The 72089-nt window shown below is 34.6% G+C and overlaps 3 protein-coding genes across 4 annotated transcripts; 2 read left to right on the top strand and 1 right to left on the bottom strand.

Annotated features, from left to right (window-relative positions):
* Positions 1 to 25394: 25394 nt before the first annotated feature.
* Positions 25395 to 27139, bottom strand: LOC110865873. Its single transcript, XM_022115203.2, has 2 exons — positions 26488 to 27139; positions 25395 to 26230 (listed from the first exon to the last, which is right to left on the bottom strand). Exons 1-2 carry the CDS (start codon positions 26987 to 26989, stop codon positions 25431 to 25433), a joined length of 1302 nt encoding a protein of 433 aa, XP_021970895.2. The 5' UTR covers positions 26990 to 27139; the 3' UTR covers positions 25395 to 25430.
* Positions 27140 to 36892: 9753 nt separating this feature from the next.
* Positions 36893 to 41369, top strand: LOC110865872 (protein HEADING DATE 3A). The gene is made up of 4 exons (XM_022115202.2): positions 36893 to 37090; positions 37187 to 37248; positions 40638 to 40678; positions 40962 to 41369. Exons 1-4 carry the CDS (start codon positions 36893 to 36895, stop codon positions 41183 to 41185), a joined length of 525 nt encoding a protein of 174 aa, XP_021970894.1. The 3' UTR covers positions 41186 to 41369.
* A 722-nt stretch (positions 41370 to 42091) lies between these two features.
* LOC110865871 (protein HEADING DATE 3A) lies at positions 42092 to 46862 on the top strand. 2 transcript variants are annotated; one of them, XM_022115201.2, is made up of 4 exons: positions 42092 to 42298; positions 42387 to 42448; positions 46237 to 46277; positions 46521 to 46862. In XM_022115201.2, the coding sequence occupies exons 1-4, from the start codon at positions 42092 to 42094 to the stop codon at positions 46742 to 46744; spliced, it is 534 nt and encodes a 177-aa protein (XP_021970893.1). In that variant the 3' UTR covers positions 46745 to 46862. The 2 variants fall into 2 exon arrangements, with proteins under 2 accessions (XP_021970893.1, XP_021970892.1); XM_022115200.2 differs by having other exon boundaries at positions 42092 to 42328.
* The last annotated feature ends 25227 nt before the right edge of the window (positions 46863 to 72089 follow it).

Here is a 72089-nt window from a genome sequence, read left to right as displayed (position 1 = left end):
ATGTTATTTGTGTAAAATGTAATGTGTCTAAACTGAAATGACTTAGATAACGCTACGATATGAAATATTATACAAGCATTTATATATAGGAAGTACCAGCGGCGTATCCACCATGTTTGTATCATATTACATACGCCACGTTACTCCAACCATTTACCCAAACCAACCACCATGTAAATTGTTCATGTATAAACCAATTGTCAAGTGTTATAGTGTAAACCATATCGAAAAGTCTATGTTCAATGTAAACCACCAAGTATGTATATCAATGTCAAAATGTTTATGTTTAATGTAGATCATGTAATGTGTACCCAAAATATATCTTGTATGGTAAGTGAGGTGTATCAACTAAACCATATGTAAAATGAACAAAACAAGGTGTTGAAGAAAAACATGGTTTAAATCAACGTTAAGTTTTGTGGAATAATGCATGCTCTACTGATATTAACATTTATGCGGTATTGTGAAATATGCATACATCCAAGCCTTGAGACCGTGGTGATAAACCCTTAAACAAATTAAAGGTTTATCTAAGTTATGTATATCAAATTCGGTCATTCCTTCCAATCCAAACAAACCCAGGATTTCAGGAACGGGAGTTGTCAATTCCTATGGTACCACTACCTACTAACGAATGGCGTGATCAATGTTAATGAATGTATTGTTCCATGTTAAACAAACCAAATGTCATACCAAAATGAAGGCATGTGATGTAAACAATTGTACTAAGTATGCACACAATGGGCATAAATAGCATGAAATGCAATGTGAAATAATGTACTAAGTACGCACACAATGGGCATACATAGCATGAAATGTAATGTAAAGCAATGTACTAAGTACGCACACAATGGGCATGCATAGCATGAAATGTAATGTAAAGCAATGTACTAAGTACGCACACAATGGGCATACCTAGCATGAAATGTAATGTAAAGCAATGTACTAAGTACGCACACAATGGGCATACAAAGCATGAAATGTAATGAAATCATGTACTATAATGTACTAACGAACATAGCAGGTATATGATGTGAAAACATGGAAAGCATGAAAGTAACAAGTAGGCACATGTGTTTCACCCCAAAACACTTTAGAAAACAGTAAAAGATGGGGTTCAATGTACTCACCTGAGATTGCTTTGAATTCCTTGTGTAATAATCACACAATGCTAGAGATCACGGGATATCAAACGGCACCTAATAGGTAGCTATATTAATATACCGGACCAAAATACGAAGGATCGGATAGTATGCGGGTTCGTAAACTAAACAAGTATGGAGACTCGTGAAATATGGTTTAACAAAGCCTACATACTAAAATGAAACCTAACCTAAGTGCTTACGGCCCATTACGACCCGTTTAGGTAGCTTATGCTACCTTTACGTGTCATTCGCGTAGAACGCGTTTGGAACGCCTAACATCGTGACCACAAGGCATAACCTCGGAAGGTTATAGCTATGGTCACCTAATGTGTTTGGTCGGATCCTAATGATCGACCAAATGGGTCGAGTTCGAAAGTATAAGCGATGGTTTAGATCGCTTACCTTACGACCCTATATATGCACTAAACTAAAAGTGACGAGCTAAGCATGTTAGAACATGCTTAACTAAGTTTAGAAAAAAGGTTTGGCATCAAAACAAACGAATTTGATGATCATGAGTAGTTTGGTTACAAAATACACAAGAATGCGCATTTTGGCCGAAACTACGACTCGTCACTGAGCCTAGATAACGTGGTAATCAGTAGGTATAGTCGCTACGGACTATAATCATCGTGATCACGCTCACGTTATGAAGTTCTAATGAACTTCGCGTCGACCATAGGCTGGTCAATGCAGAAAGTCAACAAAACGTTGACTTTCGGACTCGAAAAGCGAATAAAAGAACAAAAGAATACTTACGGAGGGTCCTCGAATGCTAATCTAGATCAAAATGGCTCAGGTATGAAACATAGGTTCCAACTTAGAGCTCTTGATAAGATTTTTGGGGGTTTTACTCAAAAGGGCGGGGTATTTATAGGAGAAGTAAAGCCGTTAGGATCGTTTCTTGAATTTCGTGCCACGATCTTAAGCGTACACTTGTCACAAAGTTGTGGTGGCTCAAAATGACCCTTAGCTCCTGAAATGGTGAAAGGGCATTGCCCTTTGGTGTGTTTGAAAGGCCAAATTTGCAAGAAAGACAAAATTTTTGTTACTGAAGGGGCCATGCGGCCCGCATCAGGATATGCACAAACTCAGGCGGGCCGCCTGGGCCTGTCTAATCTGCACATACTTTCAGAAATGGCAGTTTTGGTCCCTGTTGCGTATTTAAGCCATTTCCGACACTTCTAATGACCGTAAAGCCAACTTTAAGGCCCTAAAATGATGCCTAAACATTGTGGACATGAAACATGCTCGAAAATATGTCGGGTGTTGGTTCGTTTGGCCGTACGATCGCGATGTTCGGTTAATTACGATGGAATGCGCATAAGCGCGAAAAATTATCCAAATGACGCGACGAATGGATTTTTCTCATTCCAAACACTAAGGCATAATATTATAATGCTTACATAAATTTTTGGATGTTCGGATGTGTTCAGAACGTAAGTTATGCGCGAAAGTGCAAACTTGTGCACTTTTTGACACTTTTAGCCCCTGAATGATCCAAAAGTTTATTTTAGCATACCAAACCCCTCAAAGCCTATTTCTAAGCTATGTAAAAGATATTTATGGTATGTTTAACTTATGGACATGTGCCGGAATGTTCGTTACAGTTCAAATTGGCATACTTTCGTAGTTTGTCAAGTTTAGTCCCTGTAAGCGAATTAACTTGTTTTTGCCAGACCAAAGCCTTCAAAACTTATTTCTAAGTTATGTAAAGGTTATTTAAGGTATGTTGAGTATATGTTGATGTTCCAGAGTATTTATCGCATTAAACTGAGTACGTTTACGCACCAGTTTGCGTATAATTCTCCAGAAAGCGATGTAGAGTTTGAAATTGAACAAAAGTCAAAACATGAAAAATGTAGAACACAACCAAACAAACATTGGGATCAAATAAAATTGTTTTATTGATAACTGAACGGTTCACAATGATTACAAGCACAAATGTTACATCCAAGCTATGTGTCCAACTTCCTGACATTTGAAACAGGTTCTTCTGTAAACTCTTTGTGCATATTTTCTCACATTCTTCTTCACTTCAGCAAGAAACTCTTGATTCGACTGTTTCCAGAAAGGTTTCTTCTGCTCATCTTCAGAACTCCCACCTGAAACAAATTTTGTTTTTGGTTTATAAGTTTTCTGATTTTTATAATTTTCTTGTGAAATAAAACCAAGACCTTTCTTTTTGAGATTACCATTATGGTTTGGTTTCTTTTGAAAACTATAACCACAACCATAACCCATTTTCTTATTTACTCTTTGTTGAATCCTTGAAGTGTAAGGTTTAGGTTTTGCAGAAAGATTTAAATCTTTTATTTCAGAAATATTAATTTCTGTTAATTTGAAAACCTTTTTGATCATTTCAGTTTTAGCACTTCTTATTGGGAATTCATCATCAGAATATAATTTGTCTGAATCATTCAATGTATATGCTACTTTGATTGATCCGTCATTCAAATTAGATTTTGATAATAGGAATTCTTTATTGTAAACCCTCTTGACCTGCGAACTCTGACTCTTCCCAAACAAACTCGAACTATCTGACTTAGACTCCGATTTTGACTCTTCATCCATATCCAACACCTGATCGACAACTCTCTTAACTAACTCAGACTCATGATCAGTGTCAGACGCTGTGAATGTGACATCAATATTGTCTGGTAATTAATCAGTGATTTTAGACTTTAATTTGATGTTTAGAGCCTTGTCTACCCTTTCCTCGTGGGGGAATAACTCTCAAAGATAGGAGGCGGACATCTGTTATATTTAACACTTGGTTTCTTACCAGTATCCTCTTCTTTTTCTTTCTTCTTGAAAGCTTCAAGACCTGCGACAGTAGGATAAACACGATCAATCAGATAATCACAAGTAGTATAACTCAAAAGTAATCGGTTAATCCTTTCACTCTCGATTCTCTCAAGTTCCAACTCCTTCTTCAAGTTAGCACAGTCTTCAATATAGTCATTGATGACACTTTGCTTTGTCATTAAAGTTGCACTCATCTTGTCATTTGCTTTTTCGATTTCTGCATTTGTCCTTTTCAGACCATCAACTGTCCTGTTTAGAACATCATAGGACTCTTTAACATACTTCACATCACACAGTAAATCTTCCTTCATTTTCTCTAACTCAGCAATCTTTTTGTCTTTCTCATCACACTCTTTGCAAGATTCTGAACATTTCTCACAAGGCTTAGTAACTTCAACCACCTTTTCAACTATCTTTTCGACTTCGACAGTCTTTTCAACTTCAACAAGTTTCTCGACCTCAACAATCTTTTCTATTTCAACAATCTTTTCAACAATCTTCTCAACTTCTACAAGTTTTTCAACTTCGACAATTTTCTCGACCACTTTCTCTACTTCAACAATCTTTTCTGGTGCATTCTCGGTCACTGTTTCATCTTTTGTTTTTCCAGCTTCTGTCTTCGCCTTTTCATTAGTGATTAACTTTGTTGCTTCTAGCTCTCTCTGCAGACGAGCAATCTTCTTCTGATTCAGCATCTCAACTTTATCTGCATAGAAAAAATTAAAACTGTCAAGATCAATGCTTTTTTGACATTTGTTAAGATATTCTTCCTCATCATCCGTATCAACATCCCTTCCAGGATCTGGAAATATTGGAATCCTTTTCTGACAATCCTCATTTTATCTAGAATCCTGGTAACAAGTGCCACATCTGGTTTAGTTCCACTAGGTATATACTTGTCCCAGCTAAACCCCTGTGCAACAACCTCATCACTTTGGTCTATTATCTCATAATAAGCTTTCCTATTAGCTTCTTCAATCATTTTCCCATGAGCAGTTTGCGGTTCCTTTTGTTGAGGTTGTTGATCGATTTGATGAAAAATTGATTTCTGATAATAATTGCTCTTTTCTTGACTTCCAGTTAACTCTTGGTTCTTACATTCTCGTTTAAAGTGACCTTTTCCTTTACATCGGAAACAGGTAACCTTTGACTTGTCAACACCAAGTGGAGATGTAGCCATTCCTTGAAACTCGTCTTCCTCATGAGTTTCACAATCATCAGATAAGTTCCCCACTTCTGTTGGGGTAAAGCTTCTGCTAATTTATCAACCCACTCATCATCATCTTTCTGAATATCCAATCTTCCCATTTCTAGAACCAGATGACAGTATCTATCTATTGTCTGTTTCGTGGTTTCATGATCAAATGCAGTAAACATGTCAAACGACTTCTTCAATAAGGCCTTTTTGTTTTTTATCATATCAGCACTCCCTCTGAATTTCTGAATTAAAGCTTCCTAGATTGATCTAGCTGTTCCGTTATGTTGAAGTAAGACAAAGATGTCTTCTTTAACTACTTGCTATAGAATGCTGATCATCATCTTTTCGCTAGTATATTTCAACTTGCCAGCTTCTGTAAAATCATTGAAACCCTTTTCCAACCCACGCTCATTCTTTGGTCTCTCATAGTCTTTCAGCAGTGAACACCAAGCATCAAATCTGTAAGCTTGAACCCAGTTCTCGAATCGGTTTTTCCAACCCTGAAAATCTTCAATGTACATGAGTTTCGGTGGTTTTTGATGAGTTCCCATCTCATTCTCACTGTACACAGTTTCAGCAGCAGTAACTGGAGCAACCGGTGTTGCGAAAGCATTGTAAAATTCTTCAGCCATGTTTCAATAATCAGATGATACTTCGGGAAATACCTGACAACACACAAATAAAACACAATCAGTTTGAATATTTATCAATTAATAGAAACGAACTGGTATTTGAACTGGTGAATATTCTGTACGGACTGAAGGTTGACACACTGAGCGAACTGCTATGACCTGAAACAAATTCAAACGATCTTTTCCAATGACCTGGTTCACAAAGACACGACCTGAACTGTTTCAAGTGATTTGACTAGATTGCTTTGAACCGTATGACTTTGATGTGACGATTCTTGACATTCAAACGGACATATCTCATGTACACACTAATCAATTTCGACAATAATCAAAAACTTCACATGCACACTGAGCTACCTGACAACAATTAAAGATGACACAATCTAATTGGACCTTTAACAAAATAATAGAAATGAGAGTTCTTGGGCCGATGAGAATAACACATGGGCTGACAACTCCAATAACTATTCTCAAAATTAATTGGGCTGCAACTTTCACCCAAGATATGTGATTGGGCTGTATAATCTCGATCACGTGGGCTGACAACACTCAATGATTTAACCGATACAAACAACACTCAAAATTTTCTTGCAAAACTCTATAATTGGGCCGCAAATATTAGAACAAATGCTGATTGAGCCGATCACTTTTTACACAAACAATATTATTCTTTTGACCCTTGAATATAACAAGCTGACAACACATTTGACCAAATTTTTTGTATCTTGGGCTGATAAATCCACTAAATCGACAACATAATTCTCATTGGACCTTTACTTTAAAGCCATTATCTTGAATATCGGGCCAAAAACTTGAACTCAACTTGGAAATCAACTTGAAGGTGGCCGACAAGATTATTCTTTAAAAATCTTTGATTGGGCCGCAACTGTTCCTTTTTTTTAAACATATCCCATTGGGCCGCCCAAGCCACTAATAGACAACAATAAATGTTCAATTACATTGATTTGGCCACACAATCCACTAAGCCGACAACCTTTAATGAACCCACTTGATCGAATCACTAACGAGACCAACTGACAACCTCAAATTCAATGTATTTTCACATGATCTCGTTTAATGTTTTCACACTAATCAATGTACTTTTCAAACGGTGCACTTTTTCAAACGATCAGTCCAGTTTCAAACGGTAGTGTGCAAATTTCAAACGGAATAGGCCGAATTCAAACGTGATTACCCATGATTTTCAAACGGAAAGGTCTATGACGTCATCATTTGTCGAATATTTTCAAACGGTATAGGTATTTTTTATCTGTTTTAAGTCGAATTATGGTCTAAAACTGTCCAGGATTTGTTAGAACACTGTTATGTATATTATATGTGAAAAACAGCCGTTTTTAACCGTGAAAAGTATCAATTTTTATGAAAGAAGGTGTAGAAAATAGATTTTCAAGCTGAATATGGCAAGAACTCTTCCTCCTGAGCTCTGATACCACTTGTAGGATCGATTTCGACCTGAATGAGTCGGTCGAAAGAGCTCTAGTCCGTTTCAGAGGCGGAAACAAAGAAACGGATGTGAAAACAGCTTGAAATACACTTTAAACCTCTTGTATATTGAAATAACAATGTTTACAATCAGAGGAAATACCGGCAGTACCTCGGTATCACTTGGCCCTTTCGTTACAAATGACATAAACATGAAAGCTATTTATAGTCCAAGCCCTTCCATTTGAAAATGACAAAACACCTTTCAAACGGACACAAACTTCAAACGGAAGCCTCTCAAACGGACAACATTCAATTTCATATTTCATGATGTCACTTGTGATGTCACCTAGGTGATGTCACTTGTGATGTCACCTATGTGATGTCACTTGTGATGCCATGCTTGTTCAGATCTGCAACGAACCCGACACACGACATAAGATGAAACTCAAGATGCTGGAGGATCTTCGAGTCAAAGTGATGTAGAAATGGTAGATGTTGAAGATGTTCAAGCTCAAGGCTTCGTACTTGTTGTTGAAGCTACTTCTCTATCTGACAGTTTTGATGGTATAGTTCATCGTGTTCAAATTGAACAAAGAAAACGAAAGGAGAAAGAACCAAAAATGTTGTTACTAAGATTGTAGGATCGTTATACGACCTGACGAGTCAATCAGAAGAGTGCTCAGACTGAATCAGAGGCGGAATTCATTGATTCAGTCTTTTTTTAGCTTGATTTCACTAATTTGTCTCTGTTTATTGCACTTATTAACAAGTTACAAGCTCTGGAGACGATTTGGCAGGGCTTCGTCGTCGTATACAAGACCACCACCTAGCTGCTACATAGTTCCGCTCATAGGTGCCTATTTATAGGCCTGATGGGTTCACTTATATGGGCATGACATAAAAGCGGACTATCATGATGACATATGAGCGAACCTATATGGATGACACATAAGCGGACCTACAATGTTGACATATAAGCGGACCTATCTAACTCATGTGTTTCCTGATTTTCGTTCACTATACAAACAGCCCTAACCTAAGACTCGAGCTAAGATGTAGTTGACAGACAACTGCACCAACAGACTCCCCCTTGAATGTTGACGGAATCTTCAGTGAGAGTCTTCAAACATGACAGCTCTTCACTCTTAATCGGTCTTCTTCAGGAACTCTTCCTGGAATCATGTACCCGGATCTTTCTCTGGCTCTAACTCTCATCAGACTCCCCCTATCATCAAGCTGGGATCGCAGTCTAGAATTCGTTATCACCATTGTAATCAACTCCTGACTTTATCAGTTTAAACTTCTTCTCAGGTTCTGATGAATCTCCTGGCTTTCCGTAGCAACAGGATCAAAAACCTGCACAACTCAAACACTCTATCACAAACAAACAGAAATTGTGATTCAACTTAATGAATCAACTAAACATTCGAGAATCTTCACATGTACAACTTATCAAACTTTCCAAAATCTGATTAAACATTTCAAACCAAATTAACCAAACCATCTGTTCATCATGTTTATCCTTTTAAGACCTTTGAATATCAGCTCTCCAACATCAGTTGTCGAAAATCTTTTTGACTTTTCAAAATAAATGCTAAAACAAACCAAAAATCTTTTTGGATTTTCTGTAAGAAAGTAAATGCAGAAATGACATATACACAAACATATTTTTGTGAGTTTGAGCAAGAGGATCATATCAGCTGCCGACTAAACACTAGCACTGGTAAGCTGTTATTTCATTTTAAGCTTTTAAACAGTTCGCGTTGATTGCCGATATATTGATCCACTTAAATTCTCACAAAATGTTCAACCTGTTCGAGATACAGATTTAGTGTTTTAGAACTTAAACATCTACATGTGTCTCACCTCAGTATATACTCCCGTATCCAGACCCCAATATTCAGTCTTACAGGTGAGTATACCAAAGCTAATATCTGTTAAGGGTTAGGTGCGAGGGCCATGAGAGCTCAGGTCGATACTTCCGTATACGCAGAGAGATGACGGCTTCGACTTTAAAGTGTGTCCCCTTTAGAGGATCTTTTATTTACAACAGCAGCGACTATCAATTTTATTGTTCCATCAGCATGTTGAGGGCGAGCTTATATTTCAAAGCTTTTTGCAGAAAGTATTATCCGGGGACTAGGTCAGTACTTCCATACAGCAGAAGTCCCGGGATAATACCCCAGATATCACTGAGTATAAAGACCTAGTATCTCAGAATACGGGACCCTTCAAACAGGATTTCAGGGGTTACCTATATATCCTGGACAGGGCCGGTTATAAGCAAGTTCAATGTGTGCTTGAGAACAGGGCCCAAACAATTAAAGGGCCCAAAATTTTTTATGTTTTCTTTATATATTAGCCCAAATTTTTTACAGGCCCCAAACTTTGTCAAAAACCCAATTGCTTAACTGATTAAGGTCGCTGACATTCGCAGGGAAATCAAACGTCGTGTCGATTTCTGATCAAAGTCATCGATCAAAGTCTCAAACGCTGCAGGATTTCTGATGAAATTCAAAGTCATCAAACGCTGCACCTGTGGCCACCGGACATCCGCAGATTCGCGAATCGCGATTCAGATTTCAGGAGAGGTATATGTTTGTTGTCTTTTGAGTTTTGTTTGTTGTCTTTTGAGTTTTGTTTGTTGATTGATGTTACATTCGCAGGTTCCAAGTTTGTTTAATTATTTGTTTGTCGAAAAACATTCAGTTTATTTATTTGTTTGTCGAAAAACATTCAGATTAATGATCATCATCTGGACATCCGCAGGTTCCAACTTCCAAGTTACATCTTGATTTCGATTTTTAAAAAAAGATTCTGATTTCATAATTCAGGTTAATGATCTTACTGTTGTTTCGAGTTTACTGTTGTGAATTAGATTGATTAAACTATTATGAATAATGAATGATTGAATGATTTCTAGTTTACTATTGAAAGTGAAATATTAGATACTATGGATTACAAGGAGTTGATCGAGAGCTTTGCTTCAAAAAACGCTAGGAGAACCACACTGTTTGCTTCGCAAGTAAGTTCGATACTTTGATCATTTTTGCTATACTATTTTTGTTAATTTGTTTTATCTATTTCATAACAATTATCGTAGTATTATGAATTTTTAGTTATATAATTGAATGATTGATGAGTTTATGTTATATGAAGATTTGCGAATTGGGCCCAAATTTTTTATCTCGAACAGGGCTAAAATTTTTTTTGGGATTTTCGGAGACGGCCCTGATCCTGGAGGTGTTCCCCACGAAGACGCAAGTTAAATTTATGTTTATATCCCAAACTGATCTACTAATTCTGTGAAAACCTACCGACACATCTTTAGCGAGACTGCTTAATTGCATTTATACATTACAAATCTTTAGCGTACTGTGCCAGTCTAGCTGATGTACTATCATTTCCCCTTAATCGCACCAAAACTCATTTTTAATTTTCCGATGTTTTTGACATTTTCAAATGTTCTAATTTTTTTAAAATTTTACTCCCCCTAAAATCAAAATATGTTCCAATTTTGATTTTCTGGGAAAATTTGAAACAAACTGTACAAACTTGACAACTTGATGAGAATCACTTCAATTCTCCATCCACCTGGCGTAAACAATCAGAACTTCCCCTCACAACAAACTATTTTCCCATTATGATTTCAAAACACTTAAGTTTGTTTAAATCAAAATGGTTTTTCCGGAAAAATTAGTTTGTTTACCAATCATTTGTAGATTCAGGGTCACATCTTCACATTGTTTTCTTCATCCACACGACAGATTTTACATTTTCAGTTTTAGATCTCAAACACCACTTGTAGAAAATCAAGTACAACTTAATGTCCCTGATTTACCACATTTAAGGCGAAAAATCACCAGAGTGAAATTTCTCAAGAAACGTGTCGATTCATGTTCCACACTTACCAACCTGGGAACTCCGGCAAGTCAGGTTTTTCTATTTAAACAGATTCACCCAAGCCTGACGGTCCTTGGGTGATTTCGAATTCTTGTTCAACAATGGTGGAAAATTTGCATCATCCATTGTTAAACCTGAATTCTCCTTTTTTACCTCAACCAATGGCTCCTCTGGCTTTGACACACCAGAGTCATTGCCTGAGTATGGCTTGTCTGACTTTGATCTGTCAGATTCATCGCCTGAAGGTGGCTTGTCTGACTTTAACACGTCAGATTCATTGCCAACCATTTTCTTCTTCTTCTTTTCTTCTTTCGTCCTCAAATTTGTATCCGATGAATTCTTCTTACTTGACTTTGCAATCGAGGGAGTCGATTCATCAGAACTCTTATTTTTACCAACAGATAAACCCGAGGACAAAATTTTCTCGAGATACTCTCTCGCCTTCTTCCTCTTCTTTCGCAGTCTGTCTTTTTGCCCTTGAGAAAGCTTCACTTTCTTTTCTTGAACTTTAGGTTCTTGAACTTTCTGTTCTTTGGGCTTGACATTGACTGAAATCTTTGCCAATTTTTGAGACTTAGCCCTCAATCTGTCATTCGATCTCCTTGGGCAATCTCTGGCAATGTGACCTCTGATTTGACAATTAAAGCATCTCCTCATTTCATAATTCCATCTCGGGCAGTTAACAACAATGTGTCCTTGACAACCGCATCGGTAACACACTCTGTTATCGTACCAATCACCATTTTCAGCCCAAATGCTCAAATCAAAGCACTGTTTGGCTTGGTGATATTCCTTTCTCCTGTTGATTGCTGGATTTGACTTTTGAGCACTATGGTCCGACCTGCACCACTTATTACCAACAATTTTTTAGTTTTCATTTTTTACTTTTTGTAATTTTTGATTTTGATTGGATGATCGATCTGATGAACTTTTATTATCTTTTTGAACATTTTTCTCATTTTTAATTTTTTGTTTCTGTTCCACTTTCTTCATCAAATGTTTTTGCTTAGAGCATTCTCCCTTTTCAGTTGATTGTAGAATAGTTTTCTGAAATTTTTCTTTTAATTTCAAAAACAATTTTTGTTTTTCATTTTTTTCATTTTCATCATCAGATTTCTCATCACAATCTTCAACTTTGACATTGTCAAAGTTTGTGACATCGTCACTTATTGGAACTGAATTGATTGGTTTTGGACAGGGAAAATTCAAATTGTCTGATGCAATCACAAAACCTATCAATTTCTTTTCAAGTTCATCAATCTTGTTTCTTGAATTCTCAGCTTCATTTTCAAGCTGAGATATTCTTTCAAGATGAGACGTGATTGCTTTTTCATTCTCAATTTTCATGTTTTCAAGAACAAACTTTTCATTTTCCAAAACTTTTATATGTTCTTGAAACTTTGTCTCATTAGCTTTCAAATTCTTGTTCTCAAGCTTTATCCAGAAATCTTCATTTTCTGAAGATTTCTTTTTGCTTTCAAAGTCTTTTTCTAACTCTTCGATTTTCTTTCGAGCACATTCACCTTCTTTTTCAAGTTTAATAATTTTCTGAAGATGGGAGTTGATTATTTTTTGCTTTTCGATGTTGTTTTGACTAAAAACATTTCTCCTATCTTCAAGTATTTTTATTTGAACTTGAAATTCTTTTTCCATTTTTAATTTTTCTGTTTTAAAAACTTTCAGTTTATCTTCAACATTTTTTGCATTTTCTTTCAATTTCTGGTTTTCCAATGTCAAACTGTTAAAATTACTTAACAGTTTGTCATTTTCAACTTTCAGTTTCTCACAAATTTCCTGAAACATAAGAATCTGTTTAATATCAGTTTGCTTCTCGCCTTTCAACTTTTTGACTTCCAATGTCAAACTTTACGCATTCTTCAAGAGTTTGTCATTGTCAGTCTTAAAGTTGTCACACTTAGAGCACAATGATTCACAACTTGAGGATTCAAACTCTACAGATTCCTCAGCATTTGAAGCTTCTTCTTCCTTTGCCCTGAATGTACCTGCACAAAATATTTTAACGAAATCAAGAGGATTTTCATTCTCATCTATATAACAACCTTTCTTGATATCGTATTTCATCACATATTTTGCCCTAACACATTCAACAATCCTTTTGTTCATCTCATCAATCACATCTAATCCCATATCCATCAAATGATTTTCCAACACTTTAATCATATCTTTTCTTTTCTTTATATTTTCAAATTCATGAGTTTTAAGTATGCTGATGAATCTGTTTAGATGTAATTTTGAAAAATTTGAATCCTTCCTTAAATTTTTCAAACATTCACTCCATTCAATAGGTAATGCATCTGCAAACTTTTCTATCTTTTCAGTATCTGACAGAAATATCTCATGATTTTTCAAGTAACTAAGTAAGACTCTATATCGGTTTTCTAGATCTTCCAAAGTTTCATCTTTCAAACATACAAAATATTTAAACCTTTTTGCCCGTCCATCCTTGCTCACTCTTTTATAACTCTCATCTATAAACCCTTGATTCCAATTATTAAATCTCTCAAAATATTAGTTTTCTTGTTCATCAAAGACCATTGCCATTTTTCTAATAATCCCAACAAATCTTTGTTGTTCACAAAAGCAAAACAAGTAGTGTCCAAATGAGCGAAACCAGTTAAGTCCAATTGAGCGAAACTAATCCAGTTCACAAGAGCAAAACACCTGTAATGTTCACAAAAGCGGACCCAACTGAATGTTATAATGAGCGAACCACAAGAGCGGACCTCAACTAAATGTAACTACAAGCGGACCTCTTGAGCGAACCTACAACAAATATGTTCCTAAAAGCGAACCTCTAGAGCGAACCCTCAACAATCAAGTCCCTATGAGCGGACCTCTAGAGCGGAACTACAACAAACCTGATCTTATAAGCGGACCTAAAAAGCGAACCTCTATAGTGCCATAAAAGCGGAACCTATTCACGAGCAGTTTTAGGTCACTTATAGGCCGATTTTAAGCCTGAATTTCTCAAGGGTTTGTCTATGTCCAATAACACACAATCTTAGAGATTTTGAGCTGATTTTGGCCGTTAAAAATTTTCTGAAATGAAGAAAGAAGGTGTAGAAATCAGAATATTTGAGCGAAAACGAGCTAAACTGTAAGAACTCTTCCTCCTGAGCTCTGATACCACTTGTAGGATCGTTATACGACCTGACGAGTCAATCAGAAGAGTGCTCAGACTGAATCGGAGGCGGAATTCATTGATTCAGTCTTTGTTTAGCTTGATTTCACTAATTTGTCTCTGTTTATTGCACTTATTAACAAGTTACAAGCTCTGGAGACGATTTGGCAGGTCTTCGCCGTCGTATACAAGACCACCACCTAGCTGCTACATAGTTCCGCTCATAGGTGCCTATTTATAGGCCTGATGGGTTCGCTTATATGGGCATGACATAAAAGCGGACCATCATGATGACATATGAGCGAACCTATATGGATGACACATAAGCGGACCTACAATGTTGACATATAAGCGGACCTATCTAACTCATGTGTTTCCTGATTTTCGTTCACTATACAAACAGCCCTAACCTAAGACTCGAACTAAGATGTAGTCGACAGACAACTGCACCAACAAAGATGGAAAGAAGAAGAGAAAGTAGAAGAGGGAGAAGAGAAAGAGGATGAAGAGTTGGACGACGTTCTTGATGCAGTTGATAACTATGATCATTCATGAGATGATTTGATAGATAAAGATGACGATGATGATCAAGGGTCGACAGGATTATTAATTGTGAATCCTTCTGTTCAACAGAAGATTGAAGACTTTATGAATGATGAAATCAACGAACAAGAGGAGGATAAACAACAGGAGTCTTCTTCTTCAGGAAAGAAACATACTGACCAGGTTTTCCTTACGCAACCTACTGTCATTTATTTGAATGCTCCAGTTGAGGGGGAGTTAGAGGTACCCAGGTCAAGTGCAGAGATGTTGGAAGAGCTGGGTTTAGATGACGGGAGATTCAAGTTTGATATAGAAGATGAAATTCCTTCGTCGCCTGAGAAAGAATATGAGTTTAAGTATGCTCAAGAGGCTGATAAGTATAATGATGTATTTGTTAAAGAAGGATCTGATTCATCTGATGAAGAGATAGTATTTCATTATGCCGGTGTGGATGAGACATTTCCTTCACTTGCCGAAATGTTTAAAGAACAGAATGAAGATGAAGTTAGAAGAAAGATTGTGGAGAAGATCACTACTGAAGGTGTTCCAAGAACTATTCCGAGAGAAAATCTTGTTAAAGAGAGAAAGAAATGGTTCAAGGAGATGCCAAAAGAAAGGAAGTTCATAAGACCTCTACAGTACTTCACGCATGAAGCTGATATCTCATGGGGTGATATTTTGTCTTGGGGTTACTTAGAAGATCTACAAGTGTATGCTATAAGACGGGAACAAGGGGTTCAATACTTTGAATTCTTGTTAGACATTAAAACCTCTTGTGGTGGGACGTCGAAGAGTTAGTACAGACGAAGAATATAAAGCAATTCTAATATGGTTTGGAGGTTAAACAACATGATCAACACTTTTGGAAATACATCAAGCTGCAAGCAAAAGCAAGATTTCCAGATAGTTTCCAAAGCAAATTGTTTCTATCTTGGAGTCAGGAGAGAAAGATATCACGTTGGATATAAAACCGCCAAGGTGTTTGAAGAATATGCCGTTACGTGCAATGGAACAAGACTTTCATGAAGAATTTCAAGGATGGTTATAAAATGAAAGCACAGCGGAAGCGGTAATCTCTCTATATGACAAGTCCACTAGGAAGTCTAGAAGGATCAGTGTGTTGGATTCAATGTGGCTGGTGAACTGTTCGAAGAAAGATATCGACTGCTTATTCTATAACAAGAATGTCTACGAGAAACCAGATAAAGTTCAAGCGATGCAGTATCAGAAAATAGTGGATTTACACTATGCAAAAGACATCAACTCTGGAAGATACTGGAAGTCTAAGTGGAAAGACTTAGAGATTGATGAGTTCTTGAAGAAGTACAACTGCAATCAGAAATTTAAAGAGATTGCTGAAAAAGCTGCGAGACTTGAAAGGTACAAACTAATGAGACCTCCACCAACTGACCAGACACCGATTGACAAAGAAGAAAACAAGATCCCGTGATGGGATAGGAAACGTGATGGTGATCCTGAGTACAGAAAATATTGGAATGAAGTTGGTAGACCTCTCAGAAGAAAAAGAAAGATGCTTGCTGAGAAAGAGGAAAAGAGACGACAAAGAGCTAGAGAAAGAAGACGCAGCAGGAAGTCAGATTGAAGACTATGCAGGAAGGAACTACAGCTACATCCAAGGGGGAGTCTGTTAGTACATATGTCTGTAGCTTTTGTCTGCATCGAGTCTTATTTTGTGTTGTGTATGTATTTTGTATATGAATGTATATATGTGTTTGTCTAGACAGATCAGGGAATGGCACGTTTATGTAAAAGGGAAATCCGTCGGACGACGTATGCCATCCGATCGGGTGACACTTACACCTTCCCTGATGCCTATAAATAGCTTGTTAGGTCATTTAGTCTAGAACCTTTTGCTGAACTTGTACCATAGCTCTGCTTGTCTGATTCTCTACCGGAACCTTTGTATTTTCACAATCTTCAATAGAAATCAGACGGATTAAACGTAGAACTTGTCGTTGTTGATTCTTTGACATAATCAAGGGATTCCGCACCTTGATTCTGATCGATCAAGCCATGTTCTACTCGAACAGATCCTGCGAAAACGGCCTAACAGTTTTTATAGTAGGAACATGTTATAAACTAAGAAATGACCAAAATGCCCCTACGTGCATAGTTTGGTCTTAAACTATAAAACACACATAAGTTTGATATTCTACTGATATTATATCATAAATAAAGTGTTTTCACAGAATGTTTATGGTCGTAACATCAGATTATATGCAAGTTCCTTTTATGCGTCGTTAAATGACCAAAACGCCCTTATGAGGCGTAATTTGATTTTAAAACATTAATGGGCATACGAGTTGATATCCTACTTATATTATAACTTGTTTAAAGAATATTGTCATATGGAGCTTGTTCATGACTCATCCGGTTACCCGTTATCACTTATACGCGTACGGGTAGACTTACGTAACTAGTTTGCGTAAGTTTACCGAAACGGGTTTAACCTTATCATTTTCACTTCAAAATCCAGAGTGTACTTTGTTTACCCATATTATACAAGTCCTGGTACTTGTTGGATATAAACCACATTCTATTTGGTATAAACTTAATCTAGCGAACCTATTCTTAAGTATCGGGTCATATTTAAAGGAACTACCTTTGGCCCGTATACATTCCAACAGATAATAAATCTGTTCATTTAGATTATAGTACCCCCCAGATAATCGGACTTCGGTCAATAGTACTTAGACCTGCAGCTTTTTGCTAAATTATAATCTTGTTGATTGGAAGCTAGCAAAAAGGTAAATACTCTTAACGTATTTTAGTTTAAATTTGGGATGGCAATCATGCCACTTGGAGCGGGTATTACATAAGTAAGTCACCTATGATTGCGCAAAAATGTAAGAATCTGGTTTATTTCATTTTGCTTGATAATTGAATTGATTAGGGGTTAATAATAACGTGTCCGGACGTCCCAATGGGTTAATCAAGTTTGTAAATCTGGTAACAAGAATATATCCCAAGAAATAATTAAAAGATCACCTACGAGTTTTCTCTATGTATAAAACTCTTTTCGAAAAACTGTTTTCCAAAGAGTTAGTTAATTGTATTTACCAGCTTTAGTTGACGTATTTTCAAAAGACTGAATCGCGGGAACCGAACCTTATTATAGGCTGGGAATACGGGTTGCCTAGAATGAAGGCTAAGGAATTTGTTACTTCTGATGCTTAAGGCCTATGATGTCTAAAGCTCTGTTTATTTAGATGTCGCCTGTGGGCTTGTATTGAACGCTTGAATTTTATATTTTTAATCCAGTACTTCTGCTGCATATTATATATTGTGATAACTGTTATCCAACAGTCACAATTATACCCATCCGGGCCCACCGGGAATCGGGGTGTGACAAAGCATGATTATGTTTAAGTATGTATGTGACCAACATAAGTGAACCACTCGGGTTATGCTCAAGTATAGGTATGAATGTATGAGTATGAATATGAATATGACTATAAATATAAATGATGATGATTGTGTATATAGTATAAATTGAAACACAACTAATTTAAGAATATAAAATGATCAAGAAATTTTGAGTATGTAAAACGAATGATATGTGTGAGTTTATCGTGAAATATTGACTAAAACATGTACGATGGTATGCATGTATAGTTGTTTGAGCAAATCGTTGAGTTCATTGAATAAAAATGGATTGAGTTCGTCGTGAGTGGAGGATCAAGTTTGTGAATGTCACTATCAAAACATCATTATCCCATATCTCTAATTCTCTCTCTTCAATATTCAAAATTATAAATATCAAAACAACCATCACCCCGATTCGGTCTCTTCATTTGTGTGAGAGAAGGTGTTATTTTAGAGAGAGGAAGTTGTTGGTTAAAAGAGAGAAACAAGAATCTTCTCTATCCACCATTAAAAACCACTAACCTCTCTCTAGCAACATCATCTCTCTCTTCCCGCCTATCACCTCTCTTTCTTCCCACCTTCCCTTTTCTCTTTCTTTTTCAAGTTCTGATACAGAAGATCAAAGGAAAATTTCTAGGGGTTCTTTGAAATTAATTTTATTGAAGATTATAATCATGGTTGGAGTGGCTAATCGATTCGTACGAACACCGTTTGGAGCAGTCTTTGATCTTCTACATTTGAAGAATCGATCGAACGGTGATTATAGAGAGAGAAAGTTGTTGCCATAGAGAAAGAACTTACAATCTTCATCATGTTCATCTAGAACACCAAGAACACACGCACAAGTGTGTGAGAGAGAAGCAAGCAGGTTTGAACCTGCTTCTCTCTCACACACTTGTGTGTGTGTTCTTGGTGTTCCAAATGAAGATGATGAAAATTGTTGTTTCTCTCTCTAAAATACCAACTTTCTCTCTAAATATGAAGATGATGAAGATCATTTTATACTTGATTTTTGTGTGCTCAAAGTGTTCTAGTTAATGGGTAAATGTTTATGTAGTTTGCAGGTTTTATTTTTTGTTTTGTGTTAAAATAATTTTGAGTTTTTGATAATCTCAGTTGTTTTTTATATAAAAAATCAATATCTTTTAGAATGTGGAAATGTTGTAACCATCTTCAATATAATCTCCTATAGTTAAACTTATTAATCTGCTATGTAACATGTGTACATGTGTAAGTTTTGCTATAACACACGTTACAAAGATGTGTTACATATGTGCAGCCCCCTTTGTGTCCAAAAAAGGGGTTGGGGGTAACTATAAGTAACATGTGTAACGTTGTTACTACATATAAGTAACTATTTTATTTGTAAAATAAACGAGATATTCCGAATAAATTATGAAGTTTCTAAAGGTTATGAAAATGTGTTATCCAAGTAAAATCCATCTAAAAAACAATTTTGCATTTAAAATCATTATTACGTGAAGTATATATGTGTAACACCCTGTAACAACATATATTACATCAAAGTGTAACACATGTTACAAGATATAGGACAAACAGTTTAGAACGCAACATACGTAGCTAATTATGCCAGTAAAAAAACATGGCTTTTTATTTGTAAAATAAACGAGATCATAAAAAGTATATCCCCCCCCCCCCAATAAAATCCAAACTAAAAACAATTATCAACTCTAAATCGATGAACAAATAGTTTAAAAATTCAACATTAATCTTCGAAAAAGAAATATCAATATACTTTGAAGAGAGAAATTAGGCATACACAAACTTCTTCCTGGTCTTGATTTTAAAAAAATTGAAATAAACAAACTAAGCTTTGATTTTAAATCTATCAAACATCATAAAAAGTTTAAATCTAAACAAAATAACTAAATAATAAAAGAAAGATCTTTAAACTTGTTTATCTCTCACACACTTGTGCGTGTGTTCTTGATGTCAAGATGAACAAGATGAAGATTGTAGTTTCTCTCTAAAAAAAATTAGCTTTCTCTCTCCAAAAACATAAACAAAGATGTGATGAGAGCAACACCTTACTACTTTTCTTTGAGAGCTTCGATGGTGGCTTCAATCTTCAGATCTGGTGGCTTCAACAGAAAGGGATGAGTACATGAACACATGGTGGCTTCGATCTTCAATCTTCAGATCTGGTGGCTTTGATCTTCGATCTTCAGATCTCGTGGCTTCGATTGTGGCTTTGATGAAAGGGTGATGTTTCTCACTCTAAAACATCAGTTCTCTCTCTAGTATCCAATGAATTATTTTCAAAATGTCTGGATGAAAAGAGATATATATGAGAGAGAGAGAGAAATGTGACATAAAGAAAATGATAGGATGGGGAAGGGTGAGGTGATGGGTTGAACAAAATGACCAAATTGCCCTTTATACATGTGTTTTTAATAGATGATGTGGATGAATCCTGTCCACACAATCCAGGTTTCCTAAGTTTTCTCAATTATAGGGGTTTTCTTCATATACTTATATTACATATACATATACATATATATATATATAGGGTATGGATAGTGTACATTAATTGAAAATTGTGAGAAGTGTGAGAAGTGTTTTAAACCATTAGATCTTTGATCTAATGGTTGAGATCAATAGGGACCAAATTATAAATTGTGTTTTAATTATTTGGACTGATTTGAAAATTATAGGGGTAATAGTGTCTTTGTATATGTTTCAAATTAGGTAACATCTCCAAAATTCTAGCGATTCACTCCTAAATTCTAGCGATTCAATTTTAAACTTATTTTAAAATTCGGACATTCTAAAAAATTCAGAAATATGTAACTGCTACAAGAAATATATAACACTATGCATCCATAATATAACACTATATAACACCATATAACACCGTATAACACCATGTAACACCATATAACACCATATAACATTATGTAACACTATATAACAATACATAACAATATATAAAACTATACATCTATAATAGACATGCTATTAGACAAATATAACACTATAACACTATACATCCATCATTTAACACTATATGACACTATATAACACCAAAAAACACTATATAACACCATATAACACCATATAACACTATATAACACTATATAAAAATATATAACACTATACAATTCTGAACGAGATGACATGAATTTGTAGATTAATTCTTAATTCTTATTCCTATAATTAAGGGTGGTGGTTATGGAAGGTTATCAATTAATTAAATCAATAAGAAAATTACTTGTTTACCCTCTTGAATTAATTTAGATTGAGGACACATGTCATTACCACAATATTTCTCACTCTTTTCACACCTTTAGATTAATGTACAGGATTCTCTACCTATATATATATATATATATAGGATTAGGTTCAAGAGTGAACACTAGTGTAACTTGCGAACTGAGTGAACTAATCCTGGCCATACACATGTGTAGATCAATGGCCAGGATTTGATGTTGAAATACACTAGTGTATTTTACGATTTGATAATGAGATCCTGGCCATACACGTGTGTAGATCAATGGCCAGGATTTGTTCACTCAGTTCGCAAATACACTAGTGTTCACTCTACAACCCCACCATATATATATATATATATATATATATATATATATATATATATATATATATATACACGCACAGAAACATATATACATACATATAATTTCTAAATTTGGCCAAAATATGAACAATCTTCATAAGTGATAAGTATATTATTCAAAACATTAACAAACCTACTAACAAATAGCCCAATACTATTTATTTCAAAATTGTTACCTAACTTAAATCTCTACCGGTAACCAATCTATCTTCTAAATTTTGGTGTTTCAACATATTGATAATTAATTAATTTTACAGATTATTATATTTTATGTTGAATATAATTGTTTGTAGTAGTTTGAAAAAATGAAAGTAAAAGAATGTATTGTTTAGGGTGAATTTGAACTTGAGTTTCAAATATTAATCGAATTAAATCGAATACGAATTCAGGTAAAAAAAAATTCGATTCGAATAATTCGAAAATTTATTATTAAATTCGATGAACACCCCTTATCTTGGGATGACAACGACTAAAAATATACACCACTAGATGGAGTATTATTAAAGATACTTATCTGAAAATTGTTAGAAAAATGTCTGCAACGTATTAAAGAGTTTTTTACATAAAAAAATAAAAAAATATTAACCTAATAAAAGTTTAGTATAAGTAAAACATTAAAAACCCTATATACCGTTTGGATATAAACATCTATAATAATCCATAGTAAATTCAGAAAAAATAAAAACAAAACCATGTTTAAATATAGGAGACGAAATCAGTTGACATTATTATATGGCTAGAGAAAAACGAAAATAAATAAATTATAATAATAAAGAAAACTAATTAATGGGGTGGAGAGAGTTGCAAGAAAATGAAAGGATTCGATAGCCACAAGATTACTTCAGAAATCAGAATCTAAAATGAAGTACGCCATGTTGCTTTTGTGTAAGGAGTTGCAATGAAATGAAGAGCTTTCATTGGTGAACTCTTTTGCGTATGTATTCCTACTAGCTTATCACCCGCGAACTTCGTGGGTAGAAAAATTTACTTTATATTAATCGAATTATGTCATTAAATAAAATAAAAATACATGTTTTCGAACGTAATTTTTTTTTATAATTGTTTTGAATTGAAAGTTGTAGTCAATGGGTTGCGAGTAAGGTCAGAAACTTCGGGCAAGAACCGGAGACAGAAACTTGCCTCTCTAAACGACCCATGAAACAAAAAAAAAAACTTTTATTTTTTATAATAAAATATACACATGAAGTTGTTCGAACCTGCAAAACAAACTCATTTAATTAAATTTAGAAATTAATTAAAAGTTTAAATTAGAAAATATAAACAACAAAAACTTTATTCATTAAAATATACACATGAAGTTGTTAACCTGAGCTTCACCAACATCTCTGCATCATCGACATCGCAGAGTACATCCAAAATCATTTAACATCCTAAACCTGTAACAACCACCCAGATAAGAGACTTAATCTTCCAAGTACCTCGAATGGTTTGTCGGATCGTTCAAAATCCAGTATGTTTAACGCAACTTCACAGCTCTATGAAACAATCGGCTCTGGATCTTTGGAGAATTCCTCAAGTAGAGATATACATTGGTCATCTACAAAAATGGTTTATGAAGGTCAGAAACATTAAATTTAAAATAATAATTGACTTCCAAATTAAAAATTTAAAATCAAACACAACAATGGTTTACTTTAAAAATTAAATTTAAAATGATGATTGACTTCAAAATTTAAAATTAAAAATCTGAAAATCAAATCACTAATATCCAATCCCGTAAATCAAGCAAACTTATTAGGAAAGTCTAACTTTGCCAAGCAAAACCAACCGGCATGGTACCAATTTACAGCCATAGTAAGCATATCTCTGTCCAACATAGTTGCAGCCAAAAACTCCGGACCATCCAAAATAAACACCTAATGAATCAAAATAAAAACACATAAAACTTGAATATTACTCAATTTATGACTACTATCCCACAAAACAAAACTTTTTCAACAAATTATACTAACTTATGCAATGGTAAACTATAAAAATAACAAATTAATTTAGATGATTAGCCTTGCAGAAAACCCAAATCGGGAAAGTTTACATGAATCGTTAACGAAAAAAATCAAACTCAGATTGGGTTACTCAAGCGGATATTAATCACTGGAATAAGATCGGGTATCAAACATAAGAGCACACATGAGTTGATTAACGGAACAAATTGGCGAGGAAAAGAATATACATCAGTTAATCGAAAAAAGATCAATTTCCCATAGGATCCCATTCAAGATATATAGATATAGATAAAGAACGGTGCAAGATATACCTTTCCTTCAACTTCTTATAGGATCACATGTAAGAGTTCCTTGTAGGGGAAGGAGTCTGAAAGAAGTTTATCACCTAAAATTACAAAACACAGTTTGAATTAAATATGCAACTCGAGTACAAATACAATAGTCGAAGACTCGAAACATTCCTAAAATTACAGATAATATAGTCAAAGCATCTCATAAAAAACATCAGGATTTCAAAGCATTCAAAATTTAAAATCAAACACAATAATGGTTTACTTCAAAATTTAAATTTAAAATAATGATTGACTTCAAAATTTAAAATTTAAAATCTGAAAATCAAATCAGTAATATCCAATCCCGTAAATCAAGCAAACTTATTAGGAAAGTCTAACCTTTCAAATTTAAATTCAATTTACAGATTCGAAATTTAAAATCAAACACATTAATGGAAAACTTTCAAATTTAGATTTAAAATAATAATTGACTTCGTAATTGTAAATTTAAAATCAAACAAAATAATGGTTTACTTCAAAATTTAAATTTAAAATAATGATTGATTTCAAAATTTAAAATTTAAAAATCAAATCACTAAGGAAACATACCAAAAATATAGGATCATGTTCCTCAATCAACTTTAACAACGAATGAGAGTTGTTTTTAGGATCCATAACTGCAAAGGAAGTACCATTATTTTAAAAAATATATAATGGTAATATATTTATAGAAACAAAGTCTATTTACAGAAACCGAATCATAACTCCGAATACAAAAATCATCTTTAACAACAGTAATTTGTTTATAGAAACAAAAACAACTTTAAAAATGAAATTAAAGGCATCTTTAAAGAATTAACAACTAACTAAATACAAAAATTATAACTAAATGACTCACGATAAATCATCATCAATAATTTTAAGACATTGACAAATGGAAGTTGTTCTCCCCACAATAAGGTTGCAAAATCATACGGTATTTCCTATCAATGTAAACAAAAGAAACATATAAGTTGCAATAACTTATTGTGTGCACAAAACTGAAAACTTAAGAAACATACCAAAAATATAGGATCATAGTCCCCAATCAACTTTAAGACTACATGGTATGGTGATGGACCATCCTTGGAGGATGATCCGCCACCTAGGCGACACATCATAGTCCTCACTAAGATGGTCCATCCTCCAAAACTAGAAGGCATGGTAGGATGATCCTAGTCATAGTCCTTCAACACTTTTTATGTTTTTTTTATGTTTTTTATTATTTTATTTTTTTTAACATTTGACAAATATACTAATAAAATATTTTCATTAATATTAAACACACATTACATAAATATTAAAAAAAAAACATAAACTTAAAAAAAAAAAGACTTAATAAAAATAAACATAAAGTTAAATAATTTGATGCTTTTTCATGATGTCGTTTTGTAGTTTTTTCAACATCGAACGTTTCGGCTCGGGTTCGTTCTCGACATTCATCATCATTATTTCCCATTCCTTAAGCCGAATTTTTTCATCGGAGATTCGGATTTTCTCATTCGACAATCGGACCTTTTCTTTTAACTTCTCGTCTGATGCACGACTTTTTTCTTCGACGGCCCGCTCCTTCGCCTTCGACTTTTGGGCCGATATGTCGTTGTACACTTTTAGGTGTTCCATAAACTCAACCATGTTCGGGTCCACCGTTTCCTTTCCTTTTCCCTTGGCCCGCTCCTTTTTTGTTTTGTCTCGGCCCGGTGGACGCTCGGGTTCACGTACGTTATACTCGTCTTCGTCATAGTCGGCGTCATCATTTAAGTTAATGTGACACCTCGCGTCCGATCCACCGGCGCTTAAACTACCCGTTTCCGATGTTTTTTGGCGTTTCGCCATCGCCACCTCGTTAGGAATGGGCGCCCATTTTGGGTCGTTTTTTAGAACCATCCACGCGCGAACGTGAGGAAAGTTGGAACCATGATTATTTTGCTTATACTTTTCCAATGCCATTTTGAACACATCTTCGTCGTTCCACCCGCTACGACGGTCACTTGTATATAACTTGTTATACTCCTCGCAAAACCGATTAACGGCCGAGTTCAATTTTCGCCACTTCGAGGAAACCGAGTCGATATCTCTATACGGGCCTTGGTCCATCATGGCGAGAAACTTGGTCAATACCTTGGACCAAAACCCGTCACCCGGTTGGTTATTACCTATAAAAAAACAAACAAATAAAAGTAAATAAACAAAACAAACTTACTGTTATGAAAAAAAAATTAAAAAATTAAAACTGTTTAACCTAATTAAAAACTAAACTTAAAAACTATTAAATTTAAACCAAAAAAAAACTATAACACTTAAATATAAACCTACTGTGAAGAAATAAAAAATTAAAAAAAATAAACTTTATAAATTTAAACTTTAAAAAATGTAAACTTTAAAAAGATGTAAACTTTAAAAAAATACGAACCTTTTACCGGGTTGTCGGAAGTGCCAATGAAAGCCTTGGCTAAGGCTTCTTCTTCGATTGGGGTCCATTTTATCGCCTTCGGTTTCGACGCTTGATCACCCGCAACTTGTTTCCCTTTGTTTCGTTTTCCTTTCCCTTTAGGCGGTTGGGTTTCGGGCACAATCTCCACATCGTCTTCGGGTTCGGATTGAACGGGGGGTGTGGGGATCGGTTGGGGTTGAACGGGGGGTGTGGGGATCGGTTGAGGTTGAACGGGTGGAAAGTTCCAAGCACCCCGCATCATCATTTGTTGAAGAGCTTGATTTTGGGACGTTTGAGTGAATTGGTTGGGCGAATGTTGGAATGAAGCAAACGCGTTCGACGAAAATTGGGAGAATTGGTTCGGTTCTAGCGTTGGATAATATCCCGGAACCGAAAAAACATTTGGTTGGGTCGGATTGTTGGGAGTATTCGGGTTGTTCGAAGGAGTGTTGGGAGTATCCGGGTTGTTGAACGGATCCATGAAAATTATGTGGAAGAAGGTTGAGAGTATAGTGGAAGAGAGTGTAAAAATTATAGGAGAAAGTGGTGAATTGTGGAGGTTAATTTGGTGTTTGATAGTGAAAATGGATGTAAAATTTATATAATTTAATAATATAGCCGTTTGGCTTTTTTCAAAATTTGGAATTTTTTTTTTTTAATGTAACGGTCATATTTTAAAGGGGGGCCCACAAAAAAGCATCGTCGCCAACGTCTAAGATTGGACGGAGAGGACGGGGACGTATGGGGGCGGCACGGTGTTTGGACCGTCGCCGACCCGCGACGGGCCGGGGCCGACCCCCATACCGTATAGCCTAACAACGAAGGAGCATTGCTTTCATGATCCATAACTGCAATGGAAGTAACCACTGTTTTAAAAAAATATAACGGGAATCTATTTATAGAAACAAAGTCTATTTACATAAACCGAATCATAATTTCGAATACAAAAATCATCTTTAACAACACTAATCTATTTATAGAAACAAAAACAACTTTAAAAAGAAATTAAAGACATCTTTAAAGAATTAACAATTAACTAAATACAAAAATTATAACTAAATACAAAAAATTATAACTCACAAAACAAACCATAAGAACTTCAAAAGCTAATCACACAACACCAATAAAACTGAACTAACATGTTTTTGGTCGACGAACAATTCGAAAAATATAGGATCATAATCCTCAATCAACTTTAACAACGAAGGAACGTTGTTTTCATGACCCATAACTACAAAGGAAGTAACCACTGTTTTAAAAAAATATAACGGTAATCTATTTATAGAAACAAAGTCTATTTACTTCAAAATTTAAATTTAAAATAATGATTGACTTCAAAATTTAAAATTTAAAATCTGAAAATCAAATCATTAATATCCAATCCCGTAAATAAAGCAAACTTATTAGGAAAGTCTAACCTTTCAAATTTAAATTCAATTTACAGATTCGAAATTCAAAATCAAACACATTTATGGAAAACTTTCAAATTTAGATTTAAAATAATAATTGACTTCGTAATTGTAAATTTAAAATCAAACAAAATAATGGTTTACTTCAAAATTTAAATTTAAAATAATGATTGATTTCAAAATTTAAAATTTAAAAATCAAATCACTAAGAAAACATACCAAAAATATAAGATCATATTCCTCAATCAACTTTAACAACGAATGAGAGTTGTTTTTAGGATCCATAACTGCAAAGGAAGTACCATTGTTTTAAAAAATATATAATGGTAATATATTTATAGAAACAAAGTCTATTTACAGAAACTGAATCATAACTCTGAACACAAAAATCATCTTTAACAACAGTAATCTGTTTATAGAAACAAAAACAACTTTAAAAATGAAATTAAAGGCATCTTTAAAGAATTAACAACTAACTAAATACAAAAATTATAACTAAATGACTCACGATAAATCATCATCAATAATTTTAAGACATTGACATGTGGAAGTTGTTCTCCCCACAATAAGGTTGCAAAATCATACGGTATTTCCTATCAATCTAAATAAAAAAAAACATATAAGTTGCAATAACTTATTGTGTGCACAAAACTGAAAACTTAAGAAACATACCAAAAATATAGGATTATAGTCCTCAATCAACTTTAACAACGAAGGAGCGTTGTTTTCATGATCCATAACTGCAATGGAAGTAACCATTGTTTAAAAAAATATAACGGTAATCTATTTATAGAAACAAAGTCTGTTTACAGAAACCAAATCATAATTTCGAATACAAAAATCATCATTAACAACACTAATCTATTTATAGAAACAAAAACAAATTTAAAAAGAAATTAAAGACATCTTTAAAGAATTAACAATTAACTAAATACAAAAATTATAACTAAATACAGAAAATTATAACTCACAAAACAAACCATAAGAACTTTAAAAGATAATCACATAAAATTTCAAATTAACACCTAAAGACAAAGAGAAAAAAGAAAGACTATACATATCAAAAAACAAACAACACCAACAAAACTGAACTAACTAACCTGTTTTTGGTCGACGAACAATTCGAAAAATATAGGATCATAGTCCTCAATCAACTTTAACAACGAAGGAGCGTTGTTTTCATGATCCATAACTGCAAAGGAAGTAACAATTGTTTAAAAAAAATATAACGGGAATCTATTTATAGAAACAAAGTCTATTTACAGAAACCGAATCATAATTTCGAATGCAAAAATCATCTTTAACAACACTAATCTATTTATAGAAACAAAAACAGATTTAAAAAGAAATTAAAGACATATTTAAAGAATTAAAAACTAATTAAATACAAAAATTATAACTAAATACAAAAAATTATAACTCACAAAACAAACCATAAGAACTTCAAAAGATAATCACATAAAATTTCAAATTAACGCCTAAAGACAAAAATAAAAAAGAAAGACTATACATATCAAAAAACAAACAACACCAACAAAACTGAACTAACCTGTTTTGGTCGACGAACAATTCGAGTCCGATCGTCACAAAAGATTGAGGGTTTACCATGAGAAAAAACAAACCATAAAACTTTCAGAACATATGTTATTAATTTTTGAAAAAAAATACCGAACAGAAAAGATAAAATCAAACCTACACAAACTTAAAAAAAAGAAAACAACTATAACATTTAACTAACCTCTGTTGTTTCACGAATGATCGGAGTCCGATTTTATCCAGGATTTAGGGTTCCACACGAAAAACAAAATCAACAAAAATCAGTAACTTTGATAAATGTAGATGATGATAATAAAACCTCTGATCTTGATTTTGTTTGCAAAAAAACAAAAAGATAAATGTTCAATCGCTTGATTAAAGATACACAATAGATAAACAACAAATTAAAACAACATACCTTCAACTTTTATGATCAGGTCTACAAAGTTTAGGACAAAGAATAAATTAATAGCATTCGAAGCAATCTTTATAAAATCAAGTTTCTATAGAATTGAATAACATAAATAAAGCAGATTTAGGATCGATTGTGTAGATTACAATCGTAAAACAAAGAAATCAGAAACAATAAAATCAAAAACATAGAAACATACCTTTGATTGATTAATAGGATTGATTTGTGTGAAGAAGATGATGTTGCAGAGGTTTTTGGCTATAGTTTTGAACTAAGGATCTTGGTGGTGGCGGTGGGAGAGAGGCTACAAATTAGTTTTTCTAGGGTTTGTAAAGTGTGTGCAAGAAGAATAAGAAAAAAAAGGAAATATATACTATCCGTCAGGCTTGACCCGAATTCAGGATTTCGACCCGAATAACAAACGGATCCCGTGTTTTTTTATCTTGAAATAGTGATTATAGAACCAAAATGTGATTTCCCTCCTAAACTAAATTGCCACATAAGCCAAGATGGCCAAATACAAATGCCACCTAGCCCAAATCCATCTCATTTATATATATATATATATATATATATATATATATATATATAGATTTCTTTAATTTTATTCTCCAAACCCACAGTATCCTTTTTGTTCTCCAAGTCCACATACTTATTATAGGATGCGAATAGGAAATAGAACGAATAATGTTAAATAATGTTCGTTTGTTGTTAATTATTTAAGGAGTTTGTGATGGGTGAAATTTGAAAATAAGGTTTGTTACATCGTCGTCATATAGACACAGGTTTGTGAATGATAAAAATTTAAAAAAAGAAACAGTTAATCTGCCCTCACGATCGTGAAGATGGCCACTCCCAGAGGGCCGCACCCTTTTACGTCAAAACTGTTGATTTGGCACCGGGATAGCACTTCGGCTATCACCACAGTCCGTCTTATTTAAAGGTTAAAAATATTATTTATAAAACCTATGCCAAATTCGGTCATGCGTATTTGTGTTCAATCTCATATAAAGTATTTGTGTGTAGAGGATACTTCAGTGGAGAAGATTATTATGATACATCTAACTTGTGGGTCATGATATACTACCAAGTTTATTCTGACTAAAAAGGCTAGTAACTAATATTCACATTAATCAAGAGCTTTTGCTAAAAGGATATACCACGTAGCTAAAAGGATATACCACGTAACTGATAAAAAAGGAGGCACATGAGTTTATATAAGTTTATATAGAGGTATTCTCGTCAATGCAAAACAATGGTTTCTCTCCTTCAATTTCCCCCATTTTTTTAAACGTTAATAACTCTTTTATACTATATTGTTTTTTATAAAAATTGTACCAAGAAAACGACTATTTTTTATCTTTAAAACGAGTATACTATTGCTATATTTTTGAATTTTTTTTCGAAAACCCAGATGCGTAATACGCAATGTACAAAAAGCATAAAAAATATTTTTTTCTAAAACGCAATTAAGTCTTGTTTATAAAACGCAATAGACAAAAAACACAAAATAAATGTGTTATTTCTAAAACGCAATGGCTGAAAACACAAAGAAATGTCGTTTTCTAACACGCAATGGCCTAAAAACACAAAGAAATGTTTTATTTCTAAAACAGAATGGGAAGAAAAAAAAAATGTCTTATTTCTAAAAGACAATGGCCTAAAAACATAAAAAATGTCTTTTTACTAAAACGCAATGTCACTCACCAAAAACGTCGCAACGGAAATAAAAATGTGGCGGTGACGGAGGTTGGTACACATATATACAACTGAATTAAAACATAAGTTCAAAGTTTAGCGTTTAAACGTAAAGCACAACCACATCATTGTTGTTTGATCCTTATGGATCTTAGTACACACGATCCCAAAATTAGTTTCAAAAGTTGTCCAAAAACATTATTTAGTGAAACTTGCATCACTACCATAAGACATGCCAAAATCCCGAAGCCGAACTCATGTACATGAAGAACACGTAAAATCAAGTGTCAACACAAAGGAGGGTGAGTTCACATATTCAAATTGTAATTAATTTGTTTCAGAAAAACTTTCTCATTATGAATTTTATAATAAAACATCCATATGTAATTAAGAAAGTCAATTTTACTTCCTTTACAAAAATCCAAGCGTCAGTTGTCGCAAGCATTTTCCGAAAACCTTCGATACAAATCATCTTCCCAAGGTTTATTTATTTTTTTAATTTCTAGCATCAAATGTTGGTATTCGTAAGTTTGCAAGACATTACGAGCTTTATATTTACAATAAGGGTATAATCAACACTAGACAATAACATAATATAAATTCGTCGCTTAGTTAACATGGAGCTACCGGTCACGATGGGGTGGTCAACCCGATAGATCTATCAACAATTACATGCATACAATATTAATGATTAAACAGCTAAATTCGCGCAAAATGCCACGCCATGGGTCACTTATAGTGCCTTCCTCATGAACAATATATATATATATATATATATATATATATATATATATATATATATATATATCCTAATAAAATGATAAATTTAATATTTTGAGTTGTTCAACTTCCCCGAAATCCTCACCGAAACGTAAGCCAATTCCGATACTTACTCTTCTGATACAAAGCAAAATCGTCACCCTTAGATTTAAATAATTTTAAATCTATACGGTCCCTGAAACAATTTATACTCCTCCAGTTCCTGTTTTCCTCAAGAATAATTTTATATCATTCAAACCTCCAAAACCATGTTTTTCCAAAAAAAAAAAAAAAAAAGTAACATATTATTTCCAAACCATATTTTCCACGAAAATAAATTTATAGTTTATTCAAGTCATATTTTGTACAAAAACGTACAATAATCCTTTTTAAGGCGTCCCCCCCCCCCCTAAAACAGTATATAAAACAGTAAAAGAGGGGTTAGTGACACTCACCTTTGGGTGCGTTTTTATACTTAGCGCAATCCCTCAAATTGGTCTGCACGTCCTAATTTATGTAGGAACGATTTAAAAACTAATTATTCTACAAATAACTAAGTTTCTCAAATACTTAGAATTTTCACATAACTTTGAAATTTTCTCGAAAAGTCTTTATTTTGATTATGTTGGCGTATTTATATATATGTGTTCATATATACATATATATGTATAAATATATATACATATACATACATATATATACATATATAGGGTCAGGATTTAGAGAAAACGGTGAAAAGTGTGAGAACGGTGAGAATGATTTTGGTGTTGACATGTGGCATTGATGCTAAATTACACTAAGGGGTAATATTGTCAAAAAAAAACCCACTCACATACTCACATGAACTGTGTGTTCAAATAAAACGGCATAAAAACACCCAATTTAGAAAAACGACATGAAAATATCCAGTTAAAAATACCAGAAAACACCCAGTTCAGAAAAACACCATGAAAAAACTCAGTTGAAAACGCCATAAAACACTCAGTTCAAAAAATGCCATGAAAATACCTAGTTAAAATGCCATAAAAGCACCTAGTTTAGAAAAATGCCATGGAAAAACCTAGTCTAAAACGCCATAAAAAACACAGTTTAGAAAAACGCCCTAAAAACCCAGTTCATTTTTTTTTCAAAAAGTATATCAGTAATATACTCATTAGGAAGATAAAAAACGCTAAGTTTTATGGTGTATTTTTTAAAAAGACATCGCGTATAAAAAAGTTATTGGCGTTTAAATATGATAGGGGGAAATGACATGTGACTAGCATGTGCACCCTTGTTTGGATTTTCCTATTTTACCCCTCTTGGTAGTTTTAAGACCCTTAGTATTTACAAAAATGTCATCGCATCAGTCTTAGCCACAGACCACTAAGATCTTGTGGCTGGCTGAGAATCGTTCTCACTGTTCTCACACTTTGAGATGTTTTCTCCTGATCCTGTTCCTACATATATATATATATATATATATATATATATATATATATAGGTATAGGATTAGGTTCAGACGTGAACAAAATCTCAAGAGTGAACTGCGTGAACTGATCTGGGCCCTTGATTTTTATGATCTTGAGATTAAAGTGAGTGGCATGATGGTAATTATTTGGTTAACTTTTTCCATTTAATTAAATACAAAAAGGGTATATGTGTAATTTCAATCTTAAATTGATTGCATAAATCTCTCACAAATCAAGTAATCAATTATCCTCTTAAATTGATTGTATAAATCTCTCACAAATCAAATCAAGGATTAGGAAAGATGTAACTTAATTCAATTATTAAAATTATTATTTGTTTAAATGTGAGGTACACATGTGTATTCTGATTTTGCCCTCATTTTAATGCGATGTAGACATGTATATATCGTCTGTTTTTGAGATATCTCAAAAAAATTTTTTGTATTGAATGTTGATGTACACATGTGAATTACTGTACACTTATGTACGATGCTGAGTACACATGTGTACTGTTCTATTTATATCCAAGTACGCATGTGTATACCGTTGAAATTTGAAGGTTACGTGGATCTTAAAAATCAAAATTTAAATTCTGGTGATGAAATCTGAAATAAAAATTAAAATTGAAATCTGGTGATTTGTTGTTTGTTTTGATAATTATCTTATTAATAAATAAACATAATGTGGATAATGAATTTAAATTAGGAAAGATGTAACTTAATTCAATTATTAAAATAATGATTTCAATCTATTTTTTTATATAATTACAATCCTACCATTAACAACTAAAAAGGAAATCAAGTGTCCATATCTGTTCACGCAGTTCACTCTTGGGAGGTTATTCACGCTGGAACCCTACCCTATAGATGTGTATATATATATATATATATACATATATGTAGTGTGAGGTTTATTGGGGAACACTAAAAAAGTGTGGAACTGGGGAACACTCTTAAAAATTTATCTTAACATGTTAAAAATCAATTTTTTTTTTTAAATTTTTTTCGGCTCTTCTCCTTATAAATACTTGTAGAAGCATTTTTAATAAAACAAATCAAAAACTAAAAATATAAAAAAACAGTTAAAAAAAGGCTGGTTTTTTTACAAAATATTATTTTTTTATTCGAATAGTTTCTACCCTTTTTTATAGGAAAAGTGCTGATTTTTTTTTTAAAATATTGATTTTTATTCGAATAGTTTCTACCCTTTTTTAAACTTTTTTTTTTCATATTTTTAGTTTTTGATTTTTTTATTAAAAATGTTTCTACATGTATTGATAAGAAAAATCACCGAAAAAATTAAAAAAAAAAAAACATTTTTTAACATGTTAAGTATAATTTTAAAGAGTGTTCCACAGTTCCCCACCTTTTTAGCGTTCCGAATGAACCCTCCCTTATATATATATATATATATATATATATATATATATATATATAATGTAAGTATCTATAGAAAACCCACTTTAATTTAGAAAACTCGGGAAACTCAAAGCTCCCGATGTTTTTTTTTCTTGAAAAAATTTACAAATGTTATATACATGTTTTTAAGGTTTTTGGGCAAAAAAAATCAAAAAAGCACCCAGTAGATATTTTTTAAAAAAATAAACAAATTTTGGTGTAACACATGTTACAAATATGTCAGATGAATGTAACATGTGTTACACCAAAACTTGTTTATTTTTTTTAAAAATATCTACTCGGCGCTTTTTTGATTTTTTGTGCCCAAAACCCTTAAAAACATGTATATAACATGTGTAAATTTTTTCAAGAAAAAAAAAACATCGGGAGCTTTGAGTTTCCCGGGTTTTCTAAATTAAAGTGGGTTTTCTATACATACTTCCCCTATATAATGTAAGTATCTATATATATATATATATATATATATATATATATATATATATATATATATATATTACTTTATACAAATAGATATATATTATCCATATACACTATATAAAAGCGACTATCTACAATGCGTCCAAAATCAGGTCATCCGAGCCACGTCAGAGCCGCCCGAAGTTAGGTGCGGCGTTGGAGCCGGCCGCCCGATGATGTCCGAAGGTGAGGAACCCAAAGTTAAGGGTGTTGGTTCTCTCGGTTCTTGGGCCATTTCATTTTTTTTTCAACAATAATATTCAGCAACATAGGGTATTTGGGTTATCTTGGAAAGCTTAAGATGGACACAAGATGTAGTGGCAAAAGTTGGTAAAGGATTTTTATTTTAATATTAGAATTGTTTATATTAATCCTTTTACCTAAAAGAAAAATACATTTTAATAATATTACTAATTAAATTTAAACAAAAAATGGGCGATAATGTTGAAAATATAAGGATACGTAGGAATGTTTGTATGGTTAGAGGTGAATTGAGAGTTGTTAAGGATTTTTATAACTTTTAACGTTAAGATATGACAGGTGACTGGCAGTTAAGAACGTTTAAGGACACTCTTAGCATTGGACATAGTCTTAAGATGCATAACTCTCTACAATATATAATTTAATATTTTATGATTGAAATCTCGTAGAAATCTAACTGAAAACAAATAAGTGAGCACGATACTTTAACAATTCATCTTCGTACTCCTAATTGTTGCAACAAACTCCTTTTTATGTTTTCATTGTATATTGAGTTGGTTGGAGCCTTTTTTTACAGTGTGTTACTTTTAAAATAAAGTATAAAATACAAGTTTTTATGAACATTCTTAAATGGAGCTTTGTAGTGTTAAAATTATCCATTTCAACTTTTTTTTACCTATGGAGAAAAGTTCACACCAGAAGATTTGTAGTGTTAAAATTATCCATTTCAACTTTTTTACCTATGGAGAAAAGTTCACACCAGAAGATAGAAGTGACACACACTCCAAATTCCCTGTTAAACATATATGTGGTGAAATGGTAACATATTTAGTCCGTCTATCCACCTCCTTTCTCCATTGGTCTATCTTTCGTATGGGAATCTAAATGATATATTAAACTCATCACAACTCAAAGAGAATATGTTTGTATGAGGGATAAGTTTGGGGCCACATACTATGTATCTAAAGTCATATAAATACCAAGGCCAATACGATAGTATACAACTCTCATCATAAAACCGACGAAAATTCTGGTTCTTATATAATGAGGAGGGAGAGGGACCCATTGGTCCTTGGACGTGTGATAGGAGATGTTGTTGATGGCTTCACCAGGTCTATTAACCTCACTGTTACTTATAGTGATAGGGAAGTTAGCAACGGGGTCGGGCTAAAACCTTCTCAAGTTGTGAACCAACCTAGGGTTGATATTGGAGGTCACGATCTACGTGTTTTTCACACTTTAGTAAGTGTGTCATTTCTTTGTTTCATTCTTTCTTACTAGTTGTTCTAGCTTTACAAATCACTCTTAAGAAGTATAACTAAGTTGAATATTTATTAGGTTATGGTGGATCCTGATGCTCCAAGTCCAAGTGATCCTAACCTTAGGGAATACTTGCATTGGTAAGTTGTTCATTACGATGAACTTAGCAGGGGTTTGGAAAATTAAATAAAAAAAATTGCAAATTTGAATCCTCTTTAGAAAGAAGGTAAGGTACATGTTTATAAATTGCTTTCATGACACAAAAATCTTATCACATAAACAAACAAGCACGTTTCTATTATGGGGTCATTGCATCAATCTTTAACTCATTGGTTAATGAACTATTTTCTTTGATTAATTAATTAAACAATTATACATTTTCTTTTAAGCTCTTACGATGTGGTTTATTTACTTTAATGATATTTTATTTATTATCTAATTTGATTTTTCTATAATATATAGCTTACCTTTATTAACGAATCTGAAGTTTAACACCAGATTAAGTCTTTCTGTCAACTTCAAATATAAAGTTTATTGAATACGGACTTGTATTATTTAATTTTTCTTTTAGTATATGAGCTATACCAAATACTTATAACATACCGATACCATAACACTATCATACTGAACCAAGACTGACCAAACAACACTAGGTAATGGTATCGTTATTCATTATTATAATTTTTGGTTTCGTTAATATTTCTTTTATCAACTAATTTGGTTTTTCTTATATTACTTAAGTTAAATACACACATTTATATTTTCATCAAAGTCGAATTTAATTATAAATAATGTATTTCTTAGTATCCTAAACTATACCGAGTAACAATATTATACAAAATTGAACTACTAACAAATAAACAACATTGCTACCGATATCGGTAAAATCTTTATGGTTTTCAGAGTCGATTCCATTATTCATCGTTATTTTTGTGAATACCAGTACGGAAACAGTACTGTCCCAGCGCCATAAGCTATACATTTTTTGTTTGTAATTTTACTCCTTTTCTATTTAAGTATTTTTCGACACTGGTACCAAATAATTTTGTTGTTGACATTCAAATAGAAAGTTTATTACAATGAAATTGTATATAAAATAAACTATTTTTTAGTATCGTATTACTGAGTATTGGTACTGTACATGTACTATATCGTACCGAACTAAACTATTACCGATCAAAAATCACCATCGATACCGATAACGTTTTTGTTTTTTTTCGTTTTTAATTTAGATAACATTTCATTTATTTTGTAATGCATGCTTACGTAACAAATATTTTGTAACTAAACCTAATACATTGCAAATAAACATTTGAGTAAATTATCAAAATTATCCCTGAGATTTAGGCCTTTTTGTCAGTTTCATTCAAAATGATTTTTTGTACTGAATAGTCCTTCAACTTTGTCATTTTTTTATCATTTTCATCCAAATCACTGACTTAGTTTACTTTTTATTTTAAGTTGAAGAATATTTTAATGAAACTGACAAATATAAAACCTAAGGGACGATTTTGGCATTTTACTTAAACTCTTTTTAATTTCTTTTATTTAATTAATTTTGTCACATATATATAAAACCGAATATACAAGCAGTTTTTATAAAAAAATAATAGTTTTGTCGCATAATTTATATAAATTTTCATCCAAACCACTAACTTAGTTTATTTTTTCTCTTAAGGTGAAGGATTTTTAAATTTTATAAATTAAGACAAAAATTAATATCTAGTTTTTTTATTTAGATCAGTTTTATAAAGAGAAAACGATATATAAAATAAATATCAATGGTGTGCAGTACATAACAATCGATTACAACTTTTAGTATTTAATCAAGTACAGAGATAGAAAAAAATTGTAAAACGTTACGTATTTTTAAATGTGTTGAACACCTAAGAAATATGTTGACAGAAATAAAATATTTATCTAATTAAGATTATGAGGGAAACTAACTAATATTTATTCTGAGTGGTTTGAGTACAGAAACTTTTGGTTCATGGAATTATACTTACTATTTGGTGGGTAATTTTAAGGTTTGGTAACGATACGTTGTTTGATAAAAGGGAGGGGGGGGGGGGGGGCAGTGGCTTCTGTTTTTTGTTAGGAGCGAATTTAAAAGAGTGGAAAATGAATTACAAACTCGGTACATATAATATGATTTGTTTATTTGACCTTTTTTCTATAAGGTCACTAGCATTTTAGTTTTATAAAATTTAGAGATTGAAGTAGTTTTTATTTTTATAAAACCGATGTATATAAAAAATAGAAATTAATTTTTGTCTTACTTTATAAAATTTAAAAGATTCTTCAACATAATAGAAAAAAAACAACTGAGTTAGTGGTTTGATGAAAATTTATAAAAATTATGTAACAAACTATTAATTTTTTATAAGAACTCCATGTATATTCTGTTTTATATATATGTGACAATACTAATTAAATAAAAGAAATTAAAAAGAATTTAAGTAAATTGGCAAAATCGTCCCTAAGACTATCCACTATCACAACCCAACCCAACCCAACCCAATCTTATATTAAAATACTAATTTCTCTCTCTTCCACCTACACAACCCAATCCAATCCAATTTTTCACCCACTATCACAACCCAATCCAACCTAAACTAAAATTTTATTATATAAAAAAAGGAAAAAGAATTAAATATTATAAAGAAATAGAATTAAATAATAGAAAAAAGAATAAAGAATTAATATTATGTTGGTTGTTGGTTGCAACCATTGGTTGCCATACCAACCTGGTTGTTTATCAATTTCAATTATTTAATTAAAATAATTTCCTACAATTTTGTCCTATTTGCCATGTGGCAACCGTTTGTACAATTTGGTTACCATAGTGGGTAGTCTAAGATTTTATATTTGTCAGTTTCATCCAAATATCTTTAAACTTAACAGAAAAATTAAATTAAGTTAGTGGTTTGGATGAAAATGACAAAAAATGACAAATGTAAAGGGCTATTTGACACAAAAATAGTCATTTTGGATGAAACTGACAAATAGATCTAAACCTCAGGGACGATTATGACAATTTACTCTAAACTTTTTATGTTGTAATAAAAACATGTTTCCTGCTTAATCATGGCGGACAATTTATATTAGGGTTTTCTTCACTGAAATGTTTCATTTTTATATATTCTCGTAAATGTTATATAGCATAAACAAAAGTTAAGATTCTACTTATTTTATTGGATATTTCATAACTGGATAACTAGAACAAATACATATACATCCTAGTTACATTTAAAAGGATATAATTATGGGGACAAATAAAAAGAAATATTTGACTCATTGGTCGACCATATTTTTGGTTTATAACTTTGGTTTCTAGATTCTTTTTCCATGGGACTGTCGAAAACAACTTATAATTTGTTTTTTTATCAAATATTTTCACCTTTTTATCAGCAATATATTCTTGGAATAATCAACTCATAACTTGGTGATCTCATGCTTTATGTTAATTCTAATCTATCCATGTAATCTTTTGTTTTGTTTTTATAACACTTTATTCTCTTCAATATAGGTTGGTGACTGATATTCCATCAACAACAGGAGCAAGTTTTGGTGAGTTTTGTTTTGTATTTTTTTTCTCCAAAACCCATTACGCGATCATCAAAAACTGTGAAATACAACATATGAAACATCATATACTCTCATTTAGAGTTTCCTGAAACATCATATACTCTCATGTTTCTTAAGAGTTTTACTTTTGAGTTCTTAGTTCTTATGTTTCTTAACTAGTAAAAGCTAATATAGAGAACCAGGTCATAGCCATAACAATCACACTCAAACTAACGATAGTAGTTTTTCGTTTTATTTGATTCTTCTAATAATTGTGTTTATGTAGGTCAAGAAGTCGTGTGCTACGAGAGTCCAAGACCATCAATGGGAATTCATCGCATAGTTTTCGTGTTGTTCCGACAGCTGGGTCGACAAACTGTGTACGCCCCAGGGTGGCGCCAGAACTTCAACACAAGAGACTTTGCAGAGCTCTACAACCTTGGGTCTCCTGTGGCCGCGGTCTACTTCAACTGCCAACGTGAAAGTGGATCCGGTCGAAGAAGGAGATAAGAAGTAAAGCATGCCACTGTCATACAAACGACTTTATAAACGCATATTCTTCTTTATATAACATCATGTTAAACAATAAAGAAGGCCCTAAAAGAATACTTATAAAAGAATAAGAATAATTTGTGCGAAGTAAGAAGATGTACGACTATATAAAACAATGATGAAATGAAATAAATGCAATCTTTACGTTTATCTCCCTTCCATTATAACTTTATGGTGGTATTTGATTATATTGCATGTCATGTTTAGGGTTATTTCGTGTACGTGAATCGTTTAAGCAGATGGTACAAATATTCTCCATAAACGTCTAATAATATGTATCTTGATAGATTTTGCCGGTCCTTTTGATATAACCCTTTAAGTGGGTAAATCTCTCAGAACAAGATGAAAAGGAGAGAATCCAATTTGGGGTAATTTTAAACGTTTTTCATTTTATTTCCAAATAGTTTAAATAATCAATGCAAAAGAAGCACGTCTGATATTCCATCAACAACATGAGCAAGTTTTGGTGAGTTTTGTTTTGTTTTTTCTTTCCAAAACCCATTACGCGATCATTAAATACTGTGAAACACAACATATGAAACATCATATACTCTCATTTAGAGTTTTACTTTTGAGTTCTTAGCTTTTATGTTTCTTAACTATTAAAAGCTAATATAGAGAACGAGGTCATAGCCATAACAATCACACACTCAAACTAGCGATAGTAGTTTTTCATTTAATTCGATTCTTCTAATAATTGTGTTTATGTAGGTCAAGAAGTCGTGTGTTACGAGAGTCCAAGACCATCAATGGGAATTCATCGCATTGGTCCAAGACTATGTATCTGAAGTCATATAAATACCAAGGCCAATATACAACTCTCATCATAAAACATAAAACCGACAAAATTCCAGTTCTTATATAATGAGGAGGGAGAGGGACCCATTGGTCCTTGGACATGTGATAGGAGATGTTGTTGATAGCTTCACAAGGTCTACTAACCTCATTGTTACTTATAGTGAGAGGGAAGTTAGCAGCGTGGTCGAGATAAAACCCTCTCAGGTTGTGAACCAACCTAGGGTTGATATTGGAGGTGACGATCTACGTGTTTTTTCACACTTTAGTAAGTGTGTCATTTCTTTGTTTCATTCTTTCTTACTAGTTGTTCTAGCTTTACAAATCACTCTTAAGAAATATAACTAAGTTGAATATTTGTTAGGTTATGGTGGATCCTGATGCTCCAAGTCCAAATGATCCTAACCTTAGGGAATACTTGCATTGGTAAGTTGTTCATTACCATGAAGTTAACAGGGGTTTGGAAAATTAAATAAAAAAAATTGCAAATTTAAATCCTCTTTAGAAAGAAGGTAGGGTACATGTTTATAAATTGCTTTCATGACACAAAAATCTTATCACATAAACAAACAAGCATGTTTCTATTACGGGGTCATTGCATCAATCTTTAACTCATTGGTTAATGTTCTTTGATTAATTAATTAAACAATTATACATTTTCTTTTAAGCTCTTACCATGTGGTTTATTTACTTTAATGATATTTTATTTATTATATAATTTAATTTTTCTATAATAGCTTACGTTCGTTAACGAATTTGATAAATCTAACACCAGACTAAGTCTTTCTGTCAACATCAAATATAAATTTTATTGAAAACGGAGTTGCACTATTTAATTTTTCTTTTAGTATCTGAAGCTATACCGAATACCTATAACATACCAATACCGTAACACTATGATACTAAGCCGAGACTTACTGAACAACACTAGGTAACGGTATCATTATTCATTATTATAATTTTTGGTTTCGTTAACATTTCTTTTAGAGTTAAATGCTAGGTTGGTCCCTGTGGTTTGCAAAAATTTCATACTTGGTCCTAATGGTTTACTAATTACACGCATGGTCCCAAAAATTGTCAAAAATGAACTCGGTTGGTCTCAGTTAACTATGTGTGAAATGACTATATTACCCTTGAACAATTAAAAACCTAAAACTAAGAATTAAAAAATAAAAAAACCCACTCCATCATCTTCATCACCATCAAAAGGAGATTACATAACTTACCACAGAACACCGCTTATGATGTGTTCGGCATCAAACAGTAGTAATCGGAGACCAGGATCACAGATGTTGCGAATTGAGAAAATCAAGGTGGGAAGCCGGCTGTTTCGGCTTCGATAACACCATTGACGAATTCAAATAAGAAGCCATTCAATCGTTAATGGCAGCTTGCTTCTTCTGATATATCTAACACAGGAAGAAGAACTTGGTCATTCACAAGGATTTGGTTGGTTGTTGCCCATATTGTCAATTACGGGATGCTACTTTTCTTTATCATCTTCATCACCAACCCACACTATTCAACAGATCCTGGATTTTTAGACTGACAGGTGGATTGGTTGATTTGCCGGAGAAACTGGACGACCGATAGGTCGCCGGAGAAATAATCCGGTGACCTGATTTTTAGAGAAAGAGTAGAGACCTTGTGTGCAGCTTAATTTTTTAGAGAGAGAGAGCGGTGACCAGATGTGCGGCTTAATTTTTAGAGAGAGAGAGCGGTGACCAGATTTTTGGAGAGAGAGAGCAGGACCTTTGTCGGTTGGTGATGAAGATGATGTAGTGGGTTTTTTAATTTTTTAATTCTTAGTTTTAGGTTTTTAAGTGTTCAAGGGTAATATAGTCATTTCACACATAGTTAACTGAGAAATTTAACATAGGTTAGGTAGGGGACCAACCGAGTTCATTTTTGACAACTTTTGGGACCACGCGTGTAATTAATAAACCACTAGGACCAAATATGAAATTTTTACAAACCACAGGGACCAACCAAGCATTTAACTCTTTCTTTTATCAACTAATTTGGTTTTTCTTAAATTACTTACCTAAAAAACACACATCTATGTTTTTCATCCAATTTTCCAATATAACTTTTATCAAAATCGAATTTATTTATAAATAATGTATTTCTTAGCATCCTAAACTATACCGAGTAAGACTACTATACAAAATTGAACTACTAACAAACAAACAACATTGCTACCGATACCGGTAAAATCTTTATAGTTTTCAGAGTCGATTCCATTATTCATCGTTATTTCTGTTATTACCAGTACGGAAGTACGGAAACGATACTGTCCCACCGCCATAAGCTATACATTTTTTGTTTGTAATTGTACTCCTTTTCTGCTTCCGTATTTTTTGATACCGGTACCAAATAATTTTATTGTTGACAGATTAAAGATTCTTTAAAAAGCTTAATAGTGTGAAATGTGTAGGAAATAATATGGTGTTAACATGTGTCCTTCAATTTAATTTATTAAAAAGGCAATAATGTAATTTACTTCAAATTTTAATTAATTGATAAAATAATCTTTGTAACCTCTAGTAAGTTATTTTTGGCTAGTGATATAATTTATTTTTTTACAAAAATTTAAGAATTCAGTTTTACATACCAACTCAGAGATTTTGTAAATCGTTATGGTCTGATTCATAGAGATCGAAGTAAATTACGGTTCGTATTTTTTTTGAATCATCGGTTCTTATCATATAAGACACCATACCAATTCTAGAAACACCATAACTTGAATCCTAATACAATTATGGTGTTCTAACATCTGTAATGATTTTTGTTATTTTTGAAGGTATAAAATGCATACAAATTTCAAAAACACAATGAATTGAATCATAATACAGTCGTGGTGTTTAACATCTAGAATAATTCTATTGTTATTCTAGATTTAAAAACACCATGACTGTAATCACAATATAATGTTATAGACCGTTGATGTTAAAATACTATGACTTGAATCATAATTCATTATTTGCAATATTATTGTGTCTTATATACGTTCAGTGGTGTTTTACTGTAAAACACAACACCTTTAATCAAAATACAATTAAAACATCATTGTATGAACATGGACAAAATATCATGGACTAAGACATCCGATTGAAATGTAATTTTTGTCTCTATATAAGTACAATAATATGGTACTCACATTAAAGATAAAAAACACTCATTATTATGGTGTATTTTAAAAAAAAATACGTATAAAAAATTATTGACGTTTAAAAAACAAGGGGTAACTTTCATGTGCATTGCATGCGAGTTTCTAAATTTAAAAATGTTAAATTTAATTTTATACCCTTAATCTATAAAACTAATTATTTTAATGGTAAACACTATTTACAATTTTGCCATTATAATCTCAACCATTAGATTATAGATCCAATTGTGTAGATTTCTTCCTACATTTCTCACAAAACACACCATTTTTACAATAACTATACCCGTTGTTGACATTCAAACATAAACTTTATTAAAAATGAAATTGTATTTAAAATAATCTATTTTTTAGTATCGTATTACCGTATTACCGAGTATTGGTCTGTACCTGTACTATATCGTACCGAATTGAACTATTACCAATCGAAAATCAACACCGATACCGCTAACGTTTTCGTTTTTATAGTTTTCAATTTAGAAAACATTTCATTTATTTTGTAATGCATACTTACCTAACAAATATTTTGTAATTAAGCCTAATACATTGCAAATAAACATTTTATGTTGTAATAAAAACATTTTTCCTGCTAAATCATGGGGGACAATTTATATTTGGGCTTTTTTTTAACTGAAATGTTTCATTTTTATATATTCTCGTAAATGTTATATAGCATAAACAAAAGTTAAGCTTCTACTTATTTTATTGGATAATTCATAATTGGATAACTAGAACAAATACATATACATCCTAGTTACATTTAAAAGGATATAATTATGGGGACAAATAGTTAACATATAAACAAGAAACATTTGACTTATTGGTCGACCATATTTTTTGTTTATAACTTTGGTTTCTAGCTTTCTATTCCATGTGACTGTCGAACAACTTATAATTTGTTTTTTATCAAATATTTTCACCTTTTTATCAGTAATATATTCTTGGAATAATCAATTCATAACTTGGTGATCTCATACTTTATGTTAATTCTAATCTATCCACGTAATCTTTTGTTTTGTTTTTATAACACTTTGTTCTCTTCATATAGGTTGGTGACTGATATTCCATCAACAACAGGAGCAAGTTTTGGTGAGTTTTGTTTTGTTTTTTTCTTTCCAAAACCCATTACGCGATCATCAAATACTATGAAACACAACATATGAAACATCGTATACTCTCATTTAGAGTTTTACTTTTGAGTTCTTAGCTTTTATGTTTCTTAACTACTAAAAGCTAATATAGAGAACCAGGTCATAGCCATAACAATCACACTCAAACTAGCGATCCTAGTTTTCATTTAATTCGATTCTTCTAATAATTGTGTTTATGTAGGTCAAGAAGTCGTGTGTTACGAGAGTCCAACACCATCAATGGGAATTCATCGCATTGTTTTCGTGTTGTTCCGACAGCTGGGTCGACAAACTGTGTACGCCCCAGGGTGGCGCCAGAACTTCAACACAAGAGACTTTGCAGAGCTCTACAACCTTGGGTCTCCTGTGGCCGCGGTGTACTTCAACTGCCAACGTGAAAGTGGATCCGTTCGAACAAGGAGATAAGAAGTAAAGCATGCCACTGTCATACAAACCACTTTATAAACGCATATTCTTCTTTATATAACATTATGTCAAACAATAAAGAAGGCCGTAAAGAATACTTATAAAAGAATAAGAATAATTTGTGCGAAGTAAGAAGCTCTTCGACTATATAAAACAATGATGAAATGAAATAAAAGCAATCTTTACGTTTATCTGCCTTCCATTATAACTTTATGGGGGTATTGGATTATAATGCATGTCTTGTTTAGGGTGGTTTCGTGTACGTGAATCGTTTCAGTAGATGGTATAAACAATTCTCCATAAACGTCTAATAATATGTATCTTGATATAACACTTTAGGTGGGTCAATCTCTAAGAACAAGATGAAAAGGAGAGAATCCAAATTGGGGTAATTTTCTGCGTTTTTCATTTTATTTCTAAATAGTTTAAATAAACAATGCAAAAGAAGAACGTCTGATAATGAAAATAACAGAAATTAACAAACAACCAAAGCAAGTAAAGAAACGTGGAGTTGTAAGACTTTTGAAAGTGGAGGATGTGATTTGTGAAAAACACAGTATCAAGAAGTAACAAGATCACTTTATTAACAAACCAGTCAGCACATATTTTACCGACAAATACAAGAATCAGTCGACACAGATTGTCGACAAAGAATCAAGCACAACTCTTAGCCTATACAGATCATCATCATCAACCAGATGATCTGCTCTAATAGATGATCAAAAAGATCACCAAACTCACAAATCTCACAAGTATAGAAAGCCCTAACTTTAGAGAGAGAGAGAGAGAGAGAGATAGAGAGAGAGAGAGAGAGAGAGAGAGAGTGTGTGTGTGTGAGAACAATAATAGAGCAAAAATGATAAGATTAGTAGAATTATAAGCGGTATGCGCATATAATGTATATATGTGTGGGCAATCGGGGGGCAAAAGTGAAAGTGCACTAATTTTAACGTTAATTTACTAATTTCGTGAAAATAACGTTAAAAGCTAAGGACAGTTAATCAGGCATCATGTGGTGGCGTTGATAGCTGAAAGACAAAAGGGTACATGCACTAATCGGTCTTTATCCTGATTGCTTAGTGTTATGTGCCTTGTGTCCAAGGCTAGATGCAAAACTACTATCGAGCCAGGGGTCTCACTGGAAGCAGCTTCTCTATTCCTACGGGGTAGAGGTAAGGCTGTCTACATCTTACCCTCCTCAAACCCTACCTTTGCTTTGCTATTGGTGTGATTTACTGAGTATGATGATGGTGATGATAAGCCCACAAGCCCAGTCTTCAAATAAGCCCATTACGCATCCAAGCCAAAGCATCATATATCAGCAGCCCACAGATCAGCAATAAGCCCATATGCACCAAAGTAGCCTAAGTCCACCATTTTATAAGAAATAGACCTCAACAAAGAATGAAAAGAAAATATTTATAAAAAGAAAATATTAGAAATAAAATAAGAAACATATTGAATTGTGAATATTATTTTTAACACCCCCAATCAATTCAATATGCAAAACAATCAAACAAACCCAAAAGTTTACAAACCATCTCATGAGAATGAACTAGCAGACTTTAGTGAAAACATCAACTGCTTGATCCTCAGAAGAAACTCCCACAGTTCGAATAATACCCTTAGCTATTTTTCCCTTAAAAAGAAATATCAATTTCAAAATGTTTTGTTCGTTCGTGGAATACGGGATTAGCAGCTATAGACATAACTGTTGTATTATCACAATATAAGTTAATGGGAGGTTTAACCTCAACCTTTAACTCTTTTAAGACATTAAGAAGGCAAATGACTTCACATGTAGCAGCACACATAGAACGATATTCTGCTTCAGCAGAAGATCGTGATATAGTAGACTGGTTTTTACTTTTCCATGAAACAAGAGAATCACCCAAAAAAACACAAAAACGAGTAATTGACTTCCTAGTGCTCATACACTTTCCCCAGTCCGAATCAGCAAAAGTTTTTAAGTCCAAAGACTCACTCTTTTTAAACAATACCCTTTCCAGGAGACCCTTTAAGATACCTTAAAACTCTCAAGGCAATCTTAAAAAGAACACTATTAGGACTATGCATAAGCTGACTTAAATAATGAACTGAATAACCAGGCCTTGAGTGAGAAAGATATATCAATTTGCCAACCAACTCCTGATAAACAAAAATGTCATGCAAAGGCTGATTATCTTTCTCACATAAATGCGTTAAGACATGATTAGCTTCAGTAGGATTGTTTATTGGTTTACAACCAGTCATCCCAAATTCAAAAGGTAAATGAAGACAATAATTTCTTTGAGAAAGACACTAACCATCATCAGTTTTCAAAACTTCAATGCCAAGAAAATATTTTCGAAAACCCAAGTCTTTAATTAAAAACTTAGACTTAAGTAAAGACTTAATTTTGGAAATTTCATTAGAACTACCAGTAATGACAATATCGTCCACATAAACAAGAAGAACTATAAACACCGAACCACTTATTTTAACAAATATGAAATAGTCACACTTACTTTGTTCAAAACCTAATTCAAGAAGAACATTAACAAGTTTCTCATTCCACATTCTAGGGGCTTGTTTAAGCCCATAAAGAGACTTGTTAAGCTTAGACACTTTTTTTCAGCATTAGTACAATAGCCACCAGGTAAAGTCATATAAACCTCTTCATTCAAATTACCATATAAAAAGCATTATTTATATTGTAGGATCATTTTCGCCCTGAATGAGTCGATCAGAAGAGTTCTTTGACAAAACAAGAGGCGGAAACTAATGTTTTGGTGCAATCTCAGCCGTATTCACTTTTAACTGTTGTTTTATTGATCACTGATGCAATTACAAGCTCTGACAACACTTTGGCAGCACTTCGTGGCTCACCGGAAGAACTTGACCTAGAACTGTTACTGATTTCGCTCCTAAAGACCCTATTTATATGTGTTCTGATTTCGCTCCTACATACAATGACACCAGGAGCGAAATCATATGTCACAATCTCGGGCGAAATCAGGCTTAATACACTTTTGGGCGGAATCAGAATCAACGGGTTTCGCTCCAAATGACAACATGTCATTTGGAGCGGAATCACATACAATTTTAGTTTCTTGGATTCCGTGCCCTGTTCTATCCTATTCTATGCAAGACTCGATACAAGACGTAGGCGACAGACGGATGCATCAACAAACTCCCCCTCGGATGTTGACGGATAGTGTCAAGTCTTCGGTTATCTACCTTCAGTCTTTATCACCAACAAACTCCTCTCTCTCGAATGTTGAATGTTTAAGCTTCATCAACATCAACAATTTCAGAATCAGCATCGGCTCTAGCTGCTTCCTCAGCTTTGTCTTCAGACGCCCCCTCTCAATCTGTTGGGATCGAAGTCTGGAATTCACACATTCATTCTAATATCGTTACCTTGCTCTCTTCCAGCTCAGGTTATCTGCACAATCTCTACCCAACACATAAGTTTCTCAAAGATTAAATATCTAAAATTTAGAAACTTATTCCAGAAAATATACAACATGATTTGTTCTATGAAAACCACTTGTAAGCATACCATCTTCATGCACTATCACCCAAACCTGTTCTTCATGTTTAGCACTCGGAATTTCGAAAATCAGCTTTCCAACACCAGTTATCGAAAATATTTTTGGATTTTACAAAATTGTATGCTAAAACACACTAAAATCTTTTTGGATTTTTGAATAAAAGAAAATTCAGAAATGAAATATTTACAGACAATATTTTTGTGAGTTCGTGCAAAAGGATCATATCAGTTTTTGAGACATATCACTAACACCGTTAAGCTAGATTTCATTTTAAGTTCTAAACAATTCACCTAGATTGTCAGTATGTTTGTCCTCTTAAATTTTCACACAAATTTCAACTTTTTCGAGATACGCTATTAGTGTCTTAGATACTTAAACTTATTCGTGTGTCCCACCACTTGAATATACTCCCGTATCCAGATCCCAATATTCAGTCTTACAGGTGAGTATAACACAGATGATATCTTTAAAGGGGTTAGATTGCGAGGGCCGTGAGAGCTCAGGTCGATACTTCCGTATACGCAGAGAGATGATGGCTTCAACTTTCGGGGTGTCCCCTTTAGAGGATCTTTTTGTTACAACAGCAATGACTATCAATTTTATTATTTCATCAACTTGCTGAGGGCGGGCTTATATTTCAAAGCATTTGCAGAAAGTATTATCCGGGGACTAGGTCAGTATTTCCATACAGCAGAAGTCCCGGGATAATACCCCAGATATCACTGAGCATAAAGACCTAGTATCTCAGAATAAGGGACCTTTCAAACAAGATTTCAGGGGTTACCTATATATCCAAGAAGTTGTTACCCACAAAATTAAGCAAGTTTTGAAGTTTTAGGTTTATATCTCGTCACAATTTACTAAATGTGTAAAAACCTACTGACACATCCGTAGTGAGATTGTTTATCACAATCTTAACTTTTCATTTCTTTAGCATGTTGTGATAGTCCACTGATGTACTGTTATTTCCTCTTCTATGCAACAAAAACTCATTTTTCATTTTATCATATTTTTGGTTTTTTCGAATCTTCTAATATTTTTGTGTTTTTTGAAAATTTCTTACTCCCCCTAAAATTCAAAAAACATTTAAAGAAATTGATACCAAACTGTACAGAACATGACAACTGATATGAATCGCCTCAATTCTCCATCCGCTTGGCATAAACAATCAGAACTCCCCCTCACAACAAACTATTTTCCCATTAAGATTTCAAAACACTTAAGTTTGTTTTAATCAGAATGGTTTTTCCGGAAAATAAGTTCGTTTATCAACCATTTGTAGGTTATGGGGTCATTTCATCACATTGTTTACCAATCTTTTAAATGGTTGTTAAATCAAGTTCAACTTAATGACCTTGATTAACCACTTTTAGAATCGATGATTGGACCATTTGAAGGATCAAAAACCAAACATTTCAAACCTGTTTTTCAACCAATTACCCTCTTGTCGGTTGAATTCTCAAGGTGCTGATACCTACTCCACACTTACCATCCTGGGAGTTCCGGCAATTCACACTTTTCAAAACAAATTTTAACAAACATTTTCAAGAATGATGCCGATTCATGCTCCACGATTACCAACTTGGGAGCTCCGGCAAGACAGGATTCTATTCTTTGAAGAATATATCCACCCAAGCCTGACCAGCCTTGGGTGTAACAATCTCTTCTTCTTCATTTCTTTTAACAGTCTTGTGAACATTCATTTTGGAAATATAAAATTCTTTGACTCCTTTGGCCTTACCATTGACCATTTTTCCAAAAATTTTTTTCACATTACTGTTGAAAGCTTTTTCAACATCAAACTTATTCTTTTCAGAATAAAATTGATTTGAAATTTCAACTTTCCCAACTTTAGATTTCCAATTTTTAGCATTTAGTGGTGGAAAATTCACATCATCCACTGTTAAAACTGATTTTTCATTTTTCACAACAACCTGCGGTTCCTCTGTCTTTGTGGAGACAGATTCATCAATAGACCTGTTTCCTGAACCCTTAACAACCCATTTTTGATTTTTCAAATTATCTGTTCTTTTTACTACATTCTTTGAACATTCTCCCATTTCAAAGGTCGAATTTTCAAAGCCTGTAAACTTTTTGGTTGTAAGTTCAGTTTTCTTAACAATTTTCTCTTTCAGTTTACCAGAAACTTCCTGTTTTGGTTTGAATGATTTAGGACAGTTTCTAGCAATGTGACCAGCAGTTTTGCACTGAAAACAGGTTCTCGTTTCAATCTTCTTCTAACAACATTCTTCTTCAGCTCTTCTTGCTTCATTGCAAGGAATTCTTGATTCGTCTGCTTTCTGAATGCTTCCTCTTTCTCAGTCTCTGTCGTTTTCCCTGAAACAAACACAGCTTTTGGTTTATAAACTTTTTCATTTTTATAATTTTGCGGTCGATTAAATGCAAGACCTTTCCTTTTGAAATTACGATTATGGTTTGGTTTCTTTTGGAAACTATAACCACAATTGTAACCCATTTTCTTGTTAATTCTTTGTTGTTCTCTTGAAGTGTATTGTTTAGGTTTTCCGGAAAGATTTAAATCTTTTATTTTAGAAATATTAATTTCTGTGATTTTGAAAAGCTTGTTAATCATTTCAAGTTTAACATTTCTTATTGGAAAAATCTCATCAGAATATAATTTGTCAAAATCTTTCAAAGTATACGCTACTTTGACCGGTTCGTCATTCAAATTAGATTTTGATAGCAAAAATTTCGTATCATAAACTCGTTTGTCCTTTTTGATCGTTGGCTTTGACACATCGGACTCAGACTTTGACTCGGTTTTGGACTTCATGTTCAACTCCTCACAGTCATTTTTATCTAACACCTGATCGACCATACTTTTTATCAACTTTGACTCATGATCAGTGTCAGATGACGTGTACGTGACATCAATGTTTTCTGGCAAGTTATCTGATGGCCCAGACTCCTATTGTAAGTTAATTGCATTTTTTACTCTTTCGGTATTTGGATTTCGAGGTGAATATCCATTTTCGACCGGGGGCGGGCATCTATTGTAGACCACACTTGGTTTCTTACCAGAAATTTTCACTTCATCTTCGTCTTTTGTCACGGATTTCTTTTCTTCAGAACTCTTTACTTCTTCAAAAGTCTTCAAACTCTCCACAATTGGATAAATCCTGTCAACAACAAAGGTAGAACATGAGTAACTATCCAATAAACTTTTAACTCTCTCAGTTTCTATTTTTTGTGTTGCCAATTTCAGTTCCAGCTCAACACATTTCTTTATGTGAAAGTTGACATCATCAAGCTGTCTTATGTAAGCTCCTTTGAGTGTATTCATTGCTACAGCTTGTTCGTAGTTTGACTCAGTGTACTTGTTGATCTCTCTGTTCATTGTATCATATGATTCTTTCAATCTGCTAATGTTGTGCAACAGTTCATTGTTTTGCTTGATCAAAGAATCACAGTTCAGACACTTTTCAGGAATTTTGATTGCTTCAATATCAACTTTGATCTCAAACTCTGGAACGTCTTTGACTGTTCTGTTTGATTAAATTCATTTCTTCCCTTTCTCTCGGCTTCCGCTTCAGCTTTTAGCCTTTCTTCTTCTTCTTCCTCTTCTTCAATCTTTCTCTGCTTTTCTTCTGCAGCTTCGCTGACTTTTCTGCATTTTTCAGCCCATTTCAGATCGTAAGCATTAGCAATAAAAGCTTTAACATTTGACGTGTCTTTGGACATTTCTTTGGCCATAAACTCTTGGTCTGGGCAAAAATTGTCCCAACTAAAACCTTCAGCCAATTTTTCATCTTCTTGATCTGCCAAACACACTTTGCTGTTTGTTGGAATGTAATTATGCCATCTGAAACCACCATCCTTTCCCAAACAAGCTCTCTTTGAATCTTTAATCTCCATTCTACCATGAGCAGTTTGTGCCTGATGTGGTGCTTGTTGTTGTTGTTGATACGGCTGTGGTGTGACTTGATGATAAATCACCTTTTTGTGGTAGTCATTGTTTCTGAAAGGATTTTGAGCTCCACTCGCTTCACGATTTGTGCACTCCCTCTTGAAATGCCCCTTTTCCCTGCAACAAAAACATGTAACTTTAGACTTATCAAAACCTAAAGTTGACACATGAGCCTCGCAAAAATCATCTCTGCCTGTAATTTGTTTAAACTTCTCAGCACGTCTCAACACACTAGCCATGCACCATTTAATATCCATCAATTCCATTTCTTCGGCATCAATTTGATCGTAATCCTCTTTCGTGAGCATTGGATTACCGATCCTCCCTGCAACTAAGCCTCTGTAGGATTCAAGCATGGTCACTAACAAAGCCATGTGGCTTTTAGCAACTTCCTCAGTATAGTTCTGATCATTTTCCAGCTTTAAGGCAATGTTACATTGAAGAACTTTGCCACTCTTTGTTGTAGTGAACTGTGGATTATATGTCGGAAATGAAGAGAATCCAGTTGTGCTGCTTGATCCCTGAGATGGTTTTTAGAAGAATCTTTTGCATTATAAGCTGTTTCAACCTTTGGAGAAAAATTTGTCTTATCAGTAATACCACTTTTAAAATACAAATTAATATCTTGTTCTCCGTCATAGTTCTTCATCCTGGCAATCTTTCGCTGCTCCATCTCTTGAGCTTCCAGATGCTTGATGAACTCTCCCAGTGTTAGTTTTTTATATTCTTTTTTGTTGTTTCTCAGCATCATCAGAAAAGTTCCCCAGATTTCATGTGGTAGCGCATCTGCAAGTTTTTCAATCAATTCATCAGTATCTTTTTTAATTCCAAGTTTTGACATATTTCTCACCAAGTTACAATATCTTTCAATAATTTGCTTGGTGTTCTCAGATTTCAAACCACGGAATAAATCAAATTCTTTCTTCATGAGCGACATTTTGTTTTTAAGCATATCATCGCTTCCTACAAATTTTGCTTCCAATTCGGTCCAGATCGAATAAGCAGTTCCATCGTGTTGAAGCAAGATCAAAATGTCCTCTTTGATTGCTTACTGAAGCAGACTCACCATCAGTTTTTCATCTCTATATTTCTTTTTCTCTCTAGTACTCATTTCTCTAATTGTTTGCTAAACACCATTCGTTGTGGGTCTAACATATGGTTCTTCAGTGTGTTCCCACGCATCCAAGTGATAAGCTTCAACCCAATTACCAAGCCGTTCGGACCAAGCATTGTAATCATCAATATCCATGAGCTTAGGCGGTTTCTGAGATGTCCCGGTTTCATTTTCAAGCAAAGCATTCTGAGTGATTGTAATCGGACTAGCAAAGGCATTGTAAAATTCGTTGTCCATGTTCAATTTTTCAAAAGTTCACAAATTCCAAGTTTCAGGCGAAATCAGGTTTGGAGCGGAATTAACCAAATGCTGTTCGAGCGAAATCCCAAAGTTCCACTGGAGCGAAATTAGATGTAATGTTCAACTGGAGTGAAATCACCCTTAACTTTGGAGCGGAATCAAATGTGATGTTCAATAGGAGCAGAATCAAGTTTAACTCTGGAGCGAAATCTGAATTGGAGCGAAATCAGATTTTTAGAGCGGAATCAGACAGAAACCTTGGAGCGAAATCACGATTCTGAGCGGAATCAAAACTGATTTCAAGCGAAATAACAATGACGTCACTTATCCGAGATACATTTCGAGCGAAATCAAATAAAACTCAGATTTTAGACTGATTTTAGCTTTGAAATTTTCAAGGGTTTATCAAAACATGATTGCGAGTGTTGTGTGTGAAATTGAGCTGGTTTTACCGTGAAAAATTTTGAAATTTTGAAGAAGGTGTAGAAAATCAGAATAAGCACAGCTGAAATAGCAAGAACTCTTCCTCCTGAGCTCTGATACCACTTGTAGGATCGTTTTCGGCCCTGAATGAGTCGATCAGAAGAGTTCTTTGACAAAACAAGAGGCGGAAACTAATGTTTTGGTGCAATCTCAGCCGTATTCACTTTTAACTGTTGTTTTATTGATCACTGATGCAATTACAAGCTCTGACAACACTTCGGCAGCACTTGGTGGCTCACCGGAAGAACTTGACCTAGAACTGTTACTGATTTCGCTCCTAAAGACCCTATTTATATGTGTTATGATTTTGCTCCTACATACAATGACACCAGGAGCGAAATCATGTGTTACAATCTCAGGCGAAATCAGTCTTAATACACTTTTGGGCGTAATCAGAATCAAGGGGTTTCGCTCCAAATGACAACATGTCATTTGGAGCGGAATCACATACAATTTCAGTTTCTTGGATTCCGTGCCCTAATCTATCCTATTCTATGCAAGACTCGATACAAGACGTAGGCGACAGACGGATGCATCAACATATATCAAGTTGAAAGGACCGTTTCGCTGTTGCAAAATGCTCCGCCGATTCAAATAGACACTCCGTAATGTGCGGAATCTATTAGGAATGTTGACACATATAAGAAATCAAACATAATCACTTGTTTCATTGATGATTTGAAAGTACAGATCCGAGAAACCAAACTGGCAGAGCTTCGCTGCCAAAGTTCCAAAAGTTCCAAATGATAAACACACACTCAACTATTTATAAGGATGATCACTCGTGAGAATGCACCTTTGAGCGAGTGTGTGCTTTGTGCGAAGTGCCTGGAATGACTAGACAGACTCCCTTCATGCGAAGGGCTCGTTCATACGAAGGGGTCTTTTACATTATTTTTTCGACACTTCTAGCACGTATTCCTATTTTGTACATGACTCGATCCTAAGACGTAGGCAACATACATCATGTTTCAACAATCTCCCCCTTGGATGTTGCTGTAGTCTTGATCAGTCTTCATTCTCTTCAAATCTTTAATAACTTTAACATTTTCCATGTACCAACAATCTCCTCCTTAGCAATCTCCCCCTTGCTTTAAGAAATTCTTCTTTAACAATTCAGCTCAACAAACTCCCCCTTTAGCTTGAGCTTCCTTTCCATTTGTCGACATTTTATCTGGCTCCCCCTATCATTCAGCTTCCCCTTTCTTTCAACTTCTGTTCAATCTCATTGTCATTCAAATAAACATTTTAGATTCAAACTTTGAAATTTTCAAATCCAACTCTTTATTACAAATTTTCAAATTTCAAAATAATAACTCTCTCAGATAACTAAGTCGAAATGAATGACCTTGATCACTTGATTTGTCTACTAAGTTCAACTTAATGACCATGGTTGACCATTTTGAGAACAAACTGAAATTTTCTTTCAAATTTCAAATTTCAAGTTTCAAATTAATGAACTTGTGATTATGTCAAAACATGTTCAACATATTTAGATTTTAAAATTCAGCATTCCAACATCGGTAGTCGAAAACAAATAAGAAACAAAATCTTTTTGTATTTTACAAACTTTATGCTAACACACACTCAAAATCTTTTTGGATTTTTCTAAAATGAAATATAACTGCTATGTACAAACATATTTACAGACTTATTTTTGTGAGTTTGTGTAAGAGGATCATATCAGTTTTGAGACACATCACTAACACCATTGATCTATTTGAACTTTAAGCTTTAAACAATTCACCTAGATTGTCAGTCGTTTGTCCACTTAAATTTCTACACAAATTTCAATTGTATCAAGATACGAAATTAAGTGTTTTAGAACTTGCTTAATAGTGTTTCCCACCACAGAATATACTCCCGTATCAACATTTCCTAGATTCAGTCTTACAGGTGAATATACCTAATTGATATCTGTCTCTGGGTTAGTGTGAGGCCTTAAGAGCTCAAGTTAGAACCACCGTACAGCCAAAGAGATGAAGGCTCCACTTAAGGTGGTGTTCCATTTTGGAATCATTTTACTACAATTGTAATATCTTTCGATACTTTCAATTTTGTGCAGAATTTTGGGTTTAATGCAAAAGTATTCTACAAGTTCTAGGCCATTGACGCAAAATCAAAAGAACTTGCATAATACCCCAGATATCAACTATGTATAAAGACCTAATATCTCAGAATCAGGCAATCTCTCATACGAAATTTCAGAGTACTAAGTCCATATATCCGAGATATGTTATCCGTTTAAGCTCTTTTGATCCTGTAAATTAAAAGTAAACAAAGAAACATGTTTTTTTTTTCAACATTAGTACTGAAAAAGAGTTGATTTAATGCCTTTTTTGATGTAATTTATATGTTTCATTTTACGCACATCATGGAGATTACCGTTTACACTGATCAATCATTCATGAGTGTGCTTAAAAGTGATTATGGAAAACATGATTTCAGATTTTCGTGGGTATTCATAAACATGAAGTTTACCGATGTGGTGATTCAAAGTTTCTATCAATTGCCGGTTGGGTTTTTGAAGATTAAGAGATTGAGCTAAAGTGGTAGATCAAAAACCGAACATGGATGTGATTAACGTCAAAACAGAAATGCTGCATTGACTAGTTTTAAGTTGCTGATTATTCGCGAAGATTGGAGTTAAGCAAATCAAAGGAGGTCGGGAACCTTGCAAACAAAGACCTGAAGATTCATTTCAGGGGGAACTTATTGGAGATAATGCAAACCTGAATCATCAATCAAGGGGGAATTATCGTATTATAAATTGCTTGATTGAAGTTGCAGAATATTCACACACCGCTTTCGTATTTGAAGATCAAGATTCGACAGTGTCGGCCAAAGGGGAATTTGTTAGTGCATATTATGGATTTCCACCATTGTGCGAATAGGATAGATAGAGGGTGTGTTTAATATTCTATAGTTACGAGTTAGAAATAAACACATGAGACCTTGGAGAGGACGAGAGCACATTCGTACGGACATATCACCTCCGCACGGACGTAACACATCCGCACGGATGTCTTCATCCTCACCAAACTCCATGTATAAATAGGGTCGTGTGTTCATTAGTTGTTAAGTTTTGAAGATCCAAGAGGGGAAATGCTGGAGAAATTTTCTCCCGCTTGTAAACGATGTAAACTCTTTCGGTATGAATGGAATCGTTCGACTTATGACTAATCTAACAAGATTTCTACCGAATTAGTTCTATCCTATCCAAACTTCCATTTAAACCCGCCCGATGTGGAACTTTCATTAAACACTACAGATCCATCAACCTTATCCTAAGTTTCATAAAGATCTTTCTAAACTTGAGAAGCTAATGTGGAATACACATGACCAAGATACAACTCTTTAGACACATAATTAAGAATCCAAGTAAGAACAATAGAGTTACACCTATCCCAGTGTCTACCTAAAACATCATCAGTAGTAGACCTAGAACAAGTACCATCAACAAACCCTATTTTATTCTTAACTTGTTTCATAGAATTTTCCGAAACTGTATAATTCTCAGTGCCCTTAAGTCTAATATTAACAATGTTCAAATTCACACAATCCCTAGGATGCAGAAACAAACAACTAAGAGTAGCACTAGTAGAAGCAATACATCACTAGTAGTAGCCACAGAATCACCAGCCATATCAAAGAACTAAGAGAAAATAAGAGACACAAGACCAAGAAATAAACAAGAAACTCAACAAACCAGCGAAACCAGGATAGCGGTCCAATCAGAGGTTCGTCACTTCAATAGATGCCTCCGCAGACAATATCCATGAAGCTACAAGTAACTAGAAAACTAACAAACACAAATTCAACAGAGTGTACTCTCTCTGTATCCCAAAACACTCAAACCGGTCTGTCTAAACCCGACAATAAGATGCCTAGACTCATTGACTCAATGTATGCAAAGAAAATAAAAATAAAGAGAAGAGAAAGAACAATCTCACAACAGTGTTTAACTCTCTCCAATAGCACATAAATGTAGTCTTCACTTAGGGCTACAAGACTGAATAGAAGACCATGTTCTATTGGTCTGCCCTAAAAATAGCGACCAACGAAAACTTTTGCTGATAAACACCAAACCCTAGAAATTAGGGTTTCGATCTCCAAGTGAAGCACAAACTCCAAGAAGCCAAGTAACACCAGATCTGGAATCGCCAGAACCACAGAACTACCAACACTCCAAAGATCACAAGAAATCAACCCAGATCTGATCAGACCCGGAAGAGAAAAACCCTTAAAACACAGGGGAAGAAGATAACCCCAAGATCATCTAGTGCTCTAATACCATGTCAAAAACACCGTATCAAGAAGTAATAAGATCACTTTATTAACAAACCAGTCAGCACAGATTTCACTGACAAATACAAGAATCAGTCGACACAGATTGTCGACAAAGAATCAAGCATAATTCTCAGCCTATGCAGGTCATCAACTAGATGATCTGCTCTAATAGATGATTAGAAATATCACCAAATCACAAATCTCACAAGTACAAAAAACTCTAACTTTAGAGAGAGAACAGAGAGAAAAAGTGAGAACAATAATAGAGTAGAGATAATGAGATTAGGTTAAAGACTCATTATCTATGTGTTATATATGTAGAATCACAAGGCCACAAGCGCAGTCTTCAAATAAGCCTATTATGCCTCTAAGCCAAAGCATCATCTATCAGTAGCCCACAAATTAGTAATAAGCCCATATGCACCAAAGTAGCTCAAGTCCACCATTTTATAGGAAGTAGACCTCAGCAAAGAATGAAAAGAAAATATTAATAAAAAGAAAATATTGAATTATAAATATTATTTTTAAGATGGTTGTCGCTTCATGGCTAATTTCGTGGGATCTGGACGACTTCTTCAATCCCTAAAACATATGGGTTTGAAATTGGTTCTCTTGGGCATTTCCTACATGGGCTTTGTCATTGGCTGCATGGTTTTAATGAAGTTGTTGGGCTTTGGGTCGTGTCATCACCCCCTCCCTAAGATTTGACCTATTCCTCGTGGTCAACACTGAATGCTGGAAAATGTCGCTGCATTTCCATGGTGGCTTCCCAGGTGGCTTCGGTGAGGTCAAGATTCTACCATTTAACTAGTAGTTCTTTCTGACCTGCATTGTTGAAACGTTTGTTGAGAATAGCTTCGGGAACATGGCTGCAAGTTGGAAGCTAGGTAAGTTTTTTGGGGGAGGTTCATCTGAAACTTATTGACCATAGCTCTACTTTACTTTAGAAGTGACACATTAAAAATGGGGTGAACTTTGGAATCGGTTGGAAGTTGGAGACTGTATGCCACCTGTTTGATGCGTTCGGTAACACGATAAGGCACATGGAACTTCTTTTCACGCTTATTCCTTGCCGATTTATCCACTGAGGTCTACCGGTACACATGTAAATGCAAGTAAACCAAATCACCAATGGCAAAGTTCTTATGTAGACGATGTTTTTTTTGCTTGAGAAACCATCTTTTCGCGAGCACGATGTAAAGCCTCTTTGAAAATTGAAATAAGGTGATTATGTTCATCTAAGGAAGCTTCAAATGGAACCGAAGTACCAAGGCCTTATTTGTACTCATGAATAACTATAGCACCGCGCCCATAAACTACTTTGAATGTTGTCATCTAAATGGAGAAATGAAAAGAGGTGTTGTACCTATATTCTACAAGGTATAAGAACCACTGCCACGGTTTTGTTGTTAGAATGCTTGTAAGTAGGCTTCCAAACAACGATTCACGACTTTGTTTTGATTGTCTGTTTGCTGGTGGTAAGCACTCGAATGTAATAATTCAATTCCCAATTGCTGAAAACGTCCTTCCATAAACAACTCAAGAATATAGGATCATGATCAGATATGATTATGTTGGGTAACTCGTGAAGCTGATAGATCTTCTATAAAAAGAAGGAAGCTAAAGAAGCTGCTATGAATGAGGTGGGTGATGGTAAAAAAATGTACAAAGTTACTCAGGCGATCAACTATAACCAGGGACTGTTGTTTTGGCATGCGATGGAGGAAGATGAGTAAAAGGTCCATAGAGATATCCTCCCATACATTTGAAGGTACCGACAAGAGCAGAACAAGATTATACAGTTTATGGTTTGGGGTTTTGTAGCTTGGCCAATAAAACCATGCTTTATAGTCTTCTCGTTGTAACATTGATGCCTGAATTACCACCGAGTGTTGAAGCATGGAACTCTTTAACAAGATATGTGTGTAAATTATGAAGAAATGGAATGAAATGCTTACCACACATATAAAGTAACCCATCCTTACAAGTATAGTTAGGCAACGACAATGGGTCATCAAGGATACGTGCTATAAATTACTTCCCGACTTCGTCCTCGACAAATTGGCTCCGTAATAGGGTCAAGCATGTGGCACTTAGACAAGACAAGGCAAAGAGAGCATCATCACGGTGGCTGAGGGCATCGATAACTTGATTTTCTTTACCCGAATTATAATTAATTTCAAAATCATGCCTAAGCAATTCCGTGACCCATTATCCGACATTTGGATGGCTTGATTTAGCAAGTGAATGATGTTGTAATGATCAGTGAAGATTTAAAAACGCTAGCCAAGTAGATATAGATGCCTTTTCTTGATCGCTTATGTGATTGCATATACTTCTAGTACATAAGTCGATTGAGCTTGCATTTGACTACAAAGTTTCTTGCTAAAAAATGAAAATGGCAGGTCGTTATATGAGAGAACTACACTGGCTAGCCTAGAAGCGTCTGTGGTGATGTCGAAAGCCGCTGTGTGACATCTGTGCTTGTAATCAGTATATAATCTTTAAACAGTTCAATTACCAATAAAACAATGTGATTTGACCCCAATGTTTGTTTATTTATGTTTGACACTTTGCACGTTTTGATTTTTGTTCGATTTCAAACTCTATATCGCTTTCTGGAAAGTAATATGCAAACTGATGCGTAAACGTAATCAGTTTAACGCGACAAACAATCCGGAACATCAACATATGCTTAACATACCTTAAATAACCTTTACATAACTTAGAAATAAGTTTTAAAGGGTTTGGTATGACAAAATCAAGTTTATTCAATCGTAGGGACTATTTGCGACAAATTGTGAAAGTATGCCGATTCGTACAGTAACGAACATTCCAGAACATGATTATAAGTTAAACATACCATAAATATCCTTTACATAGCTTAGAAATAGGCTTTGAGAGGTTCGGTGTGCAAAAAGAAACTTAAAAGCGTCAAAAAGTGCATAACTTTGCATTTACGCGCATATCTTACGTTCTGAACATATCCGAACATCTAAAAATTTTTGTAATCTTTAAAATATTTTATTTTAGTGTTTGGAATGCTACAATTTCATTCCTCGCACAATTTGGATCGTTTTTCGCATCCGTTCGTGTTTCGTCGTAATTAACCGAATAACATGACCGTACGAAGAAACGAACTGACATCTGAGATGTTTTCAAGCATATTTCATGCCCCCTATACCCGGACATCATTATTGAGCCTTGAAATTGGGTTAACAGGGCTTAAACGTGTCAAAAATCAAGTTTGGAGCATGTAGGGACCAAAACTGTCAAAAACCAAAACTTTCTGGCTGGTCTGCCAGACGTGTCGTGACAGAATCATGGTCATCCATCGCGTGTCGCCTGAGAGTGATCAGTGCAGAATTCTGTTTTTAGCAACATTTTCAATACCTTGAGCTGGTTTTTGTGTTCCTCCTGTATTAGAAACCATGTTCCACAAGTGTATGGTTAGGATCAAGCTTTGATTCTTGCAAAAACACATGTAATCATCTTGATGGATCATGACTTTCTATAAATACCCACTTGCTTCATTCTCATTCTTCACACATTTGATTCAATTCTGCTCTAAGTTGAAGTTTAACACTTCATACCTGAGTGTTTTGAATCAAATCTTCCTTGCTTACCTTTTGTAAATCTCCTTCATGCTTGTTTATGCATTTCAAGCATGAAAGTCAAACAGTGTTTGACTTTCTGCTTTGACCAGTTTATGGTAAACACAAAGTTCGTTCGAACTTTGCAACGTGAGCGTAATCACGATGGTTATAGTCCCTTGTGACTATACTCACTGATTACCATGTTGATTAGGCGTAGTGACGAGTCATAGTTTCAGTCAAAATACGTGTTTATGTGTATTTTGCAACGAAACAATTTTGGGGTATCAAAACACTTTGTTTTGATATCAAACTTGTTTTCTAACTTAGTTAAACATGTTTTAACATGTTTAACTCGTCAGTTTTAGTCTAGTGCTTATTTGGGGTCGTAAGATAAGCGGTCTAAACAACCGCTTAAATTTTTGAACCTGACCCGTTTGGTCGATCATTAAGATCCGTCCAAACACATTTTGTGACCATAGTTGTATAGGGAATAACCTTCCGAGGTTATTGTTAGGGGAGGATTTTCTAACAATTAGTGATCCTTATTTGCTATCCTAATTAGTGATCCTTACTTCTGTGACAGATAGTGATCCTCAGAAGAGCTTCAGGATCAGGATCATGGATCACCCTAAGGATCCTCATACTAACGATTGGCTGTTTGTGTTTCGTATTGTTTTACAGGAGTATTGAGCTTGACTTGGTCTTGGCAACGTTACTATGGAATATTCCACGGGTATTTCGCACATTTGAATAGAAATGGACGTTGTGGAGAACGTGGGAGCATGGCACAAAAGTCGGACAATTAGTTAGCTTAGTTAGCTTTCATTTTTAAAGGGGTGACGAGCTAAAATTAGAACACTTAGCCATTTTCGGTTACACACACACTCTCGTGCAATTGCAGTCTCAAAGCTCTCAACAAACACTTAGCAAATCACACACTTTTATACGATTAACCATAGTGATCCTTGTACTTAGCTCGTCACTATCCGAAGTTGTAAACTTTTATTGATTTATTTGAGCTTGGTGATCGGTAGTTTCCATCACCCGAGGTTTTTTATGCCGGAGATCTTCTAAAGATCAAGGGCTTTTTCCTCGTATAAATCCTTGTGTCATTTGTGCAATTTACATCGAAGTGATCCTTATATTGTTCTTCATTTCAAGCATCATTCCCCGTAACTAAGAGTTTGGTTGCATTATCCTCATTAGATTTTTAACCAAAACAGTTTGGCGCCCACCGTGGGGCAATTGGTGCTTCATTCCTAAGAAGTTTTTCTGTTGGTGATCATTCCGGTTCATTGCATACGAATATATGGCTTCATCATTGAAAAATACCTCTACTGCAATGTCTACAGTCAATTCGTCTCAGGGCATTCCACCTTTGCCTCCACCTCCTGCTGGATCTCAGAAAAATACTGAGAAGAAACCAACTCCCATTTTCTCTAAACCTCTAACTTCTTCTGCTCCTTACACTCCCACTACTAGTGACATGTTTACTTTGATTTTGCAGATGAAGGAACATATATAGCAACAGGATAAGACCAATGATAGGATTCTCAAAGAAATCGGAGATCTCAAGAAAGAAAAGAAAGCGGCAGAGGATCATTCCCCACTGGTGCCCAGATCTTTGAATTTTGACACTCCGGTGATTACTTCTCAGCCATCAGAGGTTCCAGATGTTCAATATGTGGGTGGACCAAAAGGAGTGCACTACGGTTCAGCAATAGTGACTCAGGCATCAGGATCATCCCAGGTTCAAGGATCCTCCTTTGTTCCAGGATCATCCCAGGTTCAAGGATCCTCCTTTGTTCCAGGATCATCCCAGGTTCAAGGATCCTTCTTTGTTCCAGGATCATCCCAGGTTCAAGGATCCTCCTTTGTTCCAGGATCATCCCAGGTTCAAGGATCCTCCTTTGTTCCAGGATCATCCCAGGTTCAAGGATCCTCATTTGTTCCAGGATCATCCCAGTTCCAGTGACCCTTCCAGATGCCAGGATCCTTGAGGAGTTTGCAAACAGCAAGTTCAGATGTCCATCAGGGAGATTTTATTCCGATGCAGACCATTGCTTCCAATGGTCCCTCCATAATCCCAGAGTCCCAGCAATATGGATTCACATCCGGTGTTCCTAACTTGAACCCAATGGGAGGTAACACTTTTAATAATTCTCTTACCACTAACCATGGATTCATGCAGGATACAGGTATCCACCATGCTATGGCCAGAGAGTTGCAAAAACTGAAGGATATGACATCAAGTGTTCCAGGAGTGGTCAAACCTATCCCGGAGATTGCAGATGGAAGCCACAGGATATCTCGTTTTGCACCACCAATTTGTGATGCTGAGATACCCAAAAGATTCCATGTTCCAACTATGAAGCTGTATGATGGTTCGACGGATCCTGAGGAACACATAGCACAATAGAGGGAAAGGATGGAGATCAATCCAATTCCAGAAAGGTTAAAGGAAGCATGCCTATGCAAGGGATTTGGATCTACTCTTACTGGATCAGCTCTCAAATGGCTGCTAAGTCTTCCCCCTTACTCTATTACCTCATTTGCTAATCTAGTTAACTTATTCAATAATCAGTTTTCTTGTAGTAGAAAATTTCAGCGGTTAACTAGTGATCTATATAGGATAACCCAGGGTCATAATGAATCATTAAGGGATTACATAACCAAGTTTAGTAAAGAATCCTTAGACATTCCCAACTTGGATATAGCCACGGCTGTTGAGGCCTTCAAAATGGGATTGCTCAGGGATTCATTATTCTATGATGATCTTGTTATGACACCATGCAGGAACCTAGATGAGGTATGAACCCGGGCACTCAGGTTCATCAGGCTAGAGGATAACAAAAGGATCCAGGAGAGATTAGCAGGATCCTCAAAACAAGAAAAGCAAGGATCCTCGTTCAAGAACAACAAATTCAAATCCTATAACAGATCCGATAACCAGAACGTGCATGCTGTTGATCAAGAAGATGATGATGAGGATTATCCTCCAATTTCTGAATATTGTTTTTCCGTTGATAACAATGAACTAATCCTTGCGATGCAGAATCTAGGAGATAAAGCCAGATGGCCTAGAAAAAATGACAGACCGGCTGCAACCAAAGACAAATCAAAGTGGTGTGCATACCATGAGGATTTTGGGCATTTAACAGAGGAATGCATTGCATTGAGAAAGGAAATTGGATACTTATTGAGCAAGGGGCATTTAAAAGAATTGCTGGGTAGAAAAAAGTCAAGGACTCAGGATCCTGAAAGGATCCCTGAGAAAGCTCCGGCCCCTCCAGCAGATGCACAAGTGATAAACTTTATTTCTGGAGGATCAGACATCTGTGGTACATCCTTCTTAGCAGCTAAAAGGTATGCAAAGGAAGCTAAAATGGATAATGGAGAAAGACCTGTTCGAACATCAAGTGTCTCTGAAGGAAAAGTCATAACCTTTGATGAGGATGATCGTGTTGACATCCAGGATCCTCATCACGATGGTTTAGTTATTACTCTTTTTATTTCTAACCATTTTGTCCGCAGGATCCTTATTGACGGAGGAAGCTCAGTGAACATTATCCAGCTAGATGTTCTGAAGAAAATGGGTATCCATGAATCAGATATCATACCAAGATCCTCCGTGCTCGTGGGATTTAGTGGCGAAACCAAGAACACCCTGGGGGACATTAAACTCCCAATTTATGTTGAAGGATTACATAATTATCAAAAATTCTGTGTTATTGACTGTTTATCTTGTTGTAATGTTATCCTTAGCAGGCCCTGGATACACGATATGAAGGCAGTCCCATCTACCTACCATCAATGTGTGAAGCTCCCTAGCCCTTGGGGAATAGTCAAGATTGATAGTGATCAGCAGGATGCTAAGGATTGCTACACTTCATCAATGAAACCAACCTCGAAATCAAGGGAGCAATAGCAATCAAAGTATCCTCCAAGGGATGTCTTGGAGGCAAGAGAGTATGATGTGGTAGAAATCCTCATGGATCCTGATGATCCTGAATCCAAAATCTATATCGGATCAGGGATCCTTGGCAAAATGAAAGAAGATCTTGTATCCTTCCTCAAAAGAAGAAAGACTACTTTTGCATGGAAGCATGAGGATATGACAGGTATATCTAAGGATATTATAACTCATAAACTTGGCATTGACAGGTCATTCAAACCGATCCATCAAAAAAGGAGGAAGTTTGCACCGGAAAGAAATGCCATTATCCAGGAAGAGGTAGAGAAATTGCTCCGGGCAGGTATGATTAGAGAGGTCAAGTATCCAAGATGGTTGGCCAATGTGGTTGTTGTTCAAAAGAAAAATGGAAAGTGGAGGGTATGTGTTGATTTTACAGATTTAAATAAGGCATGTCCCAAGGATCCTTTCCCATTACCCCACATTGACTCCATGGTGGATGCAACGGCGGGTCATGAACTGCTGACTTTTATGGATGCTTCATCTGGATTTCAACAAATTCAGATGGAACCATCTGATCAAGAGGATTCGGCTTTTATGACTCCAAACGGTATATATTGTTATATTGCTATGCCGTTTGGATTAAGGAATGCAGGTGCAACATATCAAAGGCTGGTGAATATGATGTTCAAGGATCAAATTGGACAAACTATGGAGGTTTACATAGATGATATGGTGGTGAAGTCCATAAAAGCTGAGGATCACCTAAGAGACTTGGAGGAAGCATTTGATATCCTTGACAGATATAACATGAAACTTAATCCTTCAAAATGTCACTTTGGTGTTAAAGCAGGTAAGTTCTTAGGATACATGGTGACCAAGAGAGGCATTGAAGCTAGCCCGGAACAAATCAAAGCCTTAGTGAATATCAAATCTCCTGCCAATGCTAAGGATGTCCAAAGACTAACAGGCAGGATAGCAGCTTTGAACAGATTTATATCTAAATCCTCCGAAAAGTGCAAAGAATTCTATGATATCCTAAGGAAGAACAAGAAATTTGAGTGGACTGAGAAGCATGAGAGTGCTTTACGAGCTCTCAAAGATTACCTATCCTCAGCCCCAGCCTTGATGAAACCAGAGAAAGGAGATGTGTTATCCTTATATCTTGCAGTATCCTCAAAAGCAGTAAGTGCAGTCCTTGTTAAGGATCATGAAGGTACACAACATCCTGTCTATTATGTAAGTAAGAGTTTACTTGATGCCGAATCCAGGTATTCACACCTTGAAAAGCTTATTCTTGCATTAATTATGGCATCCACTAAGGTGAGATATTATTTTGAAACTCATGTTATCGTTGTTAAAACTAATTTTCCAATTAAGAATGTCCTCAGGAAACCAGAGATGTCAGGAAGGATGGCTAAGTGGGCAGTGAAGCTTAGTGCCTATGATATAAGATATGAGGCCAGGACAGCCATCAAATCCCAAGCATTGGCCGACTTTGTGGCTGATTTCAGTAGTGATTTACAAAAAGAAGCTGAGTTAGAAGTCCAGCAACTAGAAGAGACCAAGGATCCTTGGATACTCTATACTGATGGATCCTCAAACGTTAAAGGCACAGGGCTTGGTATACTACTAATATCGCTACAGGGGGACATAATACCCCACTCCATAGCCTGTGAGTTGCAAACCACTAACAATGAGGCTGAATATGAAGCCTTGATTGCTGGTTTACAAATTGCTAAGCATATGGGGATCAGGTACCTTGAGGTACATGTAGATTCATTATTAATTACAAATCATTTTAATGGATCCTATACTGTTAAAGGTGAAAAGCTAACCAAATATTTAGAGATAGTCAAAGAATTGGCACTCTCTTTTGTTTCCTTTAGTTTGACACAGGTACCAAGGGAAGAAAATACAGAAGCTGATGCATTGGCTAATTTAGGATCATCTTTGAAGATCCCGGAGGATATAAGCATTCCCATTATCCATATCTTGGCTCCTGCCATCGAGGATCATGTGGCCATGGAAATAGGGGAGGATTCTGCAATTATCCCTAGTGAGGATACTCAATCTTATCCAGGATCAGGATCATGGATCTCACCAATCATGAGATACTTACAACATGGAGAGATTCCTATGGGAGAAAACCCTAGGGCTTTCAAAATTAAGGTATCTCAATTCACAATCTTAAATAATATATTGTATAAGCGATCTCTTGCAGGACCATATTTAAGATGCATCGAGGATCCTGAAGTCCAAGAAGTTTTAAAAGACTTCCATGAAGGAGATTGTGGAAACCACACTGGGGGCAGGGCATTGTTCTCAAGGATCTTAAGGACAGGATACTACTGGCCAACTATGAAAAGAGATGCTGTGGAATATGCTAAGAAGTGTGATCCTTGTCAAAGACACAGCAATATCCTTCATCAGCCGGCTGAATTTCTACATCCTATATCCTCCTCTTGGCCATTTATGAGGTGGGGGATGGATATAGTTGGTAAACTCCCTAAAGCACCTGGTGGGAAAGTGTTCATACTTGCTATGACTAATTACTTCTCCAAGTGGATAGAGGCTGAAGATTTTGCCCAAGTCAGAGAAAAGGAAGTTATATCCTTCATTAAAAGAAATATTATAACTAGATTTGGTATTCCTTCTGAAATCATATGCGATAATGGTTCCCAATTTATTGGGGGCAGAACCACTAACTTTTGTGACAGCTGGGGGATTAAGATGATAACATCAACACCAGTCCACCCACAAGCTAATGGTCAAGCAGAATCATCCAACAAGATCATCATCAACAATTTAAAGAAGAAACTTGGATCCAAGAAAGGGAAATGGGCAGAAGAATTACCTTATGTGCTTTGGTCTGATAGGACAACCCCTAAGAATGCTACTAGTCAAACACCATTCTCTTTGGTATTTGGGGCAAAATCAGTGATCCCAACAGAAATGGTAGTTCCAACTGCTAGAACAAGTACCCGTGATCCTGAGGAAAATGATGTGAACCTGGCTCAAGACCTGGATACTATTGAAGAAATCAGGGATCTAGCTAGGATCAGGATGGCTAGTTATCAACAAAGAATGGCTGGTGCTTACAACAAAAATGTTAGGATCAGGAAATTTCAGATTGGTGATATGGTATTAAGGAAAGCATTTCAGAATACCACCAATCCTGCTGATGGAAAATTGGCACCAAAATGGGAAGGCCCTTATTTGATTGAAGCTGAAGCAGGAAAGGGGGCATATAGATTGCTGACCATGGAAGGTGATTTGTTACCAAGAGCTTGGAATGCTGTCCATTTGAAGAAATATTTCATGTGAGCAGTATCCTCCTGGCACGTATGATCCTTACATTAGGGGTATCCTTGAAGGATCCTTAAAGCATCAATGATCCTTACTCTGGTAATGTCCTAATCTTGAACTATTTCATTTACTTATTTTCTCATACAAGGATAAGGATCATGTGTCCTTTTTCCTTCTCTCATAAGATTTTGAGTTTTGAAAGTTCAGGTATTCTTAGCATAATGTTGATTATCTACAGAAGCAATCCAGATCCTTGGGTTTAACCCCAGTTATTTGGGCTTGACCCCAGTTCCGCCTGTAGCGCACGATGATCCTGGTATAGTTCAAGGCATTGGGACCAGTACTCGCTTTAGGGGCTGATAATTCCATTGTACTGGCTATACCTAGGATCCTACGTATAATGGTAGACGTACCATACATCCTTCCTAAGGTTTCTAACGTTTTCACGTTAGCTAAGGTTTTGGCATGTTCATGTCACTAAGTTTGGATAGTCGTCAGTTAGGGCCATACTCCAGTTTACACACGATCCTTGGGCTTGTCCCCAGTTATCCTTGGTCTTGTCCCCAGTTATCCTTGGGCTTGTCCCCAGTTATCCTTGGGCTTGTCCCCAGTTGCTAACTCTTATCTTGTATTGGCTTAGTCCCAAGTTATGCTCTATTTCAGGTCCTTGAAGTTAAACAACTAAGGATCCTTGATCCTTATTCCTCTCTGAGGGTTATCTTATAGTTATCCTGATTGTGGTTAGGATCCTAACTTGGATCCTCAGGTATGATCCTTAACTATGTTTATCTTATTCATCGTTTATTTGAATAACCCTTATACTATGACAACTGAACTTATGATCCTTAAAACATATACTACTTTTTGGGATTTTACAACCATAGGATATTTGATCATGGATCATATTCTAAATGTTTTCAGTCTGACTTGTTCAAA

The sequence above is a fragment of the Helianthus annuus genome, chromosome 6 (genome assembly GCF_002127325.2).
Source record: "Helianthus annuus cultivar XRQ/B chromosome 6, HanXRQr2.0-SUNRISE, whole genome shotgun sequence".
Classification (NCBI taxonomy): Eukaryota; Viridiplantae; Streptophyta; class Magnoliopsida; order Asterales; family Asteraceae; genus Helianthus; species Helianthus annuus.
This window is presented reverse-complemented; position numbering and strand designations above follow the sequence as displayed.

What these genes read in the sequence shown, in the direction of transcription:
- LOC110865873 (XM_022115203.2), bottom strand. Translation starts at nt 26,989, where the DNA reads ATGGATCCGTTCAACAACCCGGATACTCCCAACACTCCTTCGAACAAC. An exon ending in TTCCGACAACCCGGTAAAAG is followed by an intron (nt 26,231 to 26,487) that starts GTTCGTATTTTT and finishes GTTTTTTTATAG; the next exon opens with GTAATAACCAACCGGGTGAC.
- LOC110865872 (XM_022115202.2), top strand. Translation starts at nt 36,893, where the DNA reads ATGAGGAGGGAGAGGGACCCATTGGTCCTTGGACGTGTGATAGGAGAT. An exon ending in CTTAGGGAATACTTGCATTG is followed by an intron (nt 37,249 to 40,637) that starts GTAAGTTGTTCA and finishes TCTTCAATATAG; the next exon opens with GTTGGTGACTGATATTCCAT. An exon ending in AACAACAGGAGCAAGTTTTG is followed by an intron (nt 40,679 to 40,961) that starts GTGAGTTTTGTT and finishes GTGTTTATGTAG; the next exon opens with GTCAAGAAGTCGTGTGCTAC.
- LOC110865871 (XM_022115200.2), top strand. Translation starts at nt 42,092, where the DNA reads ATGAGGAGGGAGAGGGACCCATTGGTCCTTGGACATGTGATAGGAGAT. An exon ending in TGTTTCATTCTTTCTTACTA is followed by an intron (nt 42,329 to 42,386) that starts GTTGTTCTAGCT and finishes AATATTTGTTAG; the next exon opens with GTTATGGTGGATCCTGATGC. An exon ending in CTTAGGGAATACTTGCATTG is followed by an intron (nt 42,449 to 46,236) that starts GTAAGTTGTTCA and finishes CTCTTCATATAG; the next exon opens with GTTGGTGACTGATATTCCAT.